Source organism: Triticum urartu, chromosome 2 (genome assembly GCF_003073215.2).
Source record: "Triticum urartu cultivar G1812 chromosome 2, Tu2.1, whole genome shotgun sequence".
Lineage (NCBI taxonomy): Eukaryota > Viridiplantae > Streptophyta > Magnoliopsida > Poales > Poaceae > Triticum > Triticum urartu.
The window spans coordinates 101069869-101133638 of record NC_053023.1 but is presented as its reverse complement, the minus strand read 5'-3'; the positions used below and the strand labels follow the sequence as shown (position 1 = coordinate 101133638).

Below are 63770 nucleotides of genomic sequence, written 5' to 3'. Positions count from 1 at the left end.
GGGGGGGGGGTGAACCTGGTAGTGCTACTTGTGGCTGGCTTCTAGAGCACCCCCATTTCCCCCCTAAACGTTCGGGCGGACAGCTCACCCGGACATTAAAACACCAACTTTGAAATATTCCATCTTTTCAAAAAAAATCCACTTTTGTCCAAAATGGTTTGCAATTTTTTGGACAATCTGCTACAGTAAACCCGCATGCTACATTACCGTCAATGGGTTGGCCAAGTCGAACTACCCCTGTGTGTCTAGGAGTGGGCACGTCCTGAACCCAGGGCATCTGCACCCACTTTTCAAAAAATGCATTTTAAGCATGTTTTAAAATCTCAAAAAATTCGAAAGAAAATTCCATGCATGCATGTCGCAAATGTATGTGCAGGGAACAAAGTTTTGTGAGAAAATATCTTTTTGTTTTGTCTCCACAAAAAAGACAAATTTCAGTGCTTCTAAATAGCGTTCCACGACACAATATTTTGTATTTTTTGCACACACCACAAAAAAGTTATTTTTCCGCGAAACTTTATGCACGCACATAAAACATGAAGACGTACCAGTGCAACATTTTTCAGATATTTTTAGCATTTAGAAATATGTTTTTTTAAATGGGTTCAGATGTACCCGGATTCATCCATACACTTCCCGTGTGTCTAGCCACTATTGCATGCAACGAGCTTCCAACAGGAAAGGGCGACGGAAATGGAGCAAGGGGTGGGCTTCTATGTCTCAGTGCGACTATATCTCGCTTTAAGCGAGACCGAGCATAGCCTTGCATCAAGGAACGCTCCAGGAGCCTGGCCAAGTACCGTTATGTTCATTTTTTCCCTTTGTTTGTTTGTTTCTTTCAGTTTTTTGTTTGTTCTTTTTCGTTTTTGTACTTTTTTTTATATTTCAAGATATTATAAATACATGTATTCCAAAATTTAATTTACTTAAAATATTAAAAGCATTCATCATGCATTTAAAAATATATTCATGCAGTGTTCATTTTTTTGGTTCGGGAAAATTTTGGAAAATACTCATATCAGTCAAAAAGATTCACATTTGTTCAAAAACAAAAATTCAATGTGTATTTTAAAAAAGTTTAACATGTATTAAAAAATGTTCAAACATATATTTTAAAAAGTGTTCATCATATATTTGAAAGAAGTTTCAATGTGTATCAACAAAAATATCAAGCATGTATACAAAAAAATATACGACGTGTATTCGAGAAACTGTTGAAAGTGTGTTTATAAAAATGTTCATCATGTATCTAAAAAATGTTCAAGGTGTATCTGTTTTCTTTTTTTAAATGTAATACTAAAAGAAAATTCAACGTGTATTTAGAAAATGTTCAAGTTGTACTCATTTTCTTCAAACATGTATTTGGAGAAATGTTGATCATGTATATGGAAAGTGTTCAACTGTATAAAAAATGTTGAGCGTGCATGCGAAAAATGTACGACGAGGAGAGAAAAAGTGTCGAAGGCGATGAGTGCTGTTGTCCATTCACTCAAAGCAGGTCATGTCTACAGCACGCGGAGCGGTTGTGTGCCGCTGCATTGACGTGACAACTAGGGGCTTTTTTCTCGCAGTTTTGAGACGAAACGAGGTGAATGGAGGACTCGATGATGGCTTTTTCAATGGCTCAGATCGCTACTACACAATGGTGTAGAAGGGGACCAATCTCATATGAGATCAGTTGACCGGCGCCTAGCATGCCCATTAAATCTAATAGCAGAGACCTCATCCCTCCTTCCTCATCACAACAGCACAAACCCATCTTCTACAACCCTCCCGCACCTAGCAGCTACACCATGCCGGTGCGCCGAAGCAACTCACGCCAATGCCTCCATGCCGCTCCCGTCTCCCTCTAACCTTGTTCCGCCACCGCCGGCCTCTAGACTTGTGTGGGAACGAGGGATGCCCAGACTTATTCCGGTCTCTCCAAGAGTATATGGTGTTGAGGGACCCGTTTTTATGACAGTGTGCCCAAGTACAAATCTCAGCTTCATGTATGATCTTCTTAACTAGTATTGTGTACATCATATCTCGGGTCCCGACAACAAACTCCAACTTAAGATCCTGAAGCAATGTTGTTGTGGCATCCGAAGGTGAGCTAACAACAATTATACGATGAACATAAACAAGAACAAATATGACAATACTGCCTTTGTTATGGACGAATAAGGAGGTATATGCTTTTGAAGGAGTGAATCCCAGTTGTTGTAGCTGAGTGCTCAACCTGAAATATGAGGCTCTTGGGGCATATTTTAGACCATAAATGGATTTAGCCTATTTACACAAATAATGAGGTGCATCCTTATTTTCGTACCCTGGTGGTTGCCGCATGAACACTTCATCCTCAGAAACACCATGAAAAAAAATAAGTTGTACACATCTAGTTGTCTAAAATTCCATCCCCTGGACAGAACAATCGATAGTACCGTTGGGCTGATTTTACAACAGGGTTGAAGATATCTTCATAGTCAATGCCAAACTTTTACTTAAACCCATTTGCTACTAATCTAACCTTATATATGTCTATGATTCGATCATACATTCTCTTAATTTTATAGACCCATTTACAGTTAATTATATTTCTGCCTTTCTCTAGGGGGACTAGATGCCATGTCTTATCTTCATAAGTTCCAAATATTCATTGCCATAGCTTCTTTCCGCTCTATATTAGACAAAGCATCTTCTAAGTGAACTGGCTCGCTTGTGCTGCTAAGAAAACCACATTTAATTTTATCATACCTTATAGTCTCATCAGTATATGTTGACGTATAAATGTATTGCCTAGCCTTTTCCATTAAACCGGTCTTTTCGTTGCATTGGCTAGAGCATGCACTTCTACACGGTATCAGCACCAAAAGGTCTTGAGTTCAAGATCCGGCTGGCGCAATTAAATTGCAGCCCACTTTCGGTCCATGTTTAGGCCTGAGGAAGCCACACGTACGTGAGGGGAGTGTTGACGTATAAATTTATTTAGTCTCTTTCATCAGATCGGTCTTTTGGTTGCATTGGCTAGAACATGCATTTCTACATTATACATATGGGTAGATCATATCTGTCATAAACCTAAGCTACTGAGTTTTTGTATGTAAGTTGTGAAGAACTAGACATGCATATCATATTCCAGCTCCATCCTCTGCTCGCATTCCCCAGCAATACCCAACCCCCACTATCCTCACAATCACCATTTCCCCGACCCTATGAACCTCTCGGTGGCGTCAATGGACCTAGCAACTATGCCACTACTCAGTGGTGTGTTGACATGCTCAGTGGGCATGGAACTATGGATACTCGTAGGGTATGGACACGGGTATAAATTTTATGCCCGCTGGGTAGGGTATGGGTAAGATTTCATGACACAAAAAATATGGGTATGGATATTGGATCATTGTAACCACATCATATCCTATGCATTGTCATCCTTAAGGACGTTTCATTTTTCTACGAGGATAGGCCCCACTTTAGAGTTTGGAGTAGGTCCTGGATTTTGCCAACTCGACTCTGGCGGGCACAACGGCCGAAACTGAATTCTTGTGGAATACATACACACACATCACCCCCTATTTTGAATGGCCTGGGTTAAGAGGAGTTAGAGCAACTCTAGGTTCCCCATAAAGAAAAAAAAGGCTCCTAAACATTTAGGGTTTCCCTGCCTCCCGTCAGCGTCGTCGCCGATCTGGCTCATCTTTTGTGGCCTTAGGGCCATGGAGGCATGGTGAATCCCTAATATTGCCAGTAGGAGGGCTCATGCTTCGTTTTTAGGTGTTTTTATTCTGTTTAGGGTTTGTGTCCTTCTTAGGAAGGCGAGGCGGTGACGACTCCTTGAAGATGAAATAAGGTTCTCTTATCCTAGCCCCTGTCCTGGCTGTGCATCTCGCATCGTCCGAGGGCGTGTAGAGGTGTGTCTCTGGCGGATCTCACGAGATTCGGTTGGTTTTTGTCTTTGATTGATCCGGTCTTCGTTCGTATGTGTTCACGTGTCTACATGTTGGATTCTTTCGACCTACGCTTCTCTTTATAGGCAGCGGTTGCTGTCCTGGTGCGCTGATCCTCTGAGGTCTTAGCACGACGATTTTATGACAGTTTACTGTAATAAGTTTTGCCCAGCTCCAATGAGAGAGGGGTGATGACGACTCAGCCTTTGACTCACTCCAATGTTTGTAGTCGTCGCTAGGTTAATCTACAGACATTGATGTGATTTTTTGTTACTTTTTGTGTTCTTCGTACTGCTATTATTTTGACGAATAGATTAGAAGTGATTTTTAAAGAACTGATCCGACCCTTGGAGTCGCGGATGAAACGCTTTCTGCCCGAGCTCGCGTGCACCTTCCGTCTACGAGCATCACACGAGTGAAGACTAACGAGCGGACACATCCGAAGTATCTGATGCTCGCCCCGCTTCCCGGCAGCCTGCGTGCTGCTGCTGCTAGCGCCCGGTGCACTGAACCAACAAAACTCCACTCGAATCCGCCTTGCCATGGTGTGGTTGGTCTCGTCGCCACCTCCTTTTTCATCCAAGTGATCTAACGCAGAAGTCGCCGCCTGATTGTTCCAACGAGAACGAGACTAACGGTGGAACTGGAACAGCGCCACCGAGCGTCCGAGCGAGACAAGAGCATGATGATTGGCGCATGGATTTGGAGCTACAAACGGGACGCTCAGTTGAACACCAGAGAGTAAACTGGTCAATCGGGATGGAGTCTCTGCAAATCAACTGGGTCTTCAGGTCAAGCTCGGTTTCGATTTCCTTTTATTTTGCGGCAGTTGGGAAATCGAGGTCACCAACGCTTCTTCAGTATGAGCACCTCCGAAAGACTGAGCCGGCAATTGGAGACATATCAGCGCTTTCTAGGGAGTAGAAACTATTCTCTTTTCTATTAGATTTAATTTCTTTCCTTTTCTCAGTTAGTACTGAAATACTACAAAGTGTTTGTTTAATTGAGGGGTGTTGTGTAGTTCACTTCTTCCTCCACTTCATAAGGAAATAAAATACATTAATATTTTCACACATTTCTTATAGTCCTACGGCATATGACCATAGCGGTAAAAACTGCTAGCCATATGTTCATACCTTGGTAACTAGGAGGGTAATGCATAGCAGTATGCTGATCAGATTGAAAAAGGCAGTGTTTTTGCCTAAGCTAAAAAATAAATAAACTGAGCACATTCTACCTCGGGACGCAATACAAATTTCAATAGAAAAACGCTGCTTGAAAATTAGTTCCTTCTTCTCTTTTTTTATAGCAAAAAAAAAGAAGGGTACAGAGAGTACCCCTTACCACGGTCGGTGGTTGTCGATGCCTCTCGTGGCTCCGCCGTACGTGCATCTCCGGCGGGGGAAGATAGGAATGCATCGCACGGGTGCGTGACCGGCCTCCATCTTCCTACTCCTCCTCTTTGGTCACCGGAAGCCTCTTCCCGTCTCTTGCGCCAACGGTCGGCGTTCTCTACGATCTAGGGAAGGAAGGGGTCAGTGCTCACTTTTTTTTTTCTTTCCAGAGAGTGAAGAGGCAGTCGTGTATATTGTCTCATGAGGCATCTCTGCCCTAGGCCCATTAGATGCAGACCGCAACAGTCAAAGCCTGAAAATACCATGGCTTAGGTTCATGCGATGCATTTAGTTCCTTGTAGGTCCACGCAAGAAAAACCATACGATGTATGGTTTCTCAAACAAGAGTGCTTTTTTTGCAGCAGCTACTCTCGAGCATTCCGTATTATTTATACTACACCCTCTGCATTGCTGTCGGAATTGATTATAATATTTTATATTAATAAATTTTGTAGCCTGGAATTTAAATACGATATGTTAATTATATAGTTCCAAAATCTCGTGCATGCATTTGTTGTTTCTCTCACTATATTTCTCATGCATGTTGAGAGAAACAAAAATAGTAGGGTTGATAAAGTGGGTTCTATGCATGTTGACTATAAATAGCATTTCTCATATGCATCTTGAGAAAATAGAAGTAGCGAAGTTGATGCAATGGCATACGTGTCTGTTTTTTCGACACAGTACAAACGCATGCATACATGTATGTCGAGGTAAATAAAAGTAATACAATAGATACCGTGCTCCACATGCGACGTACGGCCGACAACGGCAATATGTTTCGCAGAGACAGGTTAGTTGATTGATTAAAGTCCATATGCTCTCTTGTTAATTACCGTCAGTACCGTCTCCTGACTCTTACTTAAAGTAAGTATGATAGAGCGGAGTCAGCAGGCTATAAGAAACAAACTAATATATTTCTGCTTAGTTGGAGGAAAGAGAAAAAAAGAGAAGATAAGAACAAGTACAATAGGTCTAGTCAGCCGGCTATAAGCAGTGTCACGTCATCAAAAATCACTGCTGGAGGAGAGAGATGGACCGAAAGACAAGGGAGCGGCGCTCCAGGTATCGTCGGCTGCAACGCGAGAAACAAGAAAAAGCAATGCATGCAGCGGTGTGAGCAGGCCCTTCCACCAATTAAAAGTGTGTTCTTGCCTCCTTTTATATGCAAACATTAATTAGTACAACTAGCTTACAGTCAAACTATTGTATTAGTGGGCTTTTATAAAGGCTGTATATGATGTGGCATTGGCTTATAGCCAGCAGCAGGCTTTATTATTAACCATATTCTAAGCGAGCTTTTTGTGAAGAGCCAGCTCTAGCACGTGCTTTTAGACACTTTGTGAGAATGAAAGGTAGGCCACATAATAAAAAAAGTAATACACTCTTTTGATCTATTATTGTACATGTTGACTATAGGATGGGCTGTAGATGACATGGCACTGGTTTAGGCTAGTCATAGTGGGAGTAACTTAGCTAGTAACATAACGCACTTCGAGAAAATTCTGCTTATGTGGCAAGTCATTAATGAGAGATGGTAACATAATATGTTACTGTAACATAGCGCTTTCCAAGACAAGATGAGTCTACGAGCTAATAAATGAAGCCATCTATGATACTACTATCATGTTACTTTTTATTATGAAGATAGTAACTTAGACTAGTGCTAGTCTAAGTTACTCCCCACTATGACCAGCCTTATAGCCAGCAGCTGGCTATACTCAGAATGGGGAGTAAATTAGACTAATAATATCACATTTTTCTAGGCTATGTTACTACCTCCACAGTGGATAATAATATGTGTGTTGTCATGTTATGTTTCATTTATTAGCCTATAGACTCATTATCTTGGTATGTGTGATGTTACAGTAACTAGTTAAGGCTGATCATAGTGGGGAGTAATTTATACTAATGTCATGCACTAGTCTAAGTTACTATCTTCATAGTGCAAAGTAACATAGTACTCCCTCCATCACGGTTTAAAAGGCGCTTTTGGAAATTCTCTGAAACCTAGATGGTTATCTATTGGTTGTGAGATGGGCTAAAAAATAGCATTCACACTACGCATGCATATAGAAATAGTATATCGGAGTACTAATTAGCTACTAGAAATAAATGCAATGCGCACACCTTGTCTATTGTGGAAACGCACGCAAATTTAACTGTGTCTTCTAAACTGTGACGGAGGGAGTACTAGTGTCATATATGACTTCATTTATTAACTGTAGACTCATTTTTTCTTGCGAAGCGCTATGTTACAATAACATATTATGTTACCATTTCTCATTAACTATATGCCATGTAAGTAAACTTTTTTGAAGTGCGCTATGTTACTAGCTAGTTACTCCCACTATGACTAGACTAAATTACCACCATCACCTCTCTCATCATTAAATATGTGTCACATAAGCAAAATTATCTTGAAAAATATGATGTTACTAGTGATGTTACTCCCACTGTGGCCAGCCTTAACTATGCTCTTAGCTGTCACATTACAGCCCCCGATCAGATCGGACAGACACAGTACTGAATCCGAGCGTGGTGCCAGCTAAACCGGTGGATCAAGCCCATGACGAGCTACTAATTAGGGCCTAAACAAACCACGCTCCCACAGTGACAAAAATAAACCTGCACCCACGAGCGAAGCCTGCATGCATGTGAAGCCGTCAGGTTTTGCCTGTGTGGACGTACGTACCAGCTGTACGACCGACCGAGCACACACGGCCGCACGGGGGCTCGCCTTTTAAAGCTCCATCGGACCAACTTGGACTTAAGTACGTACGGACGCCACTCGTAAACCGCGAAACCCTTGTGATTATCCGGATCCGCAGAGACACTGCCCCGACATGTACACGCACGGCGGGTACTAACCCTTTGCTTAGCGCTAAGCGCGGTTAGCCCGAGAATGGATCCGGATCGGTGTACTACGTTTACTCTAGGAACAAATATGGTTTGTGCCAGTTTGGACAGCAGGACGTGCGTGCGATCCAAGTGTGCCAGCTGCAGGAAACCGGCTAAGGTCGTTAGAGCAACTTGGTGACCCATTTCGTTTGTTTGGATTATTCGGACACAAAAATTGGCTCAACGGGACGACCTAAACGGACTGTTCGCTTGTCATCCCTCCCGACCCAAACTAAACGTAAAAATGGGACATAAATGGTTCCGCGTGGACAAAAGCGGGCGCTCTCGTCGTCCGCTCTCGTCTACTGCCTTCCTCTCGTGTCCGTCCCTGACCCACGTATCAGTGACCGAGCGAAAAAACCACCCTAGTCGCGACCCCACCCCACCTCCGCCTCCTCCCACAGGCGTACCAGTAGCAACTCCCTGTCGGCGACGATGCATCTCTTCTCAGGCGGCAGCGGCGGCCGCGACCCCCACCCCGCCTCTGCCTCCTCCTCCTCCCGCCACGTCCTCCAGCTCGCCGCCGCCTGCTTCTTCTTCCTCATCGCCTTCCTTCGCCTGAACTTCCCCTCCTCCCTGTCCATCGCGCCGTCCCCCGCCGGCCCTCGCGCCCGCCTCACCCCGCAGGCCGGCCGTTCGCTGCGACTCCATGGAGGCAGAGGCCGCCGCGGCCGCCGTCGCCTCCAGGGACCTCTACACCGGATCCAGTTCGACGACGTGGACGGCGGCGCGTGGAAGCAGGGGTGGGAGGTCGCCGTCGGAGCTAGCTGTCGACTCCGCCCGCCCACCTTGATCTCGTATGCTCCCAGTGCAGGCTGTGGCGACGGAGGAATACAGCGGCGCCGGTAGGAAATCTGCATCTTGCTTGTCTGCTTTGGGTCATCCACGAGCGGCGCGTTGGGTGCATCCGCAGACCGTGCGTGTCCGCCTCATGTCTGCTAGGCGGCCGGGCGAGCCAAACGGACAAAAAAACGGACAAATCTGTGTCTGTTTGGGTCGCCCCGTTGGAGTTGCTCTTGCGGAAGCAGCCGGATTCAGATCGTAATTTCGAGGGATTCTCTTTTGCAGCTGCATTTGAACCTGTGCCAATTTCATGGTTTTTTTAGGACGCCAATTTCATGGTTTCATGGTTTTTTTTGAGGATGCCAATTTCATTTTCTAAGTTTTGTAAGTGCACAAGGAAATACTATCTTAGTATTTTGTTTTCCCACCTAGGGTTCTTCAGTCGTCCGGCGGCCGATGCCCGGAGTTTTCCCTTAGTCCTCCTCCACTCATGACCTGGTTAGCTGCCCAGTCTTGGTTGGTTGGGAACTTAAAGTTTTGAGGAAGCAACAGGGAGATTGATCATCATGGCAGATATGCATGAGTGTCTAGTCCCGTAACAAGAAAGATGATGATCCCAGCGCTCTACTAGAAAGGTTGCATCTGGAGGATGACGAACTTGATAATATGATCTGGGAGGAGGAAGTCGACGACCCGGAGAAGAAGCCGAAGTGGTTAGCCCTTGCAAGACTATTGACTATAAAAACTTTTAGTCAAGGAGCACTAATTGCGGATGTAAGAGTCGCATGGCACTCAACGAGGGATGTGGTGTGGAGAAGGACTAGTGCCGACCTCTTCTCGGTGCAATTCAATTGCTTAGCTGATTGGAATAAGGCTATCGACCAAGGCCCTTGGGATTTCCAAGGTACGACTCTGATAATTGCTGAATATGACAGTTTTACTAATCTGGAAAGTGCTAAATTGGACAAGATCGAAACCTGGTGTCAAATACATAGCCTGCCAGATGGAGTTTTGAAGAGGAAATAGTCTGTAGAGAACATGGCTAAGCGCATTGGAGATGTGCAGGGGCTGCAAATTACCCTACCTAGCAGGTTCATTTTTTAGTTCGTCCGAGTTAGGGTTAAGCTTGATGTGAATAAGATACTGGCCAGATTTACCAGCTTCACCAAGGCCGGGAATACTGATTTTTATCAAGTTAAATTTCAAAAGCTACCCGCGTCTGTTATTGGTGCGGTAGTTTGGGCGTTGTCATGAGGAGTGTGGCATGGCAGAGCTCAATGAAGATGATATGGAGTGGGGTTCGTTCATTTAGCAACCAAGAGAAGGCGTGAAGGAGGAAGAGGATTAGGCCCTAGCCGAGATACAAGTAGGGGAAGAGGTTGAGGCAATGCAGGTGGTTTTTGTGGGCGTTTTCATGCTGATACAGCTGGGCTATTTGGCAGTAGAGGTGGTAGATGGAATTCATAGCATACTGTAATTGAGGATGTGTACAAAGACAACATGGACCATGATGGGAATGATACTGCTGCCAAGTCCAATGATGCTTTGGTGCTTACGAGCACTGGTAATGAAGTGGTTGATAATAAAACATGAGACGGTGCAAGATTGCTAGGTAAAAGACTCGATGCAAAAAGGAAACCCACCCTTGATCACTGGTAACATGGAGGGTAGATCGAAGGTTCTGACTATGGTAGACATGCTTGAAGGAGGCCAGAATGTACCAATTGATCCAGAGGAGATGCCAGAAAGGGAGGAAAATACTCCCAAAAATTTGAAGAACAAAAAGAAGTTAAGGATGAATGATGGTAGAGTGACCAACAACCTAACTGATTTGTTCAAAAAAACCCTAACCGATAAGATATTGGTGGCCTCCAAGGGGGGGGGTGACTGAATGTAATGAAAATACTAGTGTGGAATTGTCGCGGTATGGCCAGTGTTGCGGCAAAGAGATTGCTTCTAGAAATCTAGAAGCAAGTTTGGCCAGATGCAGTTTTTCTGCCTAAATCGCACCTAAAAAAGTCAAAGTAGAAAAGCTTACCAAGCGACTATATTTGGATTAGTTTGAATGCTCGAAAAGTGATGGATTGATGGGAGGTTTGAAGTTGATGTGGAAAAAGTCGTTCATGGTTTTTCCGCAATTCACTCAACCTGGGTTTATTGATGTGCGGTTAGAGAACAATGATGGAAAAACATGGAGATTTACTTATTTTTGTGGGAACCAAAATGAGAGAGGAGGCATCCCTTATGGAGGAATTTGCATGATCTACACCACCAAGCTAATCTTCCATGGCTTGTGGCAAGTGACTTTAACGAGATCCTCTACTCTCATGAGAAGGAGGGTGGTAATCTTAGACGAGTTAAAATGATGGAGAACTTCTGGGATGTTCTTGCTGATTGTAGTTTGGAGGATCTTGGTTTGACAAGTGTGAAAAAATAACAATTAATAGTGTCAAACAATATGACATCTCTATTCAGCATAATGTAAACATGGGTTTGAACTTTAAAACCCACATGTTTGTGGAACATTATTTTTCTAGCATACAATGTTATTTATCTTGATAATTTGGGAAACTTCCTAACGTGTTTTTTTTGAAGTTACCATTGTAGCCTAGCTTCAACTTCCTTGTTAGAAAATTCCATCAAGGCATGGAGCCTTCACACCCACGTTAGCCAATTTTGTAAACCAAAATGACCAGAACCTAGGTCGACCTCTTTTTTCAAGAATAATTCTTGTATTAATTAAAGTTTAGGGATTATAATCTCATCTGATAATGTCAATGATGCCTTTGAGTCCAGAGCCCAGCCACAAAGCAATTCGGTATTGGATTCTACCAAAGTTTGCCATATAATCACTAGCAATATTAGTAGTAAGACCAATGTGGGTAATAGAAGAACTATGTTCCTCCATATTCACCTTGATCTCCTCAATCAAGAAAGCAAATATGGACTTATTACTAATTAGACTGTTCGCCAGTGAGGCTGCCTGCAAACAATCTGATTCCATGTCAATCTCTAGTCGTCACTTCCAGCCAAGAGCTCGGCGTATGCCGCCCGAGAGCTGCACGTGCACCGTCTCCCACTGCTCCACCCCTCCTTGATGCCTCGCCATCGCCGTCTACCTTCGCCTGCTCTCCATAGATCTGGATGCTCCACCTCTCCCCTACCTCTGTCCACTGTCCTTCGCTCCTGGCCAACCTCCATCTACGAGCTGCAGTTGCATCCGTCGTCGCTTCCAGTTGCAGTTGCGTCACTGGCCACCCCTAAGCAGGGACGCACTGCCCACAAGCTCCCTTGAAGCCACTACCTGCACGAGCTTTGTATCAGACGCCCCAAGCTACTCCAACTCCGCGCCCCTATCCAACGCTGCAAGGTGAGATTTGTTCTGTCATATTTTTCCTCCCCAACAATATGTTCTTTTCTCTTCTCCTAGCTACAATATGTGGTGTGTTCAGTTTGATTAAATTTCATATACTGGGTTAGTTGTACTTATGAATGCCATATGCATAGATGTCAAAAGATCAAAAGCCAACTGAAATGTGGAAGTGACCACAGTGTTTTGCAAACTTGCTGCTATTGAGAAACAAAAGGGGAATAGACCTCTCAAAATTTTGAATGTTGCTAGGTACAAGAACGTAGAAGTTGGATTCTAGAGAAGATCGGAAGACATTACACTAGGTTGTGGTACAGAAACTAATGGGAGCAGCCTAAGGACTTTTTCTAGGGATTGGTTGATCCTTAAAAACAAAGCAACTGAACTAAGTTGGAATTATGTAACATCGTGATAGATGACGATGAATGGTGGGAAAAAATCGGTGAAGTAAGTTATCTTAATAAGATCAAATTGTTATGTAACTAATATTCCACTAGGACTTTTTGTTGACAAGTGCCAAACTATTTATCTAGGAAATAAGGACATCTTGCAGTTTCATAAGTGTGGTCCTAAAAATTGGAGGAACTATGTATCATTTTTGAGAATATCAATGTTACAGGAGAAAGTTCTATCATGCCTGGTTGTAAGTGAAGTGCACGATGTTGAAAATGACGAAACAGAGGAGGAAGAGCAGTCAACCCAAGCATATTTAGAGATACTTTGGTCAAGTATGTAGATAGGTTTGTGCATACATCTATAGATATCCATTTTTTTATGTATGCATCACAATATTGTCTCGTTCATCTTGTTGATTTCATGTATAAACCTATTGCTTTATGCTAGAAGGTACTATCTTGTTGGCTTAGAATATCCCCGTTATGATGGATATTTAGCTCCATACAAAATGCAAAAGTATCATGTGCCGGAATTTTGCCAAGCTCTCCCACCGAAGGATCTTTTTTAATCTATGCACATTCATCCATGCGCAATGTCGTTGAGCGTGCATTTGGTGATGAAACGTCGTATTTTATTGAAAATGCCAAGTTATCCTTGTGACAAGCAAGCTCGGATCATTTCACGCATGTCACTTCATAATTGCATCAGATAAAGCCATATGAGAGACATAGAGTACAAGCCAGGGAAATTACAACCCCTACCCATAGGCCATGTTTCTAACACTGTGGTTGGTGATTATGCGACCATGCAAGCAACTTGTGAGTCCATTGCTAAATGATCATTGGAGGATCAACCATAGTTTGACATATTGCTTGATGAGATTACGATCATTGGTGCATATTTTGGATGATATGTGCGCATGTAAAACTATGATGGTTAATGCATATTTTAAAGGATATTTTTCATATGTAAGACTATGATGGTTCATGCTTATTTGGATGCCATGTTTCATAGGCATATTTTGGATAATATGTTTCTACAATCATTACATTTGTAGATTATTTAATATTTCATATATGGTTATTTTTTTGCCAATTCTCCATTCATGTAGTCAAAACAGCTAACTGCTCTTTATTCTGCATATAAACATCATACTCATCAACAAGTCATATTATTGATATTTCACAACACACATACAACTCCTACAGCTGCACAACGGCACAGTAAACAAACAGACAACTTCGGATTCTCAGAAATCCAGAGACACAACGAATTTCCTGAAATCCATAGCAGGAATTTTGCAACTCAAATAAAGTGGATCTAATTCTCGAAGGATTCTTCAAAATCCCTCTTTCCATTTTCTTTCTATACACCCATTGATAATTAGTGTTGCTGTATTTCCAACCCCTAAAAGTATCTCCAGTCGCGCCCCCAGGGAGGCCTCCCCAGACGATTTTTTCGCGCCGGCGCTAAAAAAAGGCCCAGTCGCGCCTCCAAGAGCCCGATTTTCGTCGGCCTAGGCCGAAATCAGCGCCGGTGGACCCAGGCCGAACCCGGCGCGCCGGGGAGAGAGGTTTTGGTGTGAAAAAGCCGCGGGCCAGCCGCGTCAGTGACACCGCGCCTCGTCGTCCCCCAACGCATCGGTTTTCCGCGGGGAATCAATGGCAAGGCTGTCGCCGGTCAGCCTTGCCATTGATTCCTCACGGGCGGCGCGTCACGGGACGGCACGCCGATGCCTCCCCTCCCTCGCACGTATACACACGGGCACGGCGCGGCTATATAAGCCGGTGGCCTCACTCTCCTGTGGCCACACCAGCCCCGCCCTCGCCGCCGAGCTCTACTTCTCCCGAGCGCCGCCGTCGAGCCCTCCCTCTCCCTCTCCCTCTCCCTCTCCCATGAGCCGCCGCCCATCCCCTCCCTCCCCGTCTCCCGATGGCCGAGCGTTTCCTCGGAGACGAGGCGGCGGCCAACGGCTTCGGCCGCCACATGCTCCGCGAACAGGAGGCGTGGCTCCTGTTCCAGATGAACATCCCGGCGCCACCGGACATGCGCGCCGGGCCGACGGGTTGGAGGCTCAGCAACGGGGGAGTGCCCATTCCCCCGTTGCCCGACGCCGTGGCCAAACCCTCCTACTTCGCCGACGAGGTCGAGGTCATGCGCGCCTCCCTCACCGACGCCCAGCTCTCCCTCCCCCAGTGCGCCGCCGACAACCACGCGGCTTGGGCGGCGTACTTCGAGTGCCGTCAGCAGCAGCGGCTGGCATCCACCAATGGCGCGGCGGTGGTCAGCGGCCTGAAGAACAGCGAGGGGCACCACCTGTGATGGGGCGTCCCCGGTCGCACACTCGAGGGCGTGCTGACGCACCTCGAGGGCGGCAACAACCCGCCGTTGGCGTACCCCCCGGCAAGGGCGACCGCCCAGGCGCACCGCCGACGCGACGGGCCATGGGCGACAAGGGGGTTCGGCGCCTCCTCTTCTTCCTCCTCCTCGCGCTCTTCCTCGCACTCCTCCGGCACTCCGGCGCTGCTCGGCTTCAATGCCGAGCCTGCGGCGGAGACGCCGCTCGGCCGGCCCACTCGCAGCGCCGGCATCGTCATCAACGAGGGCGGCCGGCGCGCCTCCTCATCGGCTCCTCCTCCGCGCTTTGTCAAGGCAAAGACGGAGCCGGGGCTCGCGCCGGTGAAGGCGGAGCCGGGTCTCCCCGCCATGAAGACGGAGCACGACGAGGTCGAGCTCGACGACGACGCGGCCCTTGAATGGGCACGCCGGGACTCCCTGAAGATGGCGAGGGAGCGCCAGTGCGCCTCCCTGCGGCGCTTCGCGGAGCGCCGCCGGGGCCGCGACGAAGGAGGAGTCGTCGTCATCGACGACAGCGACGACGACGACGACGCGTCGCCGCCGCCACCAGTCCGCCATGGCGACGCCGGGTCCAGCAGGGGCGCCCGCGTCAAGGAGGAGAAGGGCGACGATGACGACGGCGGTGACGATGGCGGCGACGACGGCGACTACTCGACGTTCAGCCAGTTTCTTTTTTAAATTAGTTTATATATTTGATATGTAATAAAAATCCATGAACTTTGTCGAAATATATGCCCTAGTTGGCCAAAATTTGTCGTGTTTAGCCGAACTTCGCCGAACTTTGCTATATACTTTTATTTTTTGAACGCGCCTGGGGCAGCCCTGGAGCCGACGGCTGGGGACCAACTCGTCCTCGGGCCGATTTTTTGCACCAGCTACCCCAGACGGCGATTTTAGGCGCCCCCTACGGGTCAACGGCTGGAGATGCTCTAACCATGACTCTCACGCCTGGGGAAGCACGCACGCAGCTTCCCTCGAGCGCGCCGTGCCAAGTTGCCAACTCCACAACACCATGCAAATATGCAATGCAAAGGGAGCTTCCTCCCTCCACGACTTGTTTACTCCATGATCGAGCTCGGGCCTCTCATATAAACCCCCCGCCCTCCCTCCGTCTTCACACACACCATCGTTCGTCCTCACCTCACCTTGTACACGCGCGCAGCATTGTCCATTCTAGCCGGCGCCAACTGTTTGTTCGACACCAGTGAACTCTCAAGTCTAGCGATGGCAGACGCGACTGCGCCGCGACCGTTCCTCCGCCGCGTGCTCTCGTTCCGGGAGCCGCTGCAGCTCCAGCTCATCCCCTACCTCGTCGGCTTCCTCGGCACCGTCGCGTCCGCCTTCTTCCACAGCTACGCCTCCTTCCTGCAGTCCTTCGCCAGGTCCATCGTCGTCCCGTCGCCGGCCGCTTACGCCAAGTGCGCGTACGCAACCTCGTCGGCGGCGCACGTCGCACCGTGCTGCGAGGACGTCCACGCTGAGGAGGAGGAGGAGGACGAGGAGCTGAGGAAGGAAGAGGTGGAGGCGATCATGGCCAGGATCGGGCTGGGAGTGACCGCCGCCGGGGACGGTCTGAGTGCCACGCTGGGCCATGCCGAGGTGTCACGGCTGTTCGACGCCGAGGAGCCGAGCTTCGCGGAGGTGCGGCGCGCGTTCGCCGTGTTCGACGGCGACGCGGACGGGTTCATCGGCGCGGCGGACCTGCAGGGCGCCCTGGCGAGGCTCGGGTTCCCGGAGGTCGACGCCGCCGCGTGCAGGGCCATGATCTCGTCGAGCTGCGGGTCCAGGGACGGCAGGATGAACCTGTTCCAGTTCGTCAGGTTCCTCGAGGACGGCCTCTGCTGACGGATCGGCCGAGCCGAGGCAGCCTCTCTTTTCGTTCCGGTGCACGGTGCGCCGCTCAGCTGGCGCGCGGCAGAAGATGGGGGTTCTTGATTGTCCTGTTTTTCCTTCTGCCACGCGACGAGTTGGGGGTGGATGGATTGTGCAACAAATTAACGCACTAATTCTCGAGCTTATTAATGGAATCGAACTGATTTCGCCAATTGATCATAACTAAATCTTTGATTATACACATTGCTCCCAAAATCGACCGGTGGTTTGCTTCACTTTCACGTACCAATGATCTTGCCTTTTGGCGTAGTCATCGAATCTGTCTCTGCCAAATCGTGTCGATAAATCAAGCCTGACAGTTCAATCCTCAGACCTGAGAGCATATTATTTGGGTCCCTGTGCAACACGATACAAACAAAGAGGCCACCGACTCCCGGCGAATCTCTTCCTCGGAGCAGGCTGCTATTTCGTCCCGCCATCACAAGGAAGCTTCCTCGGAGCTGCTCGCGGTGTACGAACTAGGAAAATTTGGTGAGGTTGACACCTACAGAAGGGTCCGAGGCTGCGCAGCCACCCCCGTTAAGTGTGTGGAAGCACCCCGCAAAAAAAAAAAGCCATTAGAAAGGGGTATTAAGCAACCGCAAAAAAATAGGGGTATTAAGAACATCCTCCCCAAAGAAAGATTGCACAACATTAAGGCGAGTGCCAAAAAATAGAAATGAAAAGGCTTACTCGGTTTATCGAGTCAAAACAGGACGAGAAGCTAAACAACGCCTAGCTAAACTAGGTCTAAAACATCACAATACATATAAATATCAAAAGGCCAACACGCCCATGTCACTCCCGGCTAGGCACTCGAGCGACTTCGCCGCTACCAGGTGGCACACTAAAAAATAGTCGTATTATACCAAGCTGACACAAGCATGTTTGCGAACCTCGACAATACCGGAGAGGACTGATATGTCCGATAGAGTGAACTTATGCCGCCCCAATCCTTCAAGGTTGGCAAATATAACTTGCTTGACGTTCCTTGCCTTCTTGCATGTGGAGGGTCCTCCTACCGCCCTCACAGAGATGTCATGCTAGCAGTCGCCGACAACCTCTGCGAGCCCCAGTCTCTCTAGCTGAATCCAACTCCATGACAATGTCCCCAAGAGCGAAATGATGCCGAGCAAAGTTAATAACATCGCCATCTTTCGATCTGGGAGACCGGATCTAAGGTTTCCCTAAAAATATGTTCAGGGGGGGGAGGACTCCAACATTGACACCTCTAAAAAAGGAATGACACCCGTAGGCACCACCACCGACTTTGACTGCAGCCGGAGCGTCGGAGCTATGCTGGCGTCAGTGCATACAAGGCAGAAGAGAGGAGAGGAATATGGCAGGTCGGACGATTTGAAGTGATTTGGGATGTGTCTGGCCTTTCCATATTTGCCCCCACATATGGACCGGGTTTGAAGGGTGTCGGACAGTCCGGGTGTTTGAGTTGAGTATGTGGGTCCGGTTAAGTGGCAATTTCGTGACTTGATAGTAATCGTACTGTCCGCCCGGATATGTACAGGAGATTTAAGGGGTCCAGCTTCTTAAACCGCCACATACATGCACCTCACAATGACTACCATCTTTTCTTGTGATATAATTGGGCCAGAAAGGCACAACGACTACGAGCAATGCTTTTGTTTTTCATCGTTTGCGTCCTTTGGCCGGCCCATTTGCCGGTTTCAGGTGGTTTTCCTCTGTTTTTCTCCTTTCACTTTTTCCTACCCATGTTTAACTTTTTTATTTTTATCTTTGTTTATGTTTTATAATTTTTAATTTCCAAAATTTTCTATAGTACATGAACATATATCCACACGTGCATGAATATATTTTTTGAATATGTTTTTTTCCTTCTTAAAAGTACATGTACTTTTTTAAATAATGAAATTTATTTTTGTATACACAATATTATTTAAATATGTGATGAGTATTTTATTTCATATATAACAATATTCAATTGTATTTGTGTGAACATTTTTTTCATCTTCATAATCAAATAAAAAAATTGAGGACGTAAACCGGGCCATCTTAGGAAACTAAATTTTCAGGTTGCACAGGCACATCTTAGGCAGGGGTTCACAATATTTCAATCCAACATATGCATGGATTGGAGTTCCTATGAAAGCCGATGGATCCAAAATCGACATCCTTAAGTGCATGTATAAAGATGCTGCTAACTCCCCTATGCTGGCTGAGGTGAAAGCGCTCCACCTTGTTGCAGAAACTGCTCAAGAATTATGGATTCAAGAAGTCACGTTTCTTACAGACAATCAAACCCTTGCAAAGGCTGCTGATTCAAAAGATCTTGGATTGGTCCAGTCTAGTGGGAGATCAGATCAAAAGTTATTATCTAGTCGATTTATCACATCCCAAGGGATCTAAATAGCACGAAGGAATCCAACAGCTAATTCTAAATGACCCTGCCATCGCCAGTTCACTGTTTTAAAATCTCTAAATAAATTAAATCAATCAGGCCTATTAGCTCAGCTGGTTAGAGCGTCTTGCTAATAACGCGAAGGTCGCAGGGTCGCAGGTTCGAGACCTGCATGGGCCAACGTATTTTTATTTTTTTTATTTTCTTAATATTATTGCTTATAACAGTTTTCCATAATTTTTTAGCAGTTTCCCTTTCAGCCTCTTCATATTTCTAAGAGCAGGCCGAGTCCAATATCGAAGTTCGAGACCTGCATGTGCCAACATTTTTTGAAATTTTTATTATTTTCTTAATATTATTGTTTGTAACAGTTTTCCATAATTTTTTAGCAGTTTCCCTTTCAGCCTCTTCATATTTCTAAGAGCCGGCCGAGTCCAATATCAAAATTCAGTGTTCTCACGCACAAGGAGAGCTCGGAGGGCCAGCCCATTTAGCACAAGGTGAGCTAATGCACTGTAGCGAACTATATATTTTTCCTTTGCTCCCCTAAAAAATCTTTGCGAAAAAAGCTATATATTTTCCTGATTCTAAAAAAACTATATATTATACTTTTTGTCCTCACTAGCAAAAATGCCCGTGCGTTGCAGCGGGAGCAAAAAAATATCAGTCGTTTTCCTTTTTTCGGTTTGAGAAAAAAGGTAGGAAAACCAAAACAGAAGGTGCAGTTCGAGCCCAATATCAAAGTTCAGTGTTCTCGTGCACAAGGAGAGCTCGGAGGGCCGGCCCATTTAGCACAAGGTGAGCCAATGCACTGCAGTGAACTATATTTTTTTTCTTTGCTCCCCTAATAATCTTTGCTAAAAAAGCTATATATTTTCCTGATTCTAAAAAATTTATATATTTTCCTTTTTGTTCTCAACTAGCGAAAATGCCTTTGCGTTGCAACGGGAGCAAAAAAATATGAACCATTTTCTTTTTTTGGTTTGAGAAAAAAAGTAGGAAAACCAAAACGGGAGGTGCAGTTTAGCTAGAAAAAAAACGGTGAGGATATGGAGGTCATGAGTTGGAGTGGAGATGGATGGATGAGGCGACATATATATCTGCCTTTAATAGTATGAATATTATGGCCACATGGATCAACTTTCTTATTGCCTGAGAGATTAGATAAGGGAAGATGGCAGACCAATGCTTATAGATTCGGAGATCGACTTCTAACGCTTTGTCTGAGTCAATCCTATGACCACTTTCGCCCGAAACATGAATTCTAGTCTATCTAAGTCAGAGAAGGTGCTAACCACTGTCTTTGTTGTTCGTTACTACTCCCTTCGTCCCATAATATAAGAACATTTTTAAGACTAGTTTAATGCAAAAAATGTTCTTATATTGTGGGACAGAGGGAGTAGTCCGTAGTACTTGGATCCCAACAAATTATTGTTGTATGTACGCAATTGGGTCGGGCTACACAACTGGGTCGGGTTAGTCATAAAGCTCCATGTTTTATTGCAAGATCTCCATGAAAGAATGATTGTTGTGTGGACTGAGCGGGTGTAGTCCGTGATATTGAAGAGTGAAGTCATGGTGAACATGCGCCTATGGTTAGTCAAGGAGATCGTGAGTGAGCATGAAGAACCCAATAGTAAACATCACCTTCGGCCACGAACGCTGAGAAGCGAATGTTGGTGTACACAATACAAAAAGAGTTGAAAACAAATCTTGAACTTGTAGACACAAGCTAAATCGACCCCTGAACACCTAATCCCCCAAATTAGCAAACCGAACTCTATTATCTCGGTCTATTTTGAACCTTAAGAGTGTTTAGCTGGTATTCACTAATGTGGCAAGTCAAACCCTAAGATCATTGATTGAGTCGTGCATTCCTCCATTTGTTCTGATTACTCCTTGTTTCAGGCTTCCCTTTTTTTCTTTCATTTTCACTTCCTTTTATTTATTCGCCGTTTTCTTCCTTTTTTTATGTTTTCTTTGTTATATCCTTTTATTTTTGTCTCGGTTTTATCTGGTTTTCTTGTTTTCTTTTGTTTCCTTCTCCTTTTCTTGTGTTTTTTTATGTTTTCTTTCTTAGTTTTTCTTTTGTTTCTGCTTCAATTTTCTTTGAGTTTTTTCAACACAAGTCCACATTTTTCGTATACATCAAGTACATTTTTAACACATGTTCAACAATTTCGCGGTTAACCTTTTTTTTTACAAATATATGTTTGATGCCAATTTTCCCTTTTCATACACATCATACATTTTTTATATACAGCAGGAACATTTTTTATACACATAATTAACATTTTTCAAATACATGATCAACATTTTTATATATGTTTTTATATCTACTTTTTTACATACACCTTATACATTTTTGTATACATCAGGAGCATTGTCTAATATTTCTAGAATACATGATGAACATTTTTTCATATTTATGTTTTAATGTCTATTTTTTCCATACATGTTGTACATTTTTCATATACATTATAACCATTTTTACGCATGTTTGACATTTTTAAATATATTATTAGCATTTTTCATTTTATGTTTTGATGTCTACCTTTTTAAAACACATTGTACATTTACACACACCTTGTCAATTTTTGTATACATGAGAAACATTATACTCCCTTCGTCTGAAAATACTTGTCATCAAAATGGATGAAAGGGGATGTATCTAGATGTATTTTAATTCTAGATGCATCTTTTTTTTATCTATTTTGATGACAAGTATTTTTGGATGGAGGGAGTATATATATATTTAAAAAATATAAATGCATGATTACCATTTTTTCATATTTTTTTAATATATATGTATATTATATACTTTGTACATTTTTTGTATATAGTAGAAACATTTTTTTGTACATGTCTACCATTTTTCAAAATTTCATGTCAAATGTATATATATTTATAAAGGACATGGGGCATGATGGTAATTACTACTAGGTGATAGGATGTATTTTCCTTATTTATAAATATAAATATATATGTATATTCCAAATATACACAAAATAAGGATGGACGGGGTGGATCGCTATGGCCAGGCCAACTTCTACGCACGAGCCGCGCCCAACCGACCATCCTAGGGCTTGCCGAACTGAACAATCCTGGGTTCGACTTGCCATGTCGACAATCCTTATTTGGGAAAAATACCTTAACCGTGAAAATTATTAAATGTGTATTAGAAAATGTATATGAAATTTGTTAAACGTAAAAAGTCTATCTTTTCACGCGTAATCTCAGTCTAAAGTTTTCACAGTTTCTTGTGCCTTCCGCCGGTGACACCACCGGTCTACCTCGTCTTTTGTGATCTCAGGACCATGGAGGTATGGTGGATCCCGGTCCTTGCCGATGGAAGAACTCCGTTTTTCATGTTTTTTTTGGTTTTGTTAAGAGTTTGTGTCCTGCTTAGAGAGATGAGACGACAACGACTCTCTGAAGATGAAATAAAATTCTCCCCGTCTAGTCCCCGTCCCGGTGGTGTTTCTAACATAGTCGAAGGGAGTGTGAAGATTTGTCTCCGACGGATCTTGCGGGATTTCGGCCGGCATTTGTCTTCAGTGGGTCCACGTGGATCTTGTCTTCATTCGTCTATGTGTGTGTGTCTGTAGGCTGAATCCTTTTGATCAACGCTTTTCTTCATCGGCGGCGATTGCTGTTCTGGTGTGCTGCTCCTATAAGGCCTTAGCACCATGACTTTCCGGCTGTCTATTACAATTCGGCTTTAATGAGAGAGGGACGAAGACGGTGACGCGTTTTTGGCTTGCTTCAGTGCTTGTAGTCGTTGTTAGATGGTCTACGGATTTTTCTGGTGTTATTTGTATTACGTTGACAGTTAATGAATAAATCAGTGGTTTTCTAAAAGAGAAAAACAAGAAAAAACTGGGTCGAGGCCTGAGGTCCGGGGGCCCTGGGCGGTCGCCGTTCCACTGGGTCGAACCGGAGCTGTATGCTTTCCGTTTATACGAATCTAAAAGCAGCGACCTCATCCCTCCACCCTCGCCGTAACAGCACAGACAAGCCCTAGGGTTTTAGCACTGCTCGAGCGCGCGGCCGGCGACGCAGACACACTTTCCGGCCATGTCGGCGGCGGCGGCAGCTGCGGACACGTACTCCCCGGCCGCGGAGGCTGGGAGCAAGCGCCGGGAGAGGAGGGAGGAGCTGCGGCGCCACCTCGCCGAGGACGCCGATTGGCCCCGCGCCGACGGCCGCTCCTTGCACGACTGCCGCCCCGCATGTAACTACCCCACTCCTGCATCTCTCTATGTCATTCCTTGCGTGCGCACCTCCGTATAATGCTCTGCTTCGTGCTCAACAATCTCCGTTGAGCGCCTGTCCCTTTGCTTGGACAGCACCTGTGGTGTTCGACGTTATGCATGAGCAGTGAGCGCATGTCTGATGCAACGCTGATATCCAGTTCTTTTGGGTTCTGCGGTCTTTTAGGATTTGTACTGTGGAATGCCTGTGTGACCACGTCGTTTTGTTGTGTGTCCTGTGTCATGTATGCTGCCGTATCTCTTGACAGACATGTTGCTTGGCATGGCTTGCGGCCTGGCGTTCCTTGTGCACTCCTGGGCTAGTGATTTATTCAGGCTAAACCTGTCATGGCTTGTCGCCTGGCGTTCCTTGTGCACTCCTGGACAGATGCTTTGTTAATTTGAATTGGATCCATGACTATGGGCCACTTGCACTTTCAGTTGACTAGATGATGGAACTCCTGGATTTCATGCTTTCGTGGTGCTTCTCCAGTACTCAGCCAAAGGGTTATATGTTATGTTCAACGGTGTTCCTTCGGAGAATCTGTACTCTGCTATCTGTTTCTGCAGATGATGCTATAATGCTATTGCTCTTGGGGAATACTGAAGGTGTAAGACAGTTTGCCCTAGATGATGATTTTCTACAGCATTCTAGATGTGTCCTGCTGGCTTTTCTAGCCTTCACTCGCCTTACACTGATGTTGTGCTTTTCTGCTTTGAACGAAAAACATGCATGGATTCAACTTGCAAAGTGTTGAACACGACGGATTTATGCTTAGCCTTGTGCCAGTTTTCTCAATGCTTGATTTTAGTTATAAAATGTTCAAAACATGGTGATTTGTAGATATATGCTAAACCAGTTTGCTTGTAGTAAAACACCGTACAATTTTCAGGGCTGAATACAATTTTGCGTGTGTGTATTATTATGATATATAACATGCTTGCACACATTTCTTTGATATATTATCTGAAAGTTTGCTTCACAACCTCTCCCTCTCTCTTCTCGTAACCTTGACCAGAAAATATTGCTTATTGTTCTATAAACTTTGTCGAAACTGCGTTTGTATCTTCAATTCTAAGTCGTTTTTGATTTAATTGTATGTTGCAGTTATGCAAACAGGGCCAACTACTGCTGCATCAGGGTCTGCTTATGCAGAATTTGGGAAGACAAAGGTCATTGTGTCAGTGTAAGTTTAACAGCATTTTTCTTTTCTCATTGTATGTATGTTGTATGGTTTTGATTGCAAGTGTGAAATAAATGTCTTATATTTTATTCTAGAAAAAATATATCTTCCGTTACTTCAGTTTTCTATTTCAACATAAATTTAGAGGTATGCCAAATTCATCCTTGGAGGTTATTCCAGATTGACAATTTAAGTAGTTATCTGAGTGTTGATGGAATAAAATATCACCAAGTTAAGGTCAACTGATATATATTTACAAGCTCTTTGTTTGGACTCGAAAATGCTTATACTTTGCTAAGCAACGGAGAACATTGCATGTTCATCTTGAATCCATTTATTTCCTATCATTCTGAGTGTGCAAAGACATGCAAGTATTTTATAATCTTGTGCTCTCATCAGTTATCACTTCAGAGTTTTGACTACATGGCTAAATCTTTCTCAATAGGCAAAATCTCAAATTCACAAAGATATCTTGAACTTTGAAGTCCTTTAGCTTCAACATGTGCTTCCTAGCTTTGTAGTCAATTCGATGTATTGGATTGTGCAGTCTTGTTGGATTTATCTTATTGATTGATTGGTCAGCATGGTTTTAAATAGCATGCTGTAGCACGCTATAGTGTTTAGAAGAGGTCCTGTGCTAAGGGGCACTGGTCTAAACACATGAACACACACTTTAATAGCGTGCTATAGCATTGTTATAGCATGCTATAGCGTTTAGAAGAGGTCCACCGCTAAGAGGCATATCCTGCTATTTAAAACTATGTTGGTCAGTCATGCTTATTTATTTATCATCTTTGCAGGTTTGGCCCAAGGGAGAGCAAGAAAGCAATGCTGTACAGTGACACTGGTAGGCTCAATTGCAGTGTGAGCTATACAACATTTGCCACTGGTATACGTGGACAGGTATGCTGTTTAATTAGCTCTCATCGATTCTATTTGGAGAATATTCTTAGTCAATCACATATATTTGAAAGTAAAGATTGATAGCATGCATCTTCATTTCAGGGGCTGGAAAACAAGGAGTACTCTGGAATGCTTCACAAAGCCCTGGAAGGCGCAGTAATGCTACATACTTTTCCGAAGACAACTGTTGATGTTTTTGCGTTGGTTCTTGAGTCTGGTGGCAGTATGATACTATTCATGGCTTTGCTTTTGGTTTTCAGTATATTACACTAGTTGCATATTGCATCTTTCTACTTGGAAATGCTCCTAAATTAATTTTCCAGTGCTTATTCAGAAATTGTGTTCATATTCTTACTCATCTTAGCGTCACTGACGCAGTATGTTCTTGGTCTTGTAATATAAGTTAAAGCTGAGTTATATTACTCACAAGTTCATAGTATGAATGTGCTGTTTTCTCGTAGTCATTACTAATTTGAGGAAAAGTGAACATATTTAGGTAGGTAAGTAATGAGTTATTACTTTTGAGTCTGCATTTCATCACATTTGTCGATACATTTTGTATCTCTAATTCTCTATCCATATATTATTTGACAGAAGCCTTTATCCCCCACCATTTCTTTCCGCGGTACCATACTTCCTGATAAAAAGAAGAAACTACTGTCATCCTTACCACTCTCTTTTATTTCAGGCGATCTTCCCATTATAATATCTTGTGCTAGTCTTGCACTGGCAGATGCTGGGATTATGATGTATGACCTTGTTACATCAGTATCCGTGGTATGCCCTCACACTCTCTCTGCTTTATGACACATGTACTTCTGCCGAGAGATATTTAAACTGGAAGCTGATCAGTTTCAACTTCGATCTGCCAGTCCTGTTTAGGGAAGAACGTTCTCATCGATCCAACCTCAGACGAGGAGGCATGGCAAGACGGAGGCCTTATGGTATCTTACATGCCGGCCCGCAAGGAGATTACACAACTTACGCTGACTGGGGAGTGGACTGACGGCAAAATCACCAATGTGTGTTATCTATCTACTGCATTATCTGAGATACACAATTTCTTGATGCTTCGATTAGAATTGCTTGACTCTCATATATAGAAATGCCAAAGCAACAACAATCATACTAACTTCTTTGTCTTTGATCATCAACAGGCAGTAGAGCTCTGTATGGATGCTTGCAGTAAGCTCTGCGAGATATTGCGGGAGCGCTTGAAAGACCCTGCGAGCTTGGCGAGCGAATGACATTTGAGCAGACACATGTTTTCAGAATCACAACAGATATCCTTAGCTGTAGAAATTCTGTAGGCAAGGGAGGCCAGGCCTGATGTTTGGAGGAGCACATTTTACATGGCCGTGGTGATTGTTTCTTTTGGCAAAAGAGCAAATTGTTGTTAAGGCAAGAGAAAACGCTTCCTAGGTTTACATGCCATGTGTTGTAGAGTACTATGAATTCGGAACCTGAGACTTTTCGGAACTTTGTATTATTCCATGGATTGTTTATGATGTCAAAGCTATTGCCCTATATTTTGGGCTGGGAGCCTGGGATGCTATAAATTTTTGGGCTGGGAGCCTGGGATGCTATAAAATTTTGAGCTGGGAGCCTGGGATGTATCTCGTTGCTGTTCGGCTGGTACGAGCAGCTTGTATTTACCACTTCACCTTCCAGTTGCAGTTTCAGCAAGAGTTCCTCTAAAAGAAACATTTTTTTTTTGTGAATTCTAAAGGAAAAGAAACATTTTCAACAAGAATGTTGGTGCTAAATGATGCTTGCTGGTGAATTATCATGAAGCCGCAAAATAGAAGATCTTGATGAGAGTGCATTATCCCATCCAATTCCAAAATATTAATACAGCCAGGTTCCAGCTAAACATTTTGGCTGGCCTCTCACACTGCCAGTGGGTCACAGCCCCTCTTATCCCAACCCCAGAGAAATATCTCCCCAGAGAAATATCCAGCCGTTGGTGTGGCTCATCGGCTGGCCGTCCATCCATCGTCCCCGTACACTATAAAACCCCCTCCACAGTTCACTCCCACACTCACCCCTTTCCCTTCGCCTCCAAACCCCAGCGGCAGAACCTTATCCCCTGCGAGTCTTATCCCCCTCTGCAATGGCGGCCACCCTCTTCTCCACCGCGCTCTCGCACCACTTCATCCCGCTCCCCTCCGCCGCCAGGCCCGCCGCCGCCTCGGCCTCCTTCGCCTGCGGCCCGCTGCGCGCCGTGTCGGCGCTGCTGGCGCCGCGGAGGCGGCTCCTGCTGCCCGTGGCCGTGGCCGTGTCGTCCGAGTTCGGGACGGAGGACGCCGAGGAGGAGCAGAGCGAGGGCGAGGGCGGCGGCGACTCCGAGGCCGAGTACTCCGAGGACCTCAAGGTCTTCGTCGGCAACCTCCCCTTCACCGTGGACAGCGCGCAGCTCGCCGGGCTCTTCGAGCAGGCCGGCTCCGTCGAGATGGTCGAGGTATAAATTCACACTCTCTGCTCTTGTTGACTAACAGTTAGATTGGCGCGAATTATAACGGGCTAAATTGAAATTCCGCTGGGCATTGCATGGTTAGGATAGAGACTTCGGAGTCGGGACGTTTTGTTTCAGTGTGGTGTCAGGTTGTCCAAGGGATGTTGAATTGTTGGTGTGTAGATTGTGTCCTTCAGGATAGGATAAGGTACTGTAAATTTTTCTCGGCATGAAGTAAGTTGGAGTTGGTTCAGTACTTCAGAGGCCTCGTAAATCACTACAACAAGTGAATGCTCAATTGTACCAGAGCTGCGCATGGACGTGGAGTTGTTATACTGGTATATGTTATTTTTCTTCTGGATAAGATAAGATGTTGTAAAATAGTCTCAGCTTGAACTAAGTTGGAATTGGTTCAGTAAATCACTACAGCAAATGAATGCCCCATTGCAGCAGAGCTGCGCATGGTCGTGGAGTTGTTATACTAGTATATGTTGTTTTTCTTCAGGATAAGATAAGATGTTCTAAAATGGTCTTGGCTTGAACTAAGCTTGAATTGCTTCAGTAAATTACTTCTGCAAATCAATGCTCAATTGTAGCAGAGCTGCACCCTAAGCCTTGGATAGTTTATTTTTTCAGAATGATATATTATCTCATTTCTTGCAGGTTGTATATGATAGAATGACCGGACGGAGCCGTGGATTTGGATTCGTCACAATGGGTTCAGCTGAGGAAGTTGCTGCCGCCGTTGAGCAATTCAATGGCTATGTAAGCAGACTTCATCTGTTTTAAACCACCTTATCTTGGTACATTACATGGATTTAAATGACTATGTGTGTATACATTGTTGGGTGTTTGTTTTTCATGTAGTGTTATGTAGCAATGATGCTCAGATATGTTCAGCTTACTGATACAAACATGAAATCTGATTTCCAGCATAATTAAGCATTGTAGTGCGAACTTTGCTGATTGTTTGGGACTATTTGTTTTTCTGTATATGTAGTCCAGTTGTTGGAGTATTAGACTGTTGACTAATTGATTTTTATCTCTCAAATTAGACGTTCCAAGGAAGACCTCTCAGGGTTAACTCCGGACCACCACCACCCAGAGATGAATTCGCACCCAGAACACCGAGGACCATGGGCGGCGGCGGTGGCGGCGGCGGCAGCTTTGATTCAGCTAACAAGCTCTACGTCGGAAACCTATCCTGGGGTGTTGACAACTCAACGCTCGAGAACCTGTTCAGCGAACAAGGAAAGGTGCTTGATGCTAAGGTCATCTATGACCGCGACAGTGGCAGGTCGAGGGGTTTCGGTTTCGTCACCTATGGCTCTGCCGACGAGGTCAACAATGCGATCTCAAACCTCGACGGCGTGGTAAGTTCTTGTATATTACTGTGTTCATAGTGTCAAGTTTGAATAATTTGATGTGAATTGTACAGTTCCTTCACAATGTTTTCTGAATAGCTATGCTAATTGAGCACATGGTTTTGTTCTGTAGGACCTCGACGGCAGGCAGATCCGGGTTACCGTCGCAGAGTCGAAGCCGAGGGAGCAAAGGCGGTTTTAAGAGATCCTGACGCTGGTTAGAGATTAATCATGTGTTCCGTAAGTGTTAGTTTGTAGTTTCTACTACTATTTTCTCGCGGTTGATGAGAGAGACTGGGAAGTGAATTTGTATACCGGAAGATTTTTGTCAGCCGTGCAACTCGTTGCGCCTCTTGATAGAAAAAGTAGAAATTTTGTCAAAGTCATTCTTATATGCTTAGCAGCAGAGATGATGTACGATACCATTAAAAACCCTTCTGAATGTTTGTTGATGCTGTGTATGGCTCTCTCTACCCCCCTCGATATAATGCCCACTGTTTCTCTGAATGTCTTTTTCTAGATGAAGTTCCTATTTTTTTGCAAAGGAAGACTCGTAAATCCACTGAATTGCTGTGCTTTTTTTAATAAACGTAATAATAAATCCACTAAATTGTCATCGATCCCCTTCGTCCCGTGCGCACTGCGGTCAGCTTTGGTGACACGGTCGAGTCGGATCGATGGTCTAACCCTCTTCCTACTCCGATCATCAACGCTTCTTCCCCACGTCAATTCGAACCGGAAGCCAGTTCAGCCGGATGTCGGATCACGAGCCTATATATGGCGTGTACGTACGTGACATTGGGTGCAATTAGCAAGCGGCGCCATGGGAATCCAGGCTCTGCTAGTCTAGGGCATAGAGGTAGTGAGGTACATCGACGTAACCACTCTCCATCGATCGTGTAGTAAACTCGACCATGGCTCAGGTCGACGGCGGCAACGGCGGCCACGCCATCGACATGGACGTCGGCGGAGGCGCCAAGCACACGGGGCCTCTCGCCGGCCATCAGCTCGCCTCTCCAAGCAATCCAAGCCACGTCATCGACATCGACGTCGGCGGAGCCAAGCACGTCGGCGACCAGCTCGCGTCTCCGGCCTATCCCTGCCACGTCGACGCGGCGCCCGCCGAGCCATCAGAGTGCGGGGTGTGCATGGAGCCGCTCGAGTGGGTGGCGATCGGGCCGTGCGGCCACCGCGAGGTCTGCTCGGACTGCGCGGTCCGCATGCGCGCCGGCTCCAAGTCCCAGCAAGCCAGCCGCCGGTGCTGCATCTGTAGGGAGCCCTGCCCCACCGTGCTCGTCACCAGGTCCGGCGCCGGCGGGCCGCGGGCGTGCCCCAGGCTGTCGCCACTGGGCGCGTTCCAGGGACCGGTGGGCGGCTACTGGTACCACAGCGGCTCGGCGGCGTACTTCGACGACGAGCGGCAGTACGAGGCGGCTAGGAAGGCGTACCCGAAGGCGGAGGACGGCGTGCGCGACGAGGGCGACGGCTTCGAGCCGGCGTGCCCGTGGCTCTGCTCGCCGCTGGCGACCGGCCTGTTTTACGTGGCTCTCTTTTTGTGGGTTGGCTTTATGGTCGGCGTCAACGCGGGCGTCATACCCTACTGGGGCGCTCATTGACAAGCGTCTGGCTTTAAATTGCTGGACTGAGATTATGTGAAGTCTGAATTCTGATCGATTGTGTTTGTCATGGATGTTGTATTTCGATTTTTTTAGGGGTATTTGACTCAGTTAGAGCTATAGTTTAGCATCCAAGGGGGAAGTTTTGTAAAAATCAACATGAAAAATTGCTCAAATATCTGTAAGCGACGCCTACTTGGTTCGTGTTATAAATGCTCTTAGAAAAAGCGGCCAACTTTTATGCAATATTCTTTGATATTTGTAAGTTGTCTGGTTTTGTTGTATATAAGTTGCATCCTTTGACATGTACTAGGAAAATTGCCCATGTGTAGCAACGGGGTTATACTATTAGAACATAACCGCTATGAAAACGAACGAGGAAGAAAACATGAAAGGACTATTCTATGTTTTTAGCTCCTCACCGTGTCGCTGTTGACACCCTTCCCACTCTGCATCGTGTACATCGACATGACATGAGATGCACAATTGCTTAAGATCCTGGCCACCATGGCGCCGGAGTGCGCGGGCAGGGGCACCGACGCGCACGTCGACACGGTGAGGATCCTGGCCACCATGGCGCCGGAGATGGTGCCCTACCTGACCCGGGACGACACGGAGAAGCATGGACGGGTCAAGATGGCCGTGGAGGCCATGGCTGCCGTCTTGTCTGCGGGCGGAGTCAGCGAAGATGCCAAGAAACCGATCTGGTGAGGATCCTCAAGGAGGCCGCATCACCGGCAGCCATCCTGTGCATGGCCGCGGCTGTGCAGGTACGCGCGTGGCCCGCCCGAGCGTCGATGGTCCGAGCCGACGCAGTGCCCGCGCTCGCGCTCGCCGTGGCGGCCGCGCCCACAGCCGCGGCGGAGTCCGCGCTGATGTTGTAGTAGAGGCGGCCCACTGCAGCCGCGCCGGCGGCCGTGATGGGCAAATGGGGCGCGAGGCCGTGGTGGCGTTGCTGTGGCTGTCCTGCTACGCGGGAGGCGGGGAGCGGAAGATGAGGGAGGCGCTGGCAGCCGCGCCGGAAGCGGTGGGGAAGCTGCTGGTGGTGATGCAAGGGGACTGCTCGCCGGCGACGTCGAAGATGGCCGGCGAGCGCGAGCCCCGCCCCGGCCATGCGCTGTCCGCTCCGCGCCGGGCACGAGCCCCTCCGCGGCCATGCGTGCTCCGCTCTGGCTGTGTGTGTGGTAGGTGGCGGATGGAAAAGAAGAGGAGAGAAGAGAAAGAAAAAAGAGAAAGGAGAGGAGAGAGGAGAGAGAGGGAAGAAAGAGGGGCTGGCAAGTGGGCCTGTGCATGCAAAAAAGACATGCCGGCATCCCCAGCTGCCCCCAGGGGTCTGGGATTGGGGTGGGTGTGCCGGCGCTAACTTTCGTCAAATCCGGCGAAAAACAGCTTTCTGGGGGCCCCGAGTGGGGTGTTTTTTTGCCCGCCGGCGTCTAAAAAGTGGCCTGGGAGGGCGTCTTGGGGGGCCGGCTGGAGATGCCCTTATGTATGTTTTTAGCTCTTCACTGTGTCGCTGTTGACACTCTTTCCACTCTGCAACGTGTACATCGACATGACATGAGATGCACAATTGCTTAAGATCCTGCCATGGATCCACCTTAGCCCCGTTGTGAATCCCGGTCGTGTACTGTCACCATGGTGGCCGCACAAGACGGGGGTCATGACCAGTACCTTCGTCATCTTTTTCCCTGCATTCTTGGCGACCTTAGAGCGGGTGAGTATAATGTTCCTGAGCTGACGAGATAATGAATCCTGTCCGCTCTTGATGTTTGAACCGAAGATTTGGAAGTCCATATGTCGACAGATCCTCTTCTTGTATCTTTGTCTCTTTCACAGTAGATGGAAATAAACGGACATAACATGTTTAAATTAGAGATACATGTGCTATTATGTTCATCTCTAAAATAGATTAACTTAACAGATAATTTGACCCACTTAAAAGTTCTTTGTCAGAGCATATAAAATCACCATGTGTACTTTACCTAATCTGACCATACTAATTAAGTGTAAGTGTAACTCATGCAAACAAAAAGGAAATTCACTATTCCCACAAAGATCTAACTTTGTTGATCCTCACGTAACAAATAGTGGGCAACTTCAGTAAAAAAATCCGAATAAAAGTAGACTGTAATTTAAACTGTCCACTGAAGCAATCGTGATACAAGACTGATTGAATACCAGATTTCAATCTTGTGTTGCAACATCTTACACTCACCTGCTCATCGTTTGCTAAACTTGGTTTTGCTCTCTCGCACACAGATGGGCCGGGCTGGAGTTTTCAGTTCCTTTCATTTTTGAACGGGGCTTTCAGCTCCTTCATGCAGCCCTCAAAAGGACATGGCGCAGATTTATTTTCACCATCCCTGCTACTACCAACAACCATCAGAATAACCCATAATCCTTTTATCTCTCAGTTTTGTTTTCTTTATAATGGAGCTCCCTTCTTCTCACAGATCCATCATTCCTTGCCTACCGAGCTCCCTTTGTCCTTAGTTCCTCACCCATCAGAGTCCCCCCATACAGCGCCAAGCAGGCCTGGGTCGCAGCACATGCGCCATGAAGGAGATTGGCCTAGAGGATTAGGACGTATGTGCGTCCCCTTCCAGCCGACGGCCAAGTAAGCACCGGTCGCACTGCGGGTGCCGTGAAACAGCTCAGCCGGGAGGACCAGGACGTCCTTGCCGGTCCCCTTCCAACCAGCGCCAAGCATGCCCGCGTCTCAGCCGGGGTGCCGTGGTCTCTGAAGCCATCAATGCTGCGGCGTTGTACGAGTGAAAGGCAGGCACGAGCGACAATGGAGCCGAGAGCAGCAGTGTGGAGCGTGGGGATGGAAGGCAGTGGTGCGGCTCCAGCCGTTGGAGGACAGATGCGGGATTGCGGATGGCATCGCTGCTCCGGTCGTAGGAGGCGGCGGCGGCGGAGAGAACAGAGATCCAAATCTTGCGTACAACTGCGTATACGTATCTACTTGGTGTAGCCCTCACTACGAAGATCTTGCAAGGTCAGAACGGCAAGATTCTAGTAAGGTTGGAAGAACAGCGACACATCAATGTTGAGCACTGCCGCAACGACGAGATTGAAGCAGCGTTAAGCACAAGAAGCAAACGAGCAGGGGTTTGATTTATACATGCCCCCGTCGGCCTATGAAACGGGAAAAGGAGCCCCTGCCGGTCATCCCATGGGCGTGTGCTCAAATCGGAATAGGAGTTTGTGTCGGGGTCGACGGGAGAGGAGATCGAGTCGGCCCCGGTAGGGCACCGTGCTCGTGGAGAAGATCGCACGGGGAGACAAAATTTTCTTTATAGATTTTAAGGAGAGATAGATGTGAGCGAGAGGATGAGCGGATATCATTTTAAGGCCCAGCAGTCTTGGTCCATGGACTGATATGAGATTGAGACGATCTGGGCCTACAAAATAAAAAATAGCCACGCTAGCAAAACGGGTATGACGTGTGTGTGTGAATCGGGCGAGAAGCTTGCGATGCGTACGTGTGAGAGACGTACGTAAATTTTTATCACGGACCGAACCATGAAACCAAACCAAAAACGAACCATGAAACGGACGGACGAACATGCTATTAGTATCACCTCGTTTATATTATGATTTTGTCTATACAAATCGTAAAAGCGTATTATGATATGAGAAGAAAGCGTATTGGGACGATAAACCCGACAAAGTTAATCCGTGCTTTATTATTATTAGGGAGAGATTTAGTCACTTCACATCATGTCATGGAAGTGAAACCACATTTTTTTCCCAGAGAATCATGAAACTACAAATGGGCATATGCGATTTATCTAGAGATTATTTGTTATATGTGCCTAAAAACCATCTAACTTTCAACACTTTCATCCATCCACTATGATGGGCTTCTTTCTTCATGAGCTTTCTCCTTTGACCTCACTTGGAATTTTATTGACTTAACTTACCATGTAGACACCGCATTAAAAATAAGCGTGTGTGGGCGGGGGGGGGGGGGGGGGGGGGGGGGGGGGGGGGGGGGGGGGGGGGGGGGGCACTCGCATTTATCATCATGCCATGGTTTTCAACGACTAGGTTTGCAAAGACACAAAGCAATTTTTTCCTCGATCGTTTTCTTTCTTCTAGGAGAAGAAAGAAAGGCAATCTTGTCTGCTGCCTCCGTCCCCCGGCAACCTCGGTCATCGGTGCCGAGGGGGGCCATCGGATCCACGCTTGTGGATCATTTTCGGCTTTAGTAGCTTAGGTTTTTGGGTTGTTCAATGACATGGCCTCGGCCATGGCGATGGCGGCGCTGAATAAAGAATCTTTAGATCCTTTCCCGACGAGGCGATCCGTGATATGGTCGGGGTTGAATTTGGAAACCAGTCTGTTCAAGCAATGATGATTTGGCGGCGGTGGCATCCTCGTGGTGGACTTGTGTCCTCGGGCTCCGCCGTTGCACCAACATTTGCTCCAGCGCCAGTGTGGAGCTTGGGAGGTAGTTGAGGAGCAGATGCAAATTGTGGTATGCATCGTCGGCATCTGGAATATGTTGTATCATGTGTCTGGATTGTGGTTCGTGGTAGGCATGTATGATTTCCTCTTCCGACGTCTTAGTCATACGGGGGTGACAGATCTGGAGTTTGATGGCATGTCTTATTGGAGATATGCCCTAGAGGCAATCATGTATGATGATATTTTCTATGTGTTTATGAATAAAGATAGTCCTTAAACATTATCAATGATGTGTATCAACAAGTACGTGACTTGTTTGTGAGACTATGCATTATATGATGACTGTCCTAAAAGGTCCCTACTCGAAAGGGCTGTGTGGACATGCAGTCGACTAGACTAGCATATGACATGGTCGATGGCTTGGTCTCACTAGTCATGGAGCATTTGATGCTAACCGGATAATATGGACTCCGAAGGATCTGGTAGGATACGACATAGTCGGATCTGAGTCAGGCAGACCCAACTATGAGACGCAACGATATATCATCTGTGAGTCTCTAGTACAACATACGTTCTATGTCCTAAGACCTAAGCTGGCGCATGTACTCGTGATGGTGACAACCCTGCTTTGGGCCAACCAAACGTTACTCCGTAACTGGGTAGTTACAAAGGTAGGTTTCAGGCTTTTCCAAACCCATGCTGCGAGACATGGTCGAGCAAGATGAGATTTGCCCCTCCGATCAGAAGAGATATACTCTAGGCCCCTCGTGTGATCCAACCAAGATAAACATGGTCAGGCGACAAGGATTATGAGATAATCCGGTTTGTGATCGGCATCACTAGAACGAGAAAGATGTTGGGCTAGCACAAGAATGACATACTGCCTTAAGCCTAACAACATATATCGTGTGGCAAAGGGAACATAACTGTGACATGTTGTACAGGTTCGCCAACCGGCTTCATTGTCTACTTGGTGGTCGGCACGCCTTGCTAGAGGCCGCTATCGGCCGAGCAGGTCGGAGGTGATCCGACCTGCGACCAAGCCGACTTGAACCTAAGGGGTCGCACGCTTAAGGGAAGGAACCTGTGAGGCTGGATCAAACTCCACAAGTCAGATGTGATCCTACTTGGACTCGGATTTAGGCCGAACATAATTTGGGCTTTAGGATCCGTGTGAGGCCCAAGTATTGAGCCCATGACGGATGCCTATATATATAGGGAGGTGCTACACACTCATTGGGTTGATCACTTCGGCGCCACCACTAGGGCTTTGCATGTGTTGCAAGTAGCCACCTCCACTCGCCGACGACTGTGTGATCGGACCTAGCAGTCCGATGCACGGTGTTCCTCCTGCATGCGCGGATACCGTTAGGGGCGGTGCACTTGCGCCACTCCGGCGAACCAATATGTGGAATCCAATGACCGGCTGTTCGAGGGAGATCAGACAAGGAGATGATCCACGTGGACGCGCTGCACCAGCTCTACTTTCGCTGCACGATACTGCTCGTCTAGTGGTAAGGATCCATGATTCATCTCTCATAGCATGTTCTTGGATGTTCTATGGGTAGGAATTTTCAATTTGCAATCGCGCACCCTACCGTAGAACCCAACATGTCTAGTGTGTTGCCCTGGTCTGATTCGTTCAACGACAATGGCTTTGTCTTTGGCGAGCCATTTTGGAGGTCCATAAAGTTGCATATCAGTGATGGAACCGTGTCGAGATCGGGTGAGGAGCCGATCCGTCATTTTTTTCTTTGGTGTCTGTTGTGGTGGCGCTGGAGACAGGGCACGGGCATGGCCATTAAATAGAGTCGTAGATTGAAAGGATCAAACCTATACACCCAAACGAAGACCAGATCTAAACAGATCCACCAATGACCAACACAGACCGTATTTCACGAGATCCTACGGAGACACGCCTTCACACACACTCCGACGTCGCTAGACGCACCACCGGGATAGGGATTGAACATGGGAGATATTATTTCTATCAAGGGACATTGCCGTCGCCGCACAACCCCAACCAACGTTAAACCTAGGAAGAACGAGAGAGGGGTTCTTCCTGCCTGGCGCTGGAGGGGCCCAGGTCCTTTGCATCTCCATGGCCCGTAGGCCGTCGAAGACAGGGCAGACCGGCGACGACACCGACAGGAGAAGGAGAGCATGTGATTTTTTTTGTGGAGGAGGAAAGAATGCGTGACAGGGGCGGAAGATCTTTGAAAGCAATAGCAGAGTTAGGCACCGACAAAGAATGATCAAGTAGCTTGAGCATCTTTGAGATATTTGGAGGTCCTACTTGCACCGTAGCCGAGGATCAAACCGCCTGTGTGCATGGCATTATACTTCGTCACTTCCCGTATGGCATTGTTCCTGAATTCAAAGCCAACACCCATGCCCCGTGGCCCGCGCTCGCTGTCTCGGTAGTCGATCTTGGCAAGGTAGTAAACAACATAATCATCTTGAAGGCTTAGGTTGGGTAGGCCTACGTGGAGTCTGTGCAAGGGTGTTTGGGCATCGTCCTCCACCTCCATCTTAGATGCTCGAGAGATGCTAGACAAATCGACCTGGTAGTCCATGTTGATGGATTATGGATGGGCCTAGGTCCATATAAGACAATAATCCCTAGTTAATATCTAAGGTCCATAAAAGTGCACGACAAGTGGTGGGAAGTTAGTACCATACTGTTATAGTAAGAAAAGTGAGACCTCTTTATAAGGGCTGGTCTGCCACTTGCTATTGTGAGCTTGGAAATAGGAGATGTACACACACGCTCCTTCTCCTCCACCACCCGCCTCGCCATGCCTCGTCACGCCGCAGGTTGCGGGAATGAGCCGAGCCGAAGCTTATTTTTTCCGATCAGGAATGATTAATTAATTTCAAATTAATTAACGAGTCGCTTACGGAAGTGCCACTGTCCGAGACGTTGGACCGTGGGCTGTTCGTGGACTCGATCGTGGGCCTGAGCCCTGATACGTCCATTTTGCATCATACTTTTATATCGATATTTATTGCATTATGGGCTGTTATTACACATTATGTCACAATACTTATGCCTATTCTCTCTTATTTTACAAGGTTTACATGAAGAGGGGGAATGCCGGCAGCTGGAATTCTGGGCTGGAAAAGGAGCAAATATTAGAGACCTATTCTGCACATCTCCAAAAGTCCTGAAACTTCACGGGAGCACGTTTCAGAATATATAAAAAATATTGGGCGAAAGAAGTACCAGAGGGGGGCCACCCACCGTCCACGAGGGTGGGGGGCGCGCCCTACCCCCTGGGTGCACCACCTGCCTCGTGGGCCCCCTGGTGGCCCTCTGATGCCTATCTTTGGCTATATGGAGTCTTTCGTCGAGGAAAAAATCATAAGCAAGCTCACGGGACGAAACTCCGCCGCCACAAGGCGGAACCTTGGCGGAACCAATCTAGGGCTCCTGCGGAGCTGTTCTGCCGGGGAAACTTCCCTCCGGGAGGGGGAAATCATCACCATCGCCATCACCAATGATCCTCTCATCGAGAGGGGGTCAATATCCATCAACATCTTCACCAGCACCATCTCATCTCAAACCCTAGTTCATCTCTTGTATCCAATCTTTGTATCCAAACCTCAGATTGGTACCGGTGGGTTGCTAGTAGTGTTGATTACTCCTTGTAGTTGATGCTAGTTGGTTTACTTGGTGGAAGATCATATGTTCAGATCCATTATGCATATTAATACCCCTCTGATTATGAACATGAATATGCTTTGTGAGTAGTTAAGTTTGTTCCTGAGGATATGGGAGAAGTCTTGCTATAAGTAGTCCTGTGAATTTGGTATTCGTTTGATATTTTGATGAGATGTATGTTGTCATCCCTCTAGTGGTGTCATGTGAACGTCGACTACATGACACTTCACCATTATTTGGGCCTAGAGGGAGGCATTGGGAAGTAATAAGTATATGATGGGTTGCTAGAGTGACAGAAGTTTAAACCCTAGTTTATGCGTTGCTTCGTAAGGGGCTGATTTGGATCCATATGTTTCTTGCTATGGTTAGGTTTACCTTAATACTTCTGTTGTAGTTGCGGATGCTTGCAATGGGGGTTAATCATAAGTGGGATGCTTGTCCAAGTAAGGGAAGTACCCAAGCACCGGTCCACCCACATATCAAATTGTTATAGTACCAAACGCGAATCATATGAATGTGATGAAAACTAACTTGACGATAATTCCCATGTGTCCCCAGGAGCGCTCTCCTTTATATAAGAGTTTGTCCAGGCTTGTCCTTTGCTAAAAAAAGGATTGGGCCATCTTTCTGCACCTTATGTACTTTTATTACTTGTTACCCATTACAAATTACCTTATCACAAAACTATCTGTTACCGATAATTTCAGTTCTTGCAGAGAATACCTTACTGAAAACCGCTTATCATTTCCTTCTGCTCCTCATTGGGTTCGACACTCTTACTTATCAAAAAGGCTATGATGGATCCCCTACACTTGTGGGTCATCAAGACTCTTTTCTGGCACCGTTGCCGGGGAGTGAAGCGCCTTTGGTAGGTGGAATTTGGTAAGGAAAAATTTATATAGTGTGCTGAAATTTACTATCACTTGTTACTATGGAACATAATCCTTTGAGGGGATTGTTCGGGGTATCTTCACCCCGACCAGTAGATCAAAGAGTTGCTCCTCAACCTACCGAACCTACTGAAAATGTTTACTTTGAAATTCCTTCGGGTATGATAGAGAAACTGCTAGCTAATCCTTTCACAGGTGATGGAACATTACATCCCGATTTGCACTTAATCTATGTGGATGAAGTTTGTGGATTATTTAAGCTTGCAGGTATGCCCAAGGATGTTATCAAGAAGAAGGTCTTCCCTTTATCTTTGAAGGGAGATGCATTGACATGGTTGAGGCTATGTGATGATATTGGATCATGGAACTACCAACGATTGAAATTGGAATTTCATCAGAAGTTTTATCCTATGCATCTTGTTCATCGTGATCGCAATTATATACATAATTTTTGGCCTTGCGAAGGAGAAAGAATCGCTCAAACTTGTGGGAGGCTTAAGTCAATGTTATATTCATGCCCCAATCACGAGCTCTCAAAAGAAATGATTATTCAAAAAATTTATGCTCGGCTTTCTCTCAGTAATCGCTCCATGCTCGATACTTCTTGTACTGGATCTTTTATGATGAAGACTATTGAATTCAAATGGGATTTATTGGAAATAATTAAATGCAACTCTGAAGATTGGGACCTCGACGAAGGTAAGGAGTCAGGTATAACACCTAAGTTTGATTGTGTTAAATCTTTTATGGATACCGATGCTTTCCGTGAATTTAGCACTAAATATGGACTTGACTCTGAGATAGTAGCTTCTTTCTGTGAATCCTTTGCTACTCATGTTGATCTCCCTAAGGAGAAGTGGTTTAAATATAATCCCCCATTTGAAGTAAAAGTAGTTGCACCTATTAAAGTTGAAGAAAAGATTATTACTTATAATGATCCTGTTGTTCCAACTGCTTATATTGAGAAACCACCTTTCCCTGTTAGAATAAAGGATCATGCTAAAGCTTCAACTGTGGTCAACAAAAGTAATATTAGGACACCCAAACCTCCTGAGCAAATTAAAGTTGAACCTAGTGTTGCTATGGTTAAAGATCTCTTGGCCAATAATATTGATGGGCATGTTATTTACTTCTGCAATGAATCTGCTAGAATTGCTAGACCTGATACTAAAAATAAACATAGACCTGTTGTAGGCATGCCTGTTATTTCTGTTAAAATAGGAGATCATTGCTATCATGGCTTATGTGATATGGGTGCTAGTGCAAGTGCAATACCTCATTCCTTATACAAAGAAATTATGCATGATATTGCACCTGCTGAGATAGAAGAGATAGATGTTACAATTAAGCTTGCCAATAGAGATACTATTTCACCAGTTGGGATTGTTAGAGATGTTGAAGTCTTGTGTGGGAAAGTTAAATAACCTGCTGATTTTCTTGTTCTCGGTTCCCCACAAGATGACTTTTGTCCCATTATATTTGGTAGACCCTTCTTGAATACTGTTAATGCTAAGATAGTCTGCAATAGGGATATTGTTTCTGTTGGTTTAGGGGATATGTCTCATGAGTTTAATTTTGCTAAATTTCGTAGACAACCCCATGATAAAGAATTGCCTATTAAAGATGAAATTATTGGTCCTACTGATCCTTTAGAACAATATTTGCTAGACCATGAAAATGATATGTTTATGAATGAAATAAGGGAAATAGATCAAGTATTCTTTAAACAGGGACCTATTTTGAAACACAACTCGCCTGTTGAAATCCTAGGGGATCCCCCTCCACCTAAGGGTGATCCTGTGTTTGAGCTTAAACCTTTACCAGATACACTTAAATATGCTTATCTTGATGAGAAAGAGATATATCCTGTTATTATTAGTGCTAACCTTTCAGAGCATGAAGAAAAGAAATTATTGAAAACTCTGAAGAAACACCGTGCTGCTATTGGATATACTCTCGATGATCTTAAGGGCATCAGTCCCACTCTCTGCCAGCACAAAATATTATTGGAGAAGGATGCTAAACCAGTTGTAGATCACCAACGACGGTTAAATCCTAAGATGAAAGAAGTGGTAAGAAAAGAAATACTAAAGCTTCTGGAGGCAGGTATAATTTATCCCGTTGCTGATAGTCAGTGGGTAAGTCCTGTCCATTGTGTCCCTAAGAAGGGAGGTATTACTGTTGTTCCTAATGATAAAGATGAATTGATCCCACAAAGAATTGTTACAGGTTATAGAATGGTAATTGATTTCCGCGAATTAAATAAAGCTACTAAAAAGGATCATTACCTTTACCTTTTATTGATCAAATGCTAGAAAGATTATCCAAACATACACATTTTTGCTTTCTAGATGGTTATTCTGGTTTTTCTCAAATACCTGTGTCAAAAGAGGATCAAGAAAAGACAACTTTTACTTGCCCTTTCGGTACCTTTGCTTATAGACGTATGCCTTTTGGTTTATGTAATGCACCTGCTACCTTTTAAAGATGTATGACTGCTATATTCTATGACTTTTGTGAAAAGATTGTTGAGGTATTCATGGATGATTTCTTTGTTTATGGGATTTCTTTTGATGATTGCTTAAGAAACCTTGATCGAGTTTTGCAGAGATGTGAAGAAACTAATCTTGTCTTGAATTGGGAGAAGTGCCACTTTATGGTTAATGAAGGTATTGTCTTGGGGCATAAAATTTCTGAAAGAGGTATTGAAGTTGATAAAGCTAAAGTTGATGCTATTGAAAAGATGCTGTGTCCTAAGGACATTAAAGGTATAAGAAGTTTCCTTGGTCATGCCGGTTTTTATAGGAGGTTCATTAAGGACTTCTCTAAAATCTCTCGGCCTCTGACTAATCTCTTACAAAAAGACGTCCCTTTTGTCTTTGATGATGACTGTGTAGAAGCATTTGAAATACTTAAGAAAGCTTTGGTTTCTGCACCTATTGTTCAACCTCCTGATTGGAATTTACCATTTGAAATTATGTGTGATGCTAGTGATTATGCTGTAGGGGCTGTTCTAGGACAAAGAGTTGATAAGAAATTAAATGTTATCCAATATGCTAGTAAAACTCTAGATAGTGCCCAAAGAAATTATGCTACTACTGAAAAAGAATTTTTAGCTGTTGTATTTGCTTGTGATAAGTTCAGACCTTATATTGTTGATTCTAAAGTAACTATTCACACCGATCATGCTGCTATTAAATATCTTATGGAAAAGAAAGATGCTAAATCTAGACTTATTAGATGGGTTCTCTTTGCTACAAGAATTTGATTTGCATATTATTGATAGAAAGGGAGCTGAGAACCCCATTGCAGACAACTTGTCTAGGTTAGAGAATGTTCTTGATGACCCACTACCTATTGATGATAGTTTTCCTGATGAACAACTAGCTGTCATAAATGCTTCTCGTACTGCTCCATGGTATGCTGATTATGCTAATTACATTGTTGCTAAATTTATACCACCTAGTTTCACATACCAGCAAAAGAAAAAGTTCTTCTATGATTTAAGACATTACTTTTGGGATGACCCACATCTTTATAAAGAAGGAGTAGATGGTGTTATTAGACGTTGTGTACCTGAGCATGAACAGGAATAGATCCTACGCAAGTGCCACTCCGAAGCTTATGGAGGACACCACGCTGGAGACATAATTGCACACAAGGTATTGTAATCCGGTTTTTATTGGCCTACTCTCTTCAAGGATGCCCGTAAGTTTGTTTTGTCTTGTGATGAATGTCAGAGAATTGGTAATATTAGTAGAGGTCAAGAAATGCCTATGAATTATTCACTTGTTATTGAACCATTTGATGTCCGGGGCTTTGATTATATGGGACCTTTTCCTTCCTCTAATGGGTATACACATATTTTAGTTGCTGTTGATTACATTACTAAGTGGGTAGAGGCTATTCCAACTAGTAGTGCTGATCATAACACCTCTATTAAGATGCTTAAAGAAATTATTTTTTCCGAGGTTTGGAGTCCCTAGATATTTAATGACTGATGGTGGTTCACATTTTATTCATGGTGCTTTCTGTAAAATTCTTGCTAAGTATGATGTTAATCATAGAATTGAATCTCCATATCATCCAGAGTCTAGTGGTCAAGTAGAACTTAGCAACAGAGAGCTTAAATTAATTTTGCAAAAGACTGTCAATAGATCTAGAAAGAATTGGTCCAAGAAACTTGATGATGCATTATGGGCTTATAGAACTGCATATAAAAATCCTATGGGTATGTCTCCGTATAAAATGGTTTATGATAATGCATATCACTTACCTCTTGAATTAGAACATAAGGCACATTGGGATATTAAAGATCTCAACTATGACTTCAAACTGGCTGGTGAGAAGATGCTTTTTGACATCAGCTCACTTGATGGATGGAGAACTCAGGCCTACGAGAATGCTAAACTGTTTAAAGAAAAAGTTAAAAGATGACATGACAAAAGGATACAAAAATGTGAGTTTAATGTAGGTGATTATGTATTGTTATACAACTCTCGTTTAGGATTTTTTGCAGGCAAACTCCTCTCTAAATGGGAAGGCCCTTACATCATCGAGGAGGTCTATCGTTCTGGTGCCATAAAAATCAACAACTTCGAAGGCACAAATCCGAGGGTGGTGAACGGTCAAAGAATCAAACATTATATGTCAGGTAATCCCATAAATGTTGAAACCAATGTTATTGAAACCGTAACCCCGGAGGAATACATAAGGGACACTTTCCAGAACGTTTTAGAATCCAAAAAGGAATAGGTACGTGGTACGATAAGTAAATCGACTCCAAAACAGTTCTAATGGCAATTTTTCTCCGTTTTGGAATATTTAAGAAAATAGGAAAATAAGAAGCAGACCGGAAAGGACACGGGGCTTTCACGAGGGTGGAGGGCGTGCCCCCTGCCTCGTGGGCACCTCGTGTGCTCTCCGGACTCCGTTTTCTTGCACGATTCTTCTTTTGGTCGGTAAAAATTCATTATATAATCTCCTGAAGGTTTTGACCACCGTATCACGCAAATATCCTCTGTCTTTGTTTCGAGCTGTTTTTCTGACAAATCTAGATCGCCACGGTGTCTTCAAGTGCCCCCAAGGACAAGTTCTTCGAGAAGGTCATCAACCCCTACCTCGCGGAGGTGCTGCAACACCCTCAAACTATTGATATGTGTGAGGGGTTGCTGCATATCCGCGATGTTGAGGGACCAAGGAGGACCGGAAGCATGGAGACAAGGCTCGAGGCATTGGAGCAACAAGTTTTCAAGTGCCATGTGTTGGAGATCGTAGCAGAAATTTAAAATTTTCTACGCATCACCAAGATCAATCTATGGAGTAATCTAGCAACGAGGGGAAGGGGAGTGCATCTACATACCCTTGTAGATCGTTAAGCGGAAGCGTTCAAGTGAACGGGGTTGATGGATTCGTACTCGTCGTGATCCAAATCACCGATGATCCTAGTGCCGAACGGACGGCACCTCCGCGTTCAACACACGTACAGCCCGGTGACGTCTCCTACGCCTTGATCCAGCAAGGGGAGAAGGAGAGGTTGGGGAAGGCTCCATCCAGCAGCAGCACGACGGCATGGTGGTGAAGGAGGAGCGTGGTAATCCTGCAGGGCTTCGCCAAGCAGCGTAGGAGAAGAGGAGAACTTGGGAGAGGGGGAGGGCTGCGCCAAAACTTGGGTGCGGCTGCCCTCCCAACCCCCACATATATATAGGGGCAAGGGAGAGGGGGGCCGGCCCCCTCAGATCCAATCTGAGGAGGGGGCGGCGGCCAAGGGGGGTTGCCTTGCCCCCCAAGGCAAGGGGCGCCCCCCCTTTAGGGTTCCCCCAAACCCTAGGCGCATGGGCCCTAGGGGGGGAGGCGCCCAGCCCACTAAGGGGCTGGTCCCTCTCCACATACAGCCCATAGGGCCCTTCGGGGCAGGTGGACCCTCCCGGTGGACCCCCGGAACCCCTCCGGTGGTCCCGGTACAATACCAGTAACCCCTCAATTATTCCGGTGACCGTATGATGACTTCCCATATATAAATCTTTACCTCCGGACCATTTCAGAACTCCTCGTGACGTCCGGGATCTCATCCGGGACTCCGAACTTTGGTGCACTAGAGCATGTGCTTGTAGTTCAAATTTGGTGCATTAGAGCATGTGCTTGTAGTTCAAATTTGAATTATGCACATTAAATGCCTAGAAACTCAATTAATGCATAAAAATGCCAAGCGAACCTGGAATAATTCCAAATTTAAACATGACACTCATGTAGTTGCATGTTCACTGTACATAAATGATTTAGCAATTCAAACACCATCCTTTCCCACCATAACACCATTTTGTCTTTCAAAACATCATGAAAAAATAAGGTATACCACAAACAGTTTACTAGCAAAAATCGTGTGGGATGCGATATAAAATATCTTGGTGCACCGTCTTGTCTGGCTTACGCCGAAGCTTCATCGTCTACAGTCCACCGCTCGCTCTTGAACCACACTTGTGCGCTAGTCTCTTGCGGCACCGAGCAAATTTTTTGTACCACCGCGAAAATATCTATGTGCCCGCCCCTCCCTCCCACCAAAAGCCACATTTCCATTGTTCCTCCTTGCTTTCCAAGTTCAAACCTTCACTACTGCTTACTGGCAGCTCAGCCTCCTCGCCGACGACCCTTCTTCTTGCAGCGCCACATCCTCGCTGGCGTCCCTTCTTCTTGCAGCGTCGCCTCCTCGATCGCTGGCGACCCTTCTTCTTGCAGCGCCGCCTCCTTGCTGCCGACCCTTCTTCTTATTGCGCGGCCTCCTCGCCTCCTCGTCAATATGGTCAGGTAATCCACACCCCACCCACACCTCTCCTTCTTCCCCGTCCCACATGCCCCGTTCGATGGCGCGACACCTTCCACCGAAATCACTGGCCCTGACCTCCAATTAAGTGCCACACATAGCCATTTTGCACACAGTATAACATGGAGCTTGGTTGCATCTGGCAGCGGAGAAGCAAATCGTGGCCGCATGCGCGCACGAGGTCGCTATGGCTTCCATGCGTGCCGACCACCAGATCTTGGAGGAGCACATCTTCTTCGAGGCCACCGTGGACACCGCTACACGGTTGTCTACTTTAAAATACAGTTCGTGCTGTTTTCTCGAGGCCACCGCCAGTGCCTTCTAGTGATTTGTCCTCTGTAATGTTAATATGCAATCTGATGTTCAGTTAAAAGTTTGGTCCTCTGAAATGTAATGTTCAGTTAATAGTTTGGTCCAACAATTGCTACATTTTGTAGTACAATTCTCAAGCATTCTTTGTTTTGTTACCTGTCTTATCTTCTAGTACATGTTTCTATTCTGCAATGTCATGCTCAGTTAACTATTTTGGTTCATTTGGTCTACTGTCCATTTAACTATCTGGTTCAATTTTGCAATTTGATTTTCATTTGCCGTGGGTACAATTTTGTATTGTTATGCATGTGAGAAATAAATCGAATTTGGCTGTACTCAATACATATTCTACTGATAGTATGGCAACTCTCAGTTAACCTGATCAAGATCTTCCTTATATGTGTTGTAGGGAAACAATGGGAGACACTGCGATTTACCATCAAGGTTTGCTCATGCATGGTCTTTTTGCTAATAGCACATTATTGTGCAACTGCAGGAATGTCGGAGTAATGGGCCACGGGTAGGCCAACCCGGGTCCCATGACCTTTCAAGACATCGGGGCAGGCTGCGCCCCTCAAGACCCCAGGATGAAGAGCCGTCTCCTGAGGAGTCGACGGCAGGGCGGCCGACTGCCCGCTCACGGCCGAGTTCCAGGGACGACTTCCAGAGAAGCCGGCTTTGGGGAGTCGGCTGGCGACTCCAACAAACCATGACCTCATCGGAGGGGATGGGACTGGGGCGTGGCTACAGTGAAGCCCACTCCCCGCCCCTTACCAAGGGCAGGCATGGCCACAGCACGCCGTACCCGGGAAGATCTCCGTGCGGCGTGGCACTGTTGCCCGGCCGGCCCTGACATCAGCACCACAGTACCAAGTCCTGCGCCCACGACGGCTTGTATGTACGGCCTGGAGGTAGCGGGGCCCACCAGTCAGCGAGACCTCGGGAGACGGCGGGAGGACCGCCAGTCGAACCCGTCGAGAGTCGGCCCGAGGGAGTCGGCCGAGCCCTCCCCCGGGGCCCACGCGCCATTAATCAAGATGAGATGGGGAGTGGCCACGGTGATCGCCCGCCAGGCGGCGGGGCTGTTGCCACGACCCCATCACCAAGCCTGCGTCATCAGAAGCACGGCTATAGTAATCAGTAGCTGGCAAGACCCGCCCGCGGCGGACGCGGCCTGTCGGCTCCGTACCAGACCAGTCGGCGGGGCCCACCAGTCGGCGGGCCCCAGCAGTCGGCGGAGAAGTCAGAGGTCGGAGGCACTGACGAATGGGCCCACGCCCAGTCGAATTACCATTGTACCCCTGGGGGGTAGGCCTATATAAACCCCCCAGGGCACCCATGCAAGGGGTTGGATCCCAGTAGTTCTAGACCATACCAGATAGAAGGAGAGAGCTAGCCTTGCCCTCTTCTACCACCAGAAACAGCTCAAGGAGCCACCGTGTAAACACTTGGCCATAGTGATCATGCGGAGACCCCGCAGAGCAGCAGTAGGGGTATTATCTCCCCGGAGAGCCCCGAAGCTGGGTAAGATTCGCCGGCGTGCATGTCTTCGCCTCATCCTGTTTCCAGGCACCGGCGACGTTCTACTCGCCCCCACCATGATAAGCCATCCGTTGGCATATGTCGCACCAAACCCCCGACATTTGGTGCCCACCGTGGGGCCTGGTGCACCGCCGTCCAGAGATCTGTTCTGGACAGGAACCCTTTTCCTCCCTGGCGAGCGCAGCCAGCCAGGCACGCCAGGCGAAGTTTGCATCGACGCGCTGCGCGGTGTTGAGATCGCCTGCGCAGCCAGCTCCTTGGCCGAACTTGTCGGCGAGGTCCGCCTCTCCGACGAACCTGCGTCCGACGCAGGTGCGGGCGGCCCTGAAAACCTCCTCACGGGCCTCCTCGATCAACTCCACGTTTCTGGTGAGCCTGCCGTAGACTTGGAGTCCGTAGGCTCCACCGACCCGATGCTGGTCGACTCCGACACCGCGTCGATCGACGTGTTCCCCACCAACGTGGTGGTCTATGATGAACCTCTCCCCCACGCAGAAAGCGATGGAAGCACCGTCACTGAGGTGCTAGTCATCAGTCACGATGAGTTCCCTGGCGGAGGAGCGCCCGACTCACTCGGCGCAGCGCTGCAAGACCTGACTGCGCCCATTCCGGAAGATGCTGACGCGGAAACGTTAGAAGCGCGCCGCCTTCAGCTCGTTGAAGGCGCGAAGAAGCTGGCCAGCATGAGACGCTTGTCAGAAGCTTACTAGCGGGAGATGGATCGTGCCGTTGGCGGCTCGCCGGCCCCGGCAGGGCCCAGCCGCCTTGGCACGGTCCAGCAGCACGGCGTAGCCATTGCCAGCCTGTTTGGGGCTAGCCGCCCCGTGTACGCTACACCGGCGGAGAACATCCGAGCCGCCCAGGCAGCGGCGGAAGAGCCGGACAATTTCGAGGGCGAAGAACGCCGCCTCATGATGGAGCGAGTCCAGCGGCTCCTCGACGCGGCCGCCGCGCAGAACGAGGCCGGCTGCCGCACGGAGGCGCCGCAGCGGCCAAACGACGACCCGCACCGAGATCAAGGCGCGACGTCTCGGACGCCGACTGGCGGCGCCCGAGGAAGAAAAGACAAGGAGCTGGCTGTCAGCCACAGTCGGACTCGCATTACCATAGAGCACCACCGACATGGCCGCCCGAGAGCAGTGGAATGACGGGACGACTGTCCGCCTCCCCCTCCCCGCAAGGAGAGGCGAGTCTCCCTGCCGCCTGTTGATCATCTGACTCTCGGTGACCGCCTTGGCCGCCGAGAGGGAGTTGGAGAGAATGATGCCCGCCACCGGATCGACCGACTTCACCGGTCCCTGGCGCTGGAAGAAGACGAGCTGGGTCCGCCTTGTTTCGGGCCCCGCATTTGGGACGGGCCCTTTCCCAGAGGGTTCACGCTCCCAAGAGACACGCCCAAGTATACCGGCTCCGTGAAGCTGGAAGACTGGCTAGTCGACTATTCCACGGCTGTCAGCATAGCAAACGGCAACAAGCGTGTCGCCGTAAAATACGTTCCGCTCATGCTCCAGGGCATGGCCCAGACATGGCTGAACAGCCTAAAGCCCCGCAGCATCAACAGCTGGATCGACTTCACTAAAGCGTTCGTCCGCAACTTCACCAGCACGTACAAGCGTCCTCCCAAGCCTCGTCAGCTCTCCTTGTGCGTGCAAGGTCCTGACGAGTCGACTCGCAACTACCTCACGCGTTGGGCTGAGCTCCGGAACTCCTGCGAGGGCGTGCACGAGGTGCAGGCCATCGAGTACTTCACAGCCGGGTGCCAAGAAGGCACCCTCCTCAAGCACAAGCTCCTCTGCGACGAGCTAGAAACCCTCGACGAGCTGCTGATCATAGCGGACAAGTACGCCACGGCCGACTCCTCCATGAAGGCGGAAATTCAAATCAGCACGACTGGCAAAGTAGCTCCTCAGGCTCCAAGAACTCCGGCGGCAGACGCCGGGCGGCGACAACAGCAGGGCGACAACAAGCACAAGGCCCCGCAGCCGGCTTTCGGTAGCCGGCAGGTCGCGACCGTTGAAGCCCAGCAGCCAGAAGAGCATCCTCCGCCCAAGCGACAGAAAGGCGGCAAGCTGAACTGGTTGCCGGCCTTCTCCTATGAGCAGACCTTGGATGGACCTTGCAAGTTCCACAGCGGCGCGAAGCCGTCGAATCACACCACCCGGAAGTGCCACTGGCTCACCAGGATCGCCAAGGGAGACGACCTCCTGCCACCCCCGCCTGCTGGGCAGCCGCCTCCGCCCCAGCAGCCGGCAGTCAGGCCAGTCGGCGCAGTACAAGACGAATATCCTGAAGAGCATGGAGCCAATGTGGTGTTCACTAGTGTGGCTGATGATCGACGCAGCAGGCGGCTGCAGCGACAAGAGGTGAACGTAGTAGCCTTAGAGACGCCAGAGTTCATGCACCGGTCTGAGAGGCCCATCAGCTGGAGCAGGGCTAACCACCCAGAAGTGATGCCGAGTCCGGGCTCCTACGCCTTGGTCCTGGACGCCACCTTTGCCACAGACAAACGGGCCGCGCGTTTCTCGCGAGTTCTGATAGACGGGGGCAACAACATCAATATCCTGTACAAGGACACCATGGAGAAGTTAGGAATCAAGCAAAGACAGCTTCAGAACAGCCGGACTATGTTCCACGGCATTGTTCCCGGGCTTTCCTGCTCACCAATCGGCAAGATCCTGATTGACGTCCTCTTTGGGAACAAAGATCACTTCCGAAGAGAGTCTGTTTGGTTTGAGGTGGTGGACCTTGAGAGCCCATACCATGCGCTACTTGGCCGGCCCACCTTGGCCAAGTTCATGGCGGTCCCCCACTACGCCTACCTCAATGAAGATACCCAGTTCCAGGGGAATTCCGACTGTGGCCGGCGACTACCGGAAGTCGTCCGCTTGCGTGGCTGAGAGCAGTCGGCTGGCCGAGTCCCTGGTGATCGCAGCCGAGAAGTGACTCCTTGAACGAGTTGTGGCGATGGCCGGCAAGCAGCCGGAGATATCGCCCGACCCGAAGGAGTCGGAAGCCGAAGGTTCGTTCAAGCCGGCCAAAGAGACAAAGAAGATACCCTTGGATCCGGAGCACCCAGAGAGGTACGCCGTCGTAGGTGCAAACCTCGACAGCAAATAGGAAGGCGAGCTCGTCGATTTCCTCCGTGAGAATCGGGACATCTTCGCATGGTCTCCCAAAGACATGCCAGGTGTACCGACGGATTTCGCCGAGCACAAGTTACATGTCCGATCTAGTGCAAAGCCGGTCAGGCAACCCCTGCGCCGCTTATCAGAAGAAAAGAGAAGAGTTGTCGGAGAAGAGATAGCCCGACTCCTAGCAGCTGGCTTCATTATGGAAGTTTTCTTCCCGGAGTGGCTGACAAATCCGGTCCTGGTGCTAAAGAAGAACAAGCAGTGGTGAATGTGTATCGACTACACGAGCCTCAACAAGGCCTGCCCCAAGGACCCATTTGCTCTACCAAGAATTGACCAGGTGATAGACTCCACAGCCGGATGCGAGTTGTTGAGTTTCTTGGATGCATACTCAGGATATCACCAGATCAAGCTGAACCCGGCTGATAGATTGAAGACCGCCTTCATCACGCCATTTGGAGCATTCTGCTACCTCACCATGACGTTTGGCTTGAGGAATGCCGGCGCCACCTTTTAGCGTTGCATGCAAAAGTGTCTCCTCAAGCAGCTCGGCCGGAACGCCCACGTTTACGTGGATGACGTGGTGGTGAAGACGAAAAAGCATGGAACACTGCTGGAAGACCTCAAAGAGACCTTTGAGAACCTGCGCCGGTTCCAGATCAAGCTCAACCCCGAGAAGTGTGTCTTCGGAGTACCAGCCGGCCAGCTGCTAGGTTTCCTTGTCTCTGAACGCGGCATAGAATGCAACCCAGTAAAAATCAAGGCCATCGAGAGAATGGAGGTACCCAGCCGACTGCTGGATGTGCAGAAGTTCACCGGCTGCTTAGCATCCATCAGCCGATTCATCAGTCGACTGGGCAAGAAAGCCCTCCCCTTATACCAACTCATGAAGAAGACCACTTTTTTCGAGTGGAACCATAAGGCGGACGAAGCTTTTCACCAGTTGAAGAAGATGCTGACTACTCCACCCGTCCTGGCGGCTCTGACTCCCAAGGAACCTATGCTCCTGTACATCGCCGCCACCAGCCGAGTAGTCAGCACAGTCATGGTAGTGGAGCGCAAGGAGGAAGGCAAGGCGCTGCCTGTCCAGAGACCAGTATATTACCTGAGCGAGGTACTGTCGACCTCCAAGCAGAACTACCCCCACTACCAGAAGATGTGCTATGGCGTACACTTTGCTGCCAGGAAATTGAAGCCTTACTTTCAAGAGCATCCAATCATAGTGGTCTGCACGGCCCCACTTGCCGAGATCATCGGTAGCCGAGATGCCTCTAGTCGAGTGGCCAAGTGGGCCATAGAGCTGGCTCCTTACACCATCTACTACCAGCCCCGCACCGCTATCAAATCACAAGCGCTGGCCGACTTCCTCGTCGACTGGGCCGAGACCCAGTACCTGCCTCCAGCGCCTGACTCCACCCATTGGCGGATGCACTTCGACGGCTCCAAGATGCGCACCGGCTTGGGAGCCGGCGTCATCCTCACCTCTCCAAAAGGAGACAAGCTCAAATATGCACTGCAAATCCATTTTGCCGCCTCCAACAATGTTGCCGAGTACAAGGCGCTCATTCACGGGCTCCGGCTTGCCAAAGAACTTGGCATCCGCCGGATCTTGTGTTATGGCGACTCGGACTTAGTGGTCCAGCAGTCATCTGGCGACTGGGACGCGAAAGACGCAAACATGGCGAGCTACCATTTCCTCGTGCAGCAACTCAGCGGGTATTTCAAAGGGTGCGAGTTCCTCCATGTGCCAAGAAACGACAACGACCAAGCAGACGCCTTGGCACGAATCGGCTCTACCCGCCAAGCAATACCATCTGGCGTCGCCCTTCAACGCCTCCTCAAGCTGTCTGTCAAGCCTTCACCAGAATCAGACTCCATTTTTTGTGCCGGCTCCTCCCGAAGACGGCGGATCCGACTCCAGAGCTCCGGCAGACGGAACGGGGACTTTGGCGGATGACTCCAAAGCCGCCACAGTCGAGCCCGGCCCGGGGACTGGGGTGGCGGACTCGAAGATTCCAGAACTCAGCCCAAGGACCGCGCCAGTCGGCCTGGGGACTTCATCAACCCAGCAAGCGGCTGTTGACTCCAACCCGCCGCCTCCCATCCCGTCCACCCTCGTCCAAGTCACAGTTCTGATAGTCGAAGAAATAGCAGCACCCTCATGGGCTCAGCCCATCCTCAAATTCCTGGTGAACAAAGAGCTACCAACTGATGAGACCTCAGCTCGGCAAGTACAACGCCGGGCGGCAGCCTATACCATAGTCAACAGAGAGCTGGTCAGGCGTAGCGTCACTGGTGTCTACCAGCGCTGTGTAGAGCCAGAGCAAGGCCAGGCGATTATCAAAGACAACCATCAAGGCAAATGCGGCCACCATGCGGCTTCAAGAGCACTCGTCGCCAAAGCCTTTCGGCACGGTTTCTTCTGGCCGACTGCCTTGGAAGATGCCAAGGAGTGGGTCCAAAAATGCAAAGGGTGCCAGAAGTTCAGCTCCAAGCCGCACCAGCCGGCTTCTGCGCTCAAGACCATCCCCATTGCCTGGCCTTTCGCATTTTGGGGTCTAGACATGGTGGGACCATTCAAGACAGCACGAGGTGGTTTAACTCACCTACTTGTCGCAGTGGACAAGTTCACCAAGTGGGTGGAAGCGAAGCCAATTAAGAAACTGAACGGCCCGACTGCCGTGACTTTCATCACCGATATCACAATTTGGTACGGCATACCACACAGCATCATCACCGACAACGACACAAATTTTTCCAAAGGCGCTTTGGCTCGTTTCTGCGCAACACAGGGCATCCGACTGGACCTAGCGTCCGTCGCCCATCCGCAGTCAAACGGCCAAGTGGAGCGAGCAAACGACCTCATCATGTCCGGCATCAAGCCTCGGTTGATCGAGCCTCTGGAGCGCTTGGCTGGCTGCTGGCTCGACGAGCTACCAGCCGTCCTCTGGAGTCTATGCACGACTCCAAACAAGTCAACCGGCTTCACGCCCTTCTTCCTCGTCTACGGTGCCGAAGCCGTCATCCCAACGGACATAGAGTTTGACTCCCCACGAGTCACCATGTACACCAAGGAGGAAGCAGAAGAAGCATGACAAGACGGCGTCGATCTGCTGGAAGAGGGCCGGCTGTTGGCACTCAGCCGGTCCAGCATCTACCAGCAGAGCCTGCACCGATACCACAACAGGAAGGTCAGGCCAAGATCTTTCCAAGAAGGCGACCTTGTGCTCCGGCTGATTCAGCGAATAGCCGGCCAACACAAGCTGTCGGCGCCTTGGGAAGGCCCTTTCATCATCAGCAAAGTACTGGGCAATGATTCCTACTACCTGATCGACGCTCAGAAGCCCCGAGCATGCAAGAGGGACGACTCCGGCAAGGAGACAGAGCGGCCATGGAATGCAAATCTCCTCCGAAGATTTTACAGTTGATGCAGTATGTACCATGCTACCTTTTGTATTAAAGTACCAAGACTTCGGGCCCCTCGAGACGAGCTCGGGGATTGCCCTCTTTTGTCTGTATGATAAAAATTATGCCTACAAGCATGTTACTCTTTGTCATGCCGCTTGGCACCGGGTTCGACAAGTCGGCCCGGGGACTTTCCACCTTGCACTATGAAATGCTTCCTGCAGCCGGACAAGTAGTGTGTAACACCCAAACCGTCTTCTGTCAAAAGCCGCAGCTCGTAGAGCGATTGTACGGTGGGTAGAGGTAAGGTAGAATGGGTGTTCGCATGAAAAATGGCTAAGGACTCAAAGCATAAAACATAGCTCAAGACGGCTTCCAGCCTTTCTCGCAAACCGACTGTCGGATAGTCGGATTGTCGTCTTCTATCCAACTTGCTCAAACAATCTTGAAATCGGCTAAGTACTTGCTTCCCCAAAGTAGCCTAGCACTTGATCCAGCAACAGTCCGCAGAGCGGCTGTGCGATTGGCAAGGCAGGCAACTAAGAGAAAGCGGCAAAGGAAAAAAGCCAAAAGAACAATGAGCAAGAAAAGATAGATATATATATTTACATAACATAGGCCTTTGGCCAAATTGTCGAGTAGAGGTTCAAAATACACCCCGCGGGTGGAATTGTGCGAATTAACAAGTTCTTCAAAGACTACTGAAGCAGATAAAATGAAAGATACAGCGGCAGCTTAGGAGGCAGCAGACGGATTTGGAGGGTCGGAGGAGGCGCCAGCGTCAGGCGTCGGGGCAGCCGGCTGGCTAGTCTCGGCTTGATCACCTCCGGCGGCAGTTGACTCGGTCGCACGCGGCTCGTTGCTGGAGGCGCGGTCGGGCTGAGGCTGGCCGTCTGCTCCGTCTTCTGGTGCCTCCGCCTCGCCTCCATCCTCCGCTTCGTCCTCCTCCTCAACGCTTGAGCCAATCACCTCCGTCGAGTCTTCGCCGTAGTCTGGGTTCATCCCAAACCACTCCGGCGGTACCTCCTCGCCGTCCTCAGACCGCTCGGGGACGAAGATGCTGGTGTCGGTGTACTCGGCGATCGCCGCAGCACGCTTGACGAGGGCGTCTTCCACAGCTGCCAGCTCCGGGTGGGCCTCCGACCGAAGCGTGGCCAACCGGTCTAGATCCAGCCCCGGGTACCACGCCTTGACGAACTCCAAGGCCCGGCACGCTCCAGCCCGGGCCGAAGAGCCCTTCTAGGCCTCAAGACGACCAGCCGCGACCTCCAGCCAGTTGGCCGTCAGGCTGGGGGTGCGCGGAGCCTGCACATCCGGCCAAAGGGCGGCAATCACCTGGGCACCAACGCGCTGGAGCCGGCGCAACATTCGGTGAGCCGGCCAGAGGCGAGCCTCGATGCTCGGGATGTGCTCGTCAAGTGTTCGGGGGGCATCGGCGGCGATCTCTGCGCCCTCCGCCCTCCGACCTTCACGGTCAGCCTCGATGGCTTGGATGGCGGCCTACGACTGCCCAGGGAAGAAGTCTGCACAGACACGAAGAAACGAAGAAGCAAGTCAAAAACTAGGAGTCGACACGATCTAAGTCGGTAGCTCAAAGAAAGAAAATAAATAGGCTCACCATCAACGATGTCTTCAATCTCGTGGAAGCCGGAGGACAACAGCGCCTCCTTGTCAGACCAGGAGGAGCGCTCGCTCGCGAACTCGGCCAAGAGGGCGGTTTCCGTCTCCTCCGCCTCCCTCTGCGACTTCACAAGCAGCTCCTTCTGCTCTGCCAACTGAGTGGCCAGCAGATCGCGCTCTGTGGCGAGCTTGCTGCACTCCTCCCCTTTGGCGCGCAGGGCGGAGTTGGCTTCGCTCAGCTGCTGTTGAAGAGCAGCGTTGGCTCCTGAAGGAAAGGAAGAAAGACAACAATCGTCAATAAAATAGGTCGCCGAGGAGATCCGGCCCGGCTGCTCAGCAGCCGGCCCGAATCTCGGGGACTACAGCCCGCGGGTGTGCTAGCGCGCCCCCGCAGAGAAAAAAAGGGAGGACCTACTCTGGCTCTCTGCCAAGTCGGCGGTCCGCTTGCCCAGCTCTTCAACGTTACGGTTGAAGGCAGTGACGCGGAGGTTGTGGTAATCCTGCGACAAGCATTTCAGACAAGTTAGTACCCAGAAGTTCATCAATTGGAGTTCTGGGCCACCTGCTCAGTAGCCGGCCCGAAACTCGGGGACTACACCCAGTGGGTGCGTTGGCGCGCCCCCACAGAGAGGAGCAAGAAAACAAAGACCAAAGGAAAAAAACATACCCGGACGGCTGCCCGCGACACTAGGAACGCCTTGGTGCAACTCTGGAGAGCGTCGCCCTCAGCACGGAGCTTCGCCTGGACGTCCAGGAGCGCCTGGTTCAGTGGCCCTGTGCCGCCTCCTCGCACCCACCCAACAGGTGCGGCGCTCGTCGCTTCGGCATCTGGGGCCGCCGAGCTGGCGGTGCCGGCTTCCAGGGGGTGAGGTGCCGAAGTCGCCTTCTCCAAACGACGGCGCGTTGGTGAGCTGACTTGGAGGAGTAGCCTCGCCACGGCCTTGTCTTCGGTCGGCGGCACCGGAGGGTCCGCTGGCTGCTCACCTTGGGCGCCTTCAGACGGCGGCGGAGGCGGCGGCGGAACGTTCGCGTCAGGAGTAGAGGGGTCGCCGCCTTCCCTCTCCTTGACGAGGTTCTCCCTGCCGGCTTCTCTAGTTGGCCCCGTGAACTCCGGAGGCGGCGACGCAGAGTTCAGCGGGGTGACGAGCAAGGCCGACTGGCGGCGTGCGGCTTCCTTGGCCTGCTGCTTCGCCGCGGCGGCGGTTTCGGCCTCCGCTAGTTTTTTCTTAGCGGAGGCCTCCGCCCTGTCGGCTTCCGCCTTCTCCAGGCGGAGGGCCTCTTCTTCGTTGCGCCTGTCCTGCGCATTCCGCTCCGTCGCCTCCCGGAGGTCAGCAGCGGGGTCAATCCGCCGAGTGGTGGCGGACGTCTCCGCTGACCCCATGACGGAGTCGGCGGCGACCCGCTCAAGAGAGAGGGGAGCCCTGAAGAAAGAAGGGCAAGCAGAGACTTAGACAAATCACGAAGAAAGAATAAAACTTTGAAGACATAATACTTACGCGGAGACCAACGGCGGCTTCTTCACTTCCTTACGGAAGCGGATGGCCTTCGCGGCTGCCTCGTCCCGCCGGGTCGCCGCAGCCGAGCCCTTGGGCTTCTTCGGTCGACTGCCGAACAAGGTCGGCATGGCCCTGCGCTTCTTCCCGCCGCCTGGAGCGCCCGGCGCGGTTGAAGAGCCCGCGCCAGGCTGGCTGGCTCCTGGCCGATGGCGAGGGGCGACTTCTCCCTCGGCGCTGTCTTCAGGCCAGTCGGCGAAGGTAGCCGAAGGCCTGAAGTCGCCTGCTGTCCCTCCTCCTCCCTCGGCGTCGTCTTCCAGAGCCGCCGCCCCCAGATCGGGGTTGTCGACGTCGCTCTCCGCCCGGTCGGCGACGAACTCACGGGCCGGCCCCAAGGTGCCGGCTGGTGGGTGAAGAAGGGGATTCTAACCAAAGCTGACTGGTCAAAACAAAACTCGGCAAGAAGAAGACAATCTAAAGAAAGAAAAGAAAGGCGACTCACCACGGGCGGGGGGTTGGCGCGGGAGTACGGCTCCTTGCCGAATCGCTAGTCCTCCAGGAGCCTGCTGTCCGAGAGGTAGTTCACCATGAAGGCCACCTCTTCCTGAGGCATGTCCTTGGTGCACATCCGACTCGGGTCGCGGTGCCCGCTCATCTGGCATATCATGCGAGGTCGGCCTTGGAGTGGGAGAACTCGGCGCGAGACGAAGGCGGCCAGCAGGTCCGGACCAGTCAGACCCTCCGACTGCATCAGCACTCGGAGTCGCATGATGGCGCCGGCTCCCACTGGCGTCAGCGACTTGGCCCGGTACGACCAGTTGGGCAGTCTCCCAGCCGGCGGGCCGGCTTCGAAAGCCGGCAGATTGACCCAGTCGCCCCTTGTGGCGACGTTCCTAACGTAGAAGTAGGATCTCTGCCACATCTTCACCGACTTTATCAGCGAGATGGAGGGGAAGGGGTTGTCGACTCCTGACCTTCGCACGGCGATGAAGGAACCGCATTGAGCTGGCACGCCCGCGGCCAGGGTGCCGAGCTTGGAGAAGAAGAACTCCCCCCAGAGCTTGAGGGTGGGGAGGACTCCGAGGAAGCCTCTGCACAAGGCCACGAAGGCGGACAGCAGCACCACTGTGTTGGGGGTGAGGTGGTGCGGCTGGAGGCCGTAGAACTCCAAGAAAGACCGGAAGAAGCTGCTCGCCGGCAGCCCCAGTCTGCGCAGGCAGTGCGAGCGGAAGATGACCCGCTCGCCCTCCTGCGGGGCGGGGGAAATCTCCCCCTCTGGCGCAAGACGCACCTGCACGCGATCCTCGCCGGGAAGCCGACGGGTCCGGCGGAGGAACTCGATGTGGTCTTCATGAACCTCAGAACCGTCCCAGGTGCCGGAACGCACTGGGGGAGGCGCGATAGCGGAGGAAGAACTCATCGCGAGCTGTCACCGCGGCGTTCGCCGGAGCTTGGGCGTGCGGCGGAGCGAAGAAGAGAAGAGGAAGGAGGAGTGCGAGGAGCGGCAAGGAGGAAGAGAGAGAGGAGTAGTGGGAAGGAGGGGCGCGCGTGCCCCCCTCTCCCCCTACTTATAGCCCTGTGGGCTGCGAAGCCCAGGGGGCGGACGTGGGGATTTACTGCACCCACAACCCCGCGACCCCCACGATCCACGTAAAGTTACTGCGCGTAGTAACTCCATGGGAATCCCAACCGTCCACCGGGGCCGCAGCGGATCCGCTCGGGCGCTGAGGCGCGGTAGTGGCGGGCCCCGCCTGTGGGCCTGTCCCGTCGCACGCGTGGGCTGGCAGGACGGCCTAGCCACGTGCCCTCGCGTGACAGGCCAAGAACGGGCGGCGGCCTGGAGGCTTAGCTAGCATGCCACTTAAAATCCCGCCACGACGTTCGAAATACCGAGCAAGTCGAAATTGAGTGAAGTCCGAGTTGAGCAAGTCCGACTCCTTCTAGACGGCCCGGCAGAAGTCAATCAAGACCATGCGTTGAGCGCCCGGAAAGAGAAACTGCTGAGGCTTCTCGGCCGATCGTCCATGGCGCCTCACCAGCTTCGGGGACTACTATCGGAGTAATGGGCCACGGGTAGGCCAACCCGGGTCCCATGACCTTTCAAGACATCGGGGCAGGCTGCGCCCCTCAAGACCCCAGGACGAAGAGCCATCTCCTGAGGAGTCGACGGCAGGGCGGCCGACTGCCTCCTCACGGCCGAGTTCCAGGGACGACTTCCAGAGAAGCCCGCTTTGGGGAGTCGGCCGGAGACTCCAACAAACCATGACCTCATCAGAGGGGACGGGCAGGGGCGTGGCTACAGTGAAGCCCACTCCCCGCCCCTTACCAAGGGCAGGCATGGCCACAGCACACCGTACCTGGGAAGATCTCCGTGCGGCGTGGCACTATTGCCCGCCCGGCCCTGACATCAGCACCACAGTACCAAGTCCTGCGCCCACAACGGCTTGTCTGTTCGGCCTGGAGGCAGCGGGGCCCACCAGTCAGCGAGACCTCGGGAGACGGCGGGAGGACCGCCAGTCGGACCCGTTGAGAGTCGGCCCGGGGGAGTCGGCCGAGCCCTCCCCCGGGGCCCATGCGCCATTAATCAAGATGAGATGGGGAGTGGCCACAGTGATCGCCCGCCAGGCGGCGGGGCTGTTGCCACGACCCCATGACCAAGCCTGCGTCATCAGAAGCACGGCTACAGTAATCAGCAGCCGGCAAGACCCGCCCGCGGCGGACGTGGCCTGTCGGCTCCGTACCAGACCAGTCGGCGGGGCCCACCAGTCGGCGGGCCCCAGCAGTCGGCGGAGAAGTCGGAGGTCGGAGGCACTGACGAATGGGCCCGCGCCCAGTCGAATTACCATTGTACTCCTGGGGGGTAGGCCTATATAAACCCCCCAGGGCACCCATGCAAGGGGTTGGATCCCAGTAGTTCTAGACCATACCAGATAGAAGGAGAGAGCTAGCCTTGCCCTCTTCTACCACCAGAAACAGCTCAAGGAGCCACCGTGTAAACACTTGGCCATAGTGATCATGCGGAGACCCCGCAGAGCAGCAGTAGGGGTATTATCTCCCCGGAGAGCCCCGAAGCTGGGTAAGATTCGCCCGCGTGCATGTCTTCACCTCATCCCGTTTCCAGGCACCGGCGACGTTCTACTCGCCCCCACCATGATAAGCCATCCGTTGGCATATGTCGCACCAAACCCCCGACAAGGAATCATTGTGATATTTAGGTGTCTTACAATTTGGTCTTGCACATGTAGGTCCTCCTGTCAGAGGCTTAGACCCACTATTCGACCCATTTTGCATATGGGAAATGAGATGTCCATGAATATCAGTCAAGTCAAGAAACTCAGAAAGATTGTTTGGATGAAGAAACTTGCGACAAATAACAGCAATATCTTTGTTTGCACAATGAAGAAGACATCAGTCAACTATAGGATGGTACTAACTCTTTTTCCTTGTTTTTACCCCTTGCGTCATTTCAAAATTTATAACGATGATTTATGCATATCTTTGTTTTCAGTACTTTTCAAAGCAGTTCACCGATTATTACCTCTCAAATCACCTGCATGGTCAAGAGGCGAGGAAGGTATTCATTCAACACCCACGGTACAATATTAAAGTCTTCCCGAAGAGGACGAAGTTTGGGCGGGCAATTATCCATAGCCAGTGGCCTAAAGTTACAAGGACATTCAACATCACTGAAGGCTCAATATTTGCCTTCCGCTTCTGCAGTTTCCTAGATGAGATTCATCTTTCTATTTACCGTGTATGATGCTACTTTCCAAAGGTTTTCGATGTTGCATGTGAAACTTGGTGCTGTCGTGTAATGGCGTAACTGAGTGCTGAAGCTATCTGATGTAATTCAATTATGAAATCCTGGTTGCTATTATACGAATATGAAATATCTGGTGTATTTTATAAGAAATGTCAATTTGATTACTACATGGATTATCAATAATAGGCTAATTACCCTGCCAATTGGGGTTTTCTATTACAGACGGCTACTCAGAGAACACCATGGGCGATGAGCTCAAACAACCCACACGTTATCTAGAAAGTAGGCGTGTTGGATCAACTAACAATCACACACGGCTTCCGGTAGAGAACTGTTTGCATTATGCCACCTTGCACAAACGTTTCCACACAAAAAAGTTGTGTGTGATATACATACGAACATAAATGTTTTTCTGGGATTCACCGTGTGGGATGTACATACGAACGGAAATGATTGGGTTTCGATGCCTTGCCCGATCGCACACGAGCTCATTTCGCCCCCGCCTGTGTGGCCGAAGGGCCTATCTCCGACGGTTTCTGGGTCGTGTGGGAAGGACCCCCCTATCGCACATACTCACTAGGCGACGGTTTAAAACTCCGTCATGGAAAGGGGGTAAAAACCATTTGTATATCATGTCTCTGCACTAGTATGCTGTTATATTATCATTCTTGGATGTTTTATATTTATTTTATAGCAACTTTATATCATTTTTTGGACTAACCTATTGACATAGTGCCCAGTGCCAGTTTTTGTTTTTTGCTTGTTTTTTTACTTCACATAATATCAATACCAAACGAAGTCTAAATGCCATGAAACTTTTTAGAGATTTTTTCTGCCCAGAAGACAACTTGGGAGCCAAGGAAGTGCCAGAGGGGAGGCCCGTGGGCCCACAACCCACCAGGGCACCCATGTTGGTGGTGGGGCCCACGGGAGTCCTTTCCACTGCCTCTCAACTCTATAAATACCCAAATATTCCAGAAACCATAGGGGAGTCGATGAAACACAATTCCAGCCGCCGCAAGTTCCAGAACCACGAGATCCAATCTAGAGCCCTTTTCCAGCACCTTGCTGGAGGGGAATACGATCACGGAGGGGTTCATCATCCTCATTGGTGCTCCTCTGATGATGCGTGAGTAGTTTACCACAGACCTACGGGTCCGTAGGCAGTAGCTAGATGGCTTCTTCTCTCTTTTTGATTCTCAATAGAATGTTCTCCTCGATGTTCTTGGAGATCTATTTGATGTAATGACTTTTTGCGGTGTGTTTGTTGGGATCCGATGAATTGCATGTTTATGATCAGTTCTATCTATGAATATTATTTGAGTCTTGTTTGATCTCTTATATGCATGATTTATAGCCTCATATTTGTTCTCCAAAACTTTTGTTTGGTTTGGCCAACTAGTTTGATTTTTCTTGCAATGGGAAGAGGTGCTTTGTGATGGGTTCGATCTTGCGGTGCTCAATCTCAGTGACAGAAGGAGATATGACGCACATGTATCGTTGCTATTAAGGAACAAAAGATGGGGGTCTAATTCCTACATGAATAGATCTTGTCAACATCA

At 48.7% G+C, this 63770-nt stretch overlaps 3 protein-coding genes and 1 pseudogene across 3 annotated transcripts; all 4 read left to right on the top strand.

Moving 5' to 3' along the window:
• The first annotated feature begins 16235 nt into the window (after window positions 1–16235).
• Window positions 16236–17186, top strand: LOC125541195 (probable calcium-binding protein CML46). Its single transcript, XM_048704661.1, has one exon. The coding sequence runs from the start codon at window positions 16356–16358 to the stop codon at window positions 16974–16976; it is 621 nt and encodes a 206-aa protein (XP_048560618.1). The 5' UTR covers window positions 16236–16355; the 3' UTR covers window positions 16977–17186.
• A 6142-nt stretch (window positions 17187–23328) lies between these two features.
• LOC125536130 (exosome complex component RRP41-like) lies at window positions 23329–27244 on the top strand. Its single transcript, XM_048699273.1, has 7 exons — window positions 23329–23611; window positions 24739–24817; window positions 25615–25717; window positions 25820–25940; window positions 26406–26494; window positions 26590–26739; window positions 26875–27244. Exons 1-7 carry the CDS (start codon window positions 23455–23457, stop codon window positions 26962–26964), a joined length of 789 nt encoding a protein of 262 aa, XP_048555230.1. The 5' UTR covers window positions 23329–23454; the 3' UTR covers window positions 26965–27244.
• A 503-nt stretch (window positions 27245–27747) lies between these two features.
• LOC125536129 (29 kDa ribonucleoprotein A, chloroplastic-like) lies at window positions 27748–29997 on the top strand. The gene is made up of 4 exons (XM_048699272.1): window positions 27748–28178; window positions 28836–28937; window positions 29228–29545; window positions 29670–29997. Exons 1-4 carry the CDS (start codon window positions 27831–27833, stop codon window positions 29736–29738), a joined length of 837 nt encoding a protein of 278 aa, XP_048555229.1. The 5' UTR covers window positions 27748–27830; the 3' UTR covers window positions 29739–29997.
• Window positions 29998–31641: 1644 nt separating this feature from the next.
• Window positions 31642–34272, top strand: LOC125535270 (annotated as a pseudogene).
• The last annotated feature ends 29498 nt before the right edge of the window (window positions 34273–63770 follow it).

Bases quoted from the DNA above. Each gene is read 5' to 3' on its own strand.
- LOC125536129 (XM_048699272.1), top strand. From the start codon at position 27,831: ATGGCGGCCACCCTCTTCTCCACCGCGCTCTCGCACCACTTCATCCCG. The intron at 28,179-28,835 runs GTATAAATTCAC...CATTTCTTGCAG, and splicing joins GCTCCGTCGAGATGGTCGAG to GTTGTATATGATAGAATGAC. The intron at 28,938-29,227 runs GTAAGCAGACTT...CTCTCAAATTAG, and splicing joins TTGAGCAATTCAATGGCTAT to ACGTTCCAAGGAAGACCTCT.
- LOC125536130 (XM_048699273.1), top strand. From the start codon at position 23,455: ATGTCGGCGGCGGCGGCAGCTGCGGACACGTACTCCCCGGCCGCGGAG. The intron at 23,612-24,738 runs GTAACTACCCCA...TGTATGTTGCAG, and splicing joins GCACGACTGCCGCCCCGCAT to TTATGCAAACAGGGCCAACT. The intron at 26,740-26,874 runs GTGTGTTATCTA...GATCATCAACAG, and splicing joins CTGACGGCAAAATCACCAAT to GCAGTAGAGCTCTGTATGGA.
- LOC125541195 (XM_048704661.1), top strand. From the start codon at position 16,356: ATGGCAGACGCGACTGCGCCGCGACCGTTCCTCCGCCGCGTGCTCTCG.